We start from the raw sequence: 72,089 nt of genomic DNA on the forward strand, positions 1-72,089 counted from the left end.
ACACACACTCAGTCACTCATTCACTCCAACACACACTCAATCACTCGCTCACTCCACACACACACTCCCTCACTCACTCACTTGCACAAACACACTCAGTCACTTACTCACTCCGACGCAAACACACTCAGTCACTCACTCACTCCCACACACACTCACTCACTCCCATACACACACCCAGTCACTCACTCACTCCCACACACACACTCAGTCACTCATTCACTCCCACACACACTCAGTCACTCACTCCTACACACACATTTAGTCACTCACTCACTCCCACAAACACTCAGTCACTCCCACACTCCCACACACACTCAGTCACTCACTCACTCACTCCCACACACACTCTGTCACTCACTCACTCCAATGCACACACTCAGTCACTCACTCACTCCGACACACACACTCAGTCACTCACTCCAACACACACACACTCAGTCACTCACTCACTCCAACACACACCCTCAGTCAGTCAGTCACTCCACACATACTCACTCACTCATTCCCACACACACACACTCAGTCACTCACTCCGTCACACACACTTAGCCACTCACTCCCACACACACTCAGTCACTCACTCACTCCAACACACACTCAGACACTCATTCACTCCAACACACACACTCAGCCACTCACTCCCACACACACTCAGTCACTCACTCACTCCAACACACACTAAGACACTCATTCACTCCCACACACACTCAGTCACTCACTCACCCCAACACACACACACACTCACTCACTCACTCCCACACACACACACTCAGTCACTCACTCCCACACACACTCAGTCACTCACTCACTCCACACAGACTGTGTCACTCGCTCACTCACACACACACTCAGTCTCTCACTCACTCCCCCACACACACTCGGTCACTCACACTCTCCCACACACACTCAGTCACTCACTCACTCCAACACACACACTCACTCACTCGCTCCAACACACACACACTCAGTCACTCACTCACTCCAACACACACACGCAGTCACTCACAGCGCTGCCTATCAGCAGCCAATGCATAGAGAAACCAGCCTGTCATTGGATGAGCAGACCGTGAGTATTTTAAAAATTCTGCGTTTAATGTTTTGGAGCTGCCTACAAGACAATAACCTGGCAGGCTGCATGAAAATACCTCACGGGCCATCTGCGGTTCATGGGCCAGGTCTTGGACAAGCCTGGCCTAGCATATTCCACATCTTCCATTACCCTGGAGCCATGGGGTCACCCCTGGTTCAGTGAGGTGTTTTGGACAGCATGACAGGAGCAGCGGCAGGCATAGCTAAACATTAGGGGAACACCTGGTGAAGCCATGAGCCAAGATGTTTGCTAAAGAGCAGAAGCAACAGGCTACGGCCAGAGCCAAGTGATTCAACAATCGATGGAGCAGTTCACAAATCTGCTATCCTGCCATGTCCAGGCGAGAGTGGTGATGGACAACTAAATAACAATCTGGAGGAGGAGGATCCATGAACATCCTCTTCCTCAATGATAGTGAGGCCCAGAATATGAGTGAAAAAGACAAAGATGGAGGGCTGGATTCTCCGTCCAGCGACGGCAGAATTGCGAAACGCGATTGGACGGAGAAACGTGCGTGAGCAGAATATCGAAGCCGGTGCTGGGCGTCCAACCAGGCCTGACCCGGCATTCTCCGGCCCTCCCCTGATGCTCCGCCTCTGCCAGGCAGAAGTACCGACGGCGTGGATCACTTGTGGTATTTAAAATCGGGAAACAGGCGCTGGGGCTGATGAGGATGAGAGAGGGGGTAAGACATGGTCCCAAAGGTGCAGCCGTGGTTTGCCAGTCCTGCCGCTGACTTGGGGGGGGGGGGTGTCTGCCAGGGCTGGGGAGAGTAATGGGAGATGACCAGGAGATGGTCCGTGGGTTCGGGTGTCCCCCTGGGATTGAGGTGTCCAGGAACGGACCGCCATTGCCGCGGCCTACAAGGCAGCCTTCCGACTGCGCACCGCACTGACTGCCACTGTGACCCGTGGTTGTGAAGAGCGTCACTGACTGACCCCCACCCCCCCCTCCCTGCATCCCCACAACCTGGCGCCAGCCAGCTGGCAGGGGCATCACATGGCCCTACTAAGGAGGAAGCCCACAGTAGACCCCACAGGAGGCCGCAGGACGGGGCCCGACGAGCATTCCTCTGGCAGGGCTTGCACTAGCCACCAGTACCGCTGCCGGCAGGGACAGCTGCCGGAATCAGAGGCCCCCCCCGGGGATTCGATACGGAGGGAAAAGCGTCAGGGGGAACTGCCGAGGGGCGAGGGTGGGAATGGGGGGGGGGGGGGCATGCGGGGGAAGGGCTGTAATGCAGGCCCTCTGGACCTGGTTGGGGACGGGGTACCCGCCATACTAACATGAGTGCCCTTTACTGCCTGCGGGGGTTGGATTTCAGTATCCAACCAACGCTGGCAGACGTTATGAGGCCGTACGAGCAGGAGCTGCTCGTGGAGGTCCCTTGCACCTGCTTGTGCGTGGTGGTGGGTTACTCACTGGGTAGACCCTATATTGTGGCACCCCCACATATCTGGTCCCGCCCCCTGCTGGCCCCGGGGTTGACACCGGCAGTGGCCCCCCCGACTCCCCTGGGGGCCCTTACTCCTCTCCATCCCCCGACGACGCCCGTATCACCCCCCCCCCCCCCCCCCGCCCCCCCCCCCCCTGCAAGCACACTCTCTGCTCCCCTCCCAAGTCCACAGGTGTTTATTGTGATAGGTACAAGTATTGTGCCCCTATCACTAACCTATGTGCTTTACCCGTGCCGACTTAACTGGAGCCTAACTTCCTCGCCTTACCTGTCCCAATGCTCCGTCTAGGTGGGTCCCCAGATGGTACTTCAGAAGTAGAGACGGCCTGCTGCCTATCTCGCCTTGCGACCTGGGTCCCCTTTGACGGCCATCCTCAGATAGCCAAGCAATTCATGTCCAAATGCAGCAAGACCTGGACAACATTCGGACAGGGGCTGGTAAGTGTCAAATAATATTTATACCACACAAGTGACAGGAAATGACCATCTCAAACGACGGAGGGCCACGTTCAATGTAGAGATCTCAACAACTCACCTTGTGGAAACAAATGTGAGGCGGGGGAGAGGGGGCAATGAAGGAACTGCCTAAATGTACAAAATGGAAGTTAACCACCAACTTTTTACCTCAAAATAAAATAAATGCAGTTTGCACAGAATTGGTCTGAAAAATGTGCAGTCAATATAAATTCAATCGAAAGGTTCTTCTCAGAATTTGATGAGTTCAGTCAACCACAAAATTAAAACTGTCTTTGAACCATAAATGCTAATATGAACAGACCATCTCTGTAACTTGACGTAAGCTCGTGATTGCACTAGGTTGGCGTCATTCTGTGAGTAATAAACGTCTTTCAAGTGAGGGAGATCAGTGCTGATGTGTGATTAAGGCTGCTCTTTCTGGGAAATGGGGTCTATATCATGAACCATTTGGACACGACACAACCTCACTGTTATTATCAAACACACAGCCTAAAGCAATAGTAAGATAATAGCCCAGTAAGGTTTCAGATGACATCAGAGGTGGCCTGAGTGTGATCGGAATATTTTCTGAGACACTAAAATTCTACCCTACAGTGTGTTGTGAACGTTTGTAAAGGGCAACGAAGGAGTCCACACCAAGTTGTCAAGAAAACAAAACTTACTTTATTTAACACGTTAACTATTATGTACAGCTCCAGTAGTTCCCGACTGGGTCTTCTCCAGTCAGTGCCTGACTGGATGACTCTATTTACATCAAGGCACATGAACTCTGTTCAGGGTCCGCTGCCTCCTTATCGGGGAGCTCGTATTCTGCAAACTCCAAAGGGTAGTGGATCACCCCTACCCCGTGAGACCCATGAGGGTTATAACATGAACTGTGATCTCAAATGTTGTTGTGCAAATGGATGCTCGCAACTGGATCGATTAATGTATTATATGTCGAGTTTGAATGGCAAACTCCGAAGTTGGAAGACCATCCGCTTCTGGATGTGGGTTGTCCCTTGTGCTGCAGCATTTCAGCCCATGGTTAGAGATCCAAGACTAAAAGGGGAGATTGTTACTTAAATGGAGTAGCCTCCCTGTATGAGGCGATCTATAAGAATGGGTGCAAGCGTTCTACCTCGCGCGGCAAGTTCATATACGCCCTAAAGGAGAGGCCCAAGTTGTTGATGACACGTCCATCGTGGGTCGGATCTCGAACAATGACGAGTCGGAATACAGGAGGGAGATAGAGAACCTAGTGGAATGGTGCAATGACAACAATCTCTCCCTCAATGTCAGCAAAACTAAGGAGCTGGTCATTGACTTCAGGAAGCGAAGTATCGTTACACCCCTCTGTCTGCATCAATGGTGCTGAGCTGGAGATGGTTGACAGCTTCAGATTTCTAGGTGCGCACATCACCAACAATCTGTTCTGGTCCACCCACATCGACAAGAAAGTACAACAGCGCCTATACATCAGGAAACTAAGCAAATTCGGCATGTCCACATTGACTCTGACCAATTTTTACAGATGCACCATAGAAAACATCCTATCTCGCTGCATCACAGCCTGGTATGGCAACTGCTTGGCCCAAGACCATAAGAAATTACAAAGCCGTAAACACAGCCCAGTCCATCATGCAAACCCACCTCCCATCCATTGATTACATCTCCCACTGCCTTGGGGAAGCAGGCAGCATGATCAAAGACCCCTCCCACCCGGGGTATTCTCTCTTCCAACCTCTTCCATCGGGCAGGAGAAACAAAAGTCTCAGGACACGCACCAACAGATTCAAAACAGCTTCTTCCCTGCTGTTACCAGACTCCTGAATTACCCTCTTATGGACATCTCCTCTACTGAGTAGTACCACACTCTGTATGTTTCACCCGATGCCTGTTTCTGTGTATTTACGTTGTGTATTTATGTATGCCCTTTGTTTTTTCATGTATGGAACGATCTGTCTGGGCTGTACGCGGAACAATACTTTTCACTGTACCTCAGTACACGTGACAATAAATCAAATCCAAATCCAAATTGCTGGATCTAATTGAAGAAATAGATGAGTTACATGTTAAATGTGGGTGTGCACTTCAGGTGTATTAATCTTAATATGATGAATTTTATGGTCCAAATAGAAAGGGAAAGAGTTTGCATAGATGGCAATAGTGCAGATTTTTCAAACGATGGGACATGACCAAATGACCTGAGGTAAAAAATGGTTAATTGGCAGTGATGGTGCTGGTGAAAATAGCTTTCTGAATGTTACAGGAGGAATACTGTGCATAATACTTCCAAAGTTGTTTGCCATGCTATAATATAGGATGCACTATTAATGTTGGCTAAAAAATGAGAATCCTGTATAATTCGGTTCAATTGAAAATCATAGAATCATAGAATTTACGGTGCAGAAGGTGGCCATTCGGCCCATCAAGTCTGCACCAGCCCTTGGAAAGAGCACCCTCCTTATTCTCTATACCCACACCCTATCCCTATCCCCGTAACACCACCTAACCTTTTTTGGACACTAAGTGCAATTCAGCACAGCCAATCCATCTAACCTGCAGATCTTTGGTCTGTGGGAGGAAACCGGAGCACCCAGAGGAAACCCACGCAGACACAGGAAGAATGTGCAGACCCCGCACAGACAAGCCGGAAATTGAACCTGGGACCCTGGAGCCGTGAGGCAACTGTGCTAACCACTGTGCTACCGTGATAAATAATTTGTATTAAATGAATAGATTAGTTGCAATAAGTCAATAACAGAATGGCATCCTAATCAACATGCTTTCTTTGTGATAAATTATGGTTAGCTTTCCATATTGCAGTTTCATTTATAAAATCAAACTAGTGAGGAATAATATTTAAATATTCAGTCACATTGTGAAATACTTGCTGGATCATGGGTGAAAGAAATCAAAATGACGACTAATCTCAGTCAGAACATTATGAACCAAAAACACTTTGGTGAACAGCAGAATGCTCAGTATATTCTGCCCCATGAGGTCTGAGATCTTCTCCATGTTTGGGATGAAATTGTCATGCTCAGCTGCATACACCTGACAGGCATGAAATTTGCGCTAAATACATGTTGACAATAAATCTGGTGAGACCAAGTCTGTCACTAAACCAAACTCACTTCATCTTTCCCCACTCCTCTGCTCTTTGCCAATAACCCTGCAGAGTTTTTCTTTCGAACCATAATGGGGCGGGATTCTCCGACCCCCCCCCCCCCCCCCCGCCAAGTCGGAGAATCGCCAGGGGGCGGCATGAATCCCGCCCCTGCCGGAGAATTCGGCGGGGGCGGGAATCGCGCCGCGCCGGTCGCCCCCCCCCGGCAATTCTCTGGCACGCAGTGCGTCAAAGTCCCGCTGCTGTAATGCCGGTCCTGCCGCCGTGAATTAAACCATATCCCTTACCGGCGGGACCAGGCGTCGCGAGCGGGGTCCTGGGGGCGATCTGACCCCGGATGATGCCCCGGCCCGCGATCGGGGCCCACCGATCCGCGGGCGGGCCTGTGCCGTGGGGGCATTCTTTCCCCTTCGCGTCGGCCATAGCCTCCGTGATGGCTGACACGGCGGTGACCCCCCCCTGCGCATGCGCGGGGATGACGTCAGCAGCCCTAACGCTCCTGCACTTGCGCGGACTTCCGCCGGCCGGCGGAGTCCCTTCGGCCCCGGCTGGCGTGGCGCCAAAGGCCTTTCCCGCCGGCGGGCGGCGTGCCAACCACTCCGGCGCGGGCCTAGCCCCTAAAGGCGAGGGCTTGGCCCCTAAAGGTGCAGAGAAATCCGCAGCTTTGGGGCGGCCCGATGCCGGAGTGGTTCATGCCACTCCATTCCGCCGGGACCCCCCCCGTCCTGCCGGGTAGGGGAGTATCCCGCCCCATATATCCAATCCCTGTTTGGATGTTACTCTGAAAATGCCTCCATAACCATTTATTTTTTATTTTATAATAAATTTAGAGTACCCAATTATATTTTTTTCCAATTACGGGGCAATTTAACGTGGCCAATCCACCTAACTGCATATCTTTTGGGTTGTGGGGGTGAAACCTACGCAGACATGGGGAGCATGTGCAAACTCCACACGGACAGTGACCCAGGGCCGGGATTCGAACCCGGGTCCTCAGCGCTGCAGTCCCCGTGTTATCCACTGCGCCACATGCTGCCCTCCGCAACCATTTCTGCACAGCAATTGTCTAAATTAAAATAAATAAATAAAATTCTCCGTTTTAGTTCTTAGTTAATGACCTTAAATCTATTTGTTAGTGTTATCAATCCTCCTGCCAGTGGAAACCATTATTTCCTATATGAACATTAGGGTTTGGGGCAACAACAGTCACCAATAAAGGTCAATTAGATTTAATTAAGTGGCTAATTAATGTCCCTTTTTCATGCCAGCTTGGACCTCCAATCCCCACTCCTATCCCGATCCATAATAACAGCAAGGGCAGCTCGGCTGGTGGAGCTGCCAATCACCGTGTGCTGTAGGACCTTCCATTGGTCGTCCCGCAACAGGAGCTCCCCCTGCTGGACGGCAGACCTACTCTATGGCCTTCAAAATCATGGTAGGGGGTGTCTAAAGTACAGTGTGCACTGACAGGACCCAGCACAAGCCCCCATGTGAGGTAGTTTTGTGTTTCTGTTCTGTGATTATTTAGATTATTCAGGTCATGGAATCATAGAATTTACAGTACAGAAGAAGGCCATTCGGCCCATTGAGTCTACACCGGCCCCTGAAAGAGCAGTCTACCTAATCCCACACCTCCATCCTATCCCCATAACCTAGCAACCCACCTAATTTTTGGACACTACGGGGCAATTTAGCGTGACCAATCCACCTAACCCGCAATTCTTTAGACTGTGGGAGGAAACCGGAGCACCCGGAGAAAACCCACGCACACACGGGGAGAATCTGCCGACAGCGCACAGACAGTGACCCGAAACGGGAATCGAACCCGGATCCCTGGCGGTGTGAAGCAACAGTGCCAACCACTGTGCTACCCGTGCCGCCTGTCAGGCCAGTGAAGACAACAGTGTGAATGTAAGCATTGCTGAAAAGATGACAGTTTGTCGAAGCTTTTCGTTTTGCACTCAACAGGCCAATCGCAAGAGTACCGGTGTCAGGGGAAACAACCACTTGCTGCTGTATGAGAAAAGAGCGCTGATTGGTTGGCAAGTAGATTTTGATTGGTAGAGGTGTTGCCATGGAGAATGCAGCAGTTAATGGTGACTCATTCCAATGTGGCTTCTTGCTATTTTATTGGGGTGGGAGGATACAGTATATTGAGTGCAGTTGCAAATTTGGGGTATTGGGCAATGCAACCAAGATGGTTGGCAACGATGCATCATATGATAGGTCTACAATTAAATACTTTAGTTTCTGAGTAGATTACTAGGTTCGACACATTCCTCTTGACAGTAACACACTCTGGGATGATTTGAAGTCAGGTCTTTGGGTCTGAACAAGTACAGGGCATGAAGTAGAAGTTTTGAAAATGCAAATACTATTGACAAACAGAACCGGAGAAGAATCTAGTTTCAATTTCCCATGTTCTTCGTCGTTAGAAATGGTTGACTTAATTTTAACCCAGTCTCACAACCTGATAAACTGGCAAGAATGCTGCTGACTGCTGCTTTGTTTTTGCTTAGCAATATAATCCTCGAGGTAGTCACAATACACAGAGTTTGTAAGTTTAATCCTAAAGCAGAAACAAATATTGAATAGAGTACTTACACCGTGGCATGATTGACATTGTTATCACACTTTCTTTGTGTGTAACTTGGTCTGTTAGGTTCATGGTCTCATTTATTACCTCCTTTATTACAGATTGAAGTTCAGCAATGGCAGCAGGAGAAGCAAATGGGATTCAATAACGACTCTTACTGTTTAACCTTTTTTAGCAGGATCGAGTGAATCAGCTTTGCTTTATTTTCAATCGGATTTGTCCAAACCAATTAAATCTATATCCTGTTAAACTGCTGATAAAGTCAGTTATACAACCTTTATAGCTTTTAAAGGGGAATGTAACTACACTATGGTAAGGGAGTTATGGAGCAGACAGCCTCGCTGGTGTCCAATTTTTTTCCCATGCGATTGCATTTTACATGGAGCCATTTCTATTTCAAAAAGGGGTCCTTTACATCTCCGCCTCCAGGTACCATGTCGTAAGTCAATCTTGGCGACCATATACATTCATTAGATTGGCCAATTTTTGGAAGATAATCAACCTTCAACCTGTTTGGCTATTTTATGCATACACCCTTCCATGGCCAAAAGGTCCTGAGGTGAGACTTGAACCCAAAGAATCACGCCCAGAGATAGGGACAATCCCACTGCGCCACAAAACCTTCCCTTTCTTTACTTGCGCTGTAAAAAAAGTGTTCAGACCTGATGTGTATGGCCCAATTTGAGCCAAGCAACATTGCTCACTTTTGGAGACCACGAGCCAGGATTCTCCGATCTGAATTCGCCCCGCCAATGCTGCCAGCGAGAAGGGAGAATTTGGCGCTCAGCCAAAACTGACTGCAGCGGGACCAGAGAATCCCGCTGGCGTGAATGGACGGCGAATTACTGAATTGGTCAGAACTGCAGAAAACTGATTCATCTACATTTGATATATTTAGTCGAGCTTTGCTCACGATACCTCTGACGCATGGGGATATTGGATAAGATGCTTCCGGTCTGATAGGTTCAGTAGAAATGATTCAGAGCTTTGAAAATGGTAAGTTAATACAACTTAAAAAAAACAAAACTCTTCTTTAAGATATCAGGCAGCAGCAGATTAACTACTGCACAGCTGGAAAAAAACACTCACTGGGCAACGTCAGTCACGAGGAGTGTTCGCGAATGTATAGTTTTGTCTGTTTTTATCTTCCCATAAACAGACTAACAAAGTAGACAGGAAAATAACCCTAATCTGTGCAGGGGAAGGCAGAGTACAATAATGTTTGAAAATGGTGACTCACAGATACCATTGTCCTTTGGGATGAGCTCGATGGTGCACAAACCTCCTGGCCCACATTTTGCCTGCTTAAAACGGAATTCATCTATATGGCATCTGTTGCTGAGCAACCACAAGCAATGTATTGTGACGCAACTAAAGCAGTATGTTTCCAGGTATGGCAGGGTTACAGAGACTGTGTTTCAAACCTTCCATAAACATTGCTTCTCTGTGACTTAGAATGTATTCTAAATACAATTGCCTTGTGAGCAGTCTTTTGGGGTTTGTGAACAAGCAAAGTTTTTTTCAGTTTGAATTTTGTGTTTGCCAGTTAAGAATCTCTCTGCTGGGGAATTGATTATGTTGTCAATTGATGCAACATGTGTTGTTCAGCCGAGCACTGCATGGGCTAGATGTAGGGTGAAGACCCATCTTCTGCACCCCATCAAAGTTTCTATAGATCCAATTTCATGAATCCATTCTAAGCTTAGCCAGCTTTTTCAGTTCATTCTACCTATTAATTTTCACCTCATCCATTACCGCCACCGCCTGCACTTTTAACAGCATTCTGATGGCATCCTCTTCCTTTGCAAACATGGATACCAAGTACGCATTAAGTATTCCAGCCTTGCACTGTACTTGCACCTTCTTTGCCCTACAAGGCATCACCCGCCCTTACCACCCGCTTACTATTTGCATGCTGGTGAAAGATTTTGGGGTTACCTTTTATGTTAATTGACATCCTTTTCTCAGATAGTCTCTCCTTATTTTCTTCTCCGCTTCCCCTCCCAATTTACTGCATTTTGCCTGGTTTTCGTTTGAAGAGTTCATCTAACACGTGTCTTTTTTCCCCCTGTTTATTGTATTTTCCATCTTTCTGGTCATCCAAGGAACCCTGACGTTTCCCTCTTGTTGGAATGTGTCTAGCCTGTACCTGATACATCTCCTCCATAAAAGTGGCAGGCCGTTCCATTACTGCTTTTACTGTCAATCTCAGGCGTGCCATGTGTGGTGTTCTTTGTAATTCTGCTGTCAGGATGGATGTCGTAGTGTTCACAAAGACCACAGAAGCTAAGTTCATTAACGAAGCTAACATTTATTTACGCTACTTATTAAAGCTCGACCACTTACTGCTATAGTAAACAATAATCTAGTAATCTACAATCTCCACTCTACTAACACTAGTCTTTACACCCTATCTATAACTGTACTCTGGGGCAGGATTCTCCGCAATCGGCGCGATGTCCGCCGACCGGCGCCAAAAACGGCGCGAATCAATCCAGCATCGCGCCGCCCCAAAGGTGCGGAATTCTCCGCAGCTTGAGGGGCCGAGCCCTCACCTTGAAGGGCTAGGCCCGCGCCAGACTGATTTCCGCCCCGCCGGCTGGCGGGAAAGGCCTTTGGTGCCCCGCCAGCTGGCGCGGAAATGACTTTGCCGCGCGGCGCATGCACGGGAGCGTCAACGGCCGCTCACGGCATCCCCGCGCATGCGCAGTGGAGGGGGTCTCTTCCGCCTCCGCCATAGTGAAGACCATGGCAAAGGCGGAATGAAAAGATTGCCCCCACGGTGGGCCCCGATCCCGAGCCAGGCCACCGTGGGGGCACCCCCCGGGGCCAGATCGCCCTGCGCCCCCCCCCAGGACCCCGGAGCCCACCCGCGCCACCTTATCCCGCCGTTCGAAAGGTGGTTCAATCCACGCCAGCTGGCGTGGTTGACAGCGGCGGGACTTCGGCCCATCGCAGACCAGAGAATTACCGGGGGAGCGCCTGCCGACCAACGCAATTTCCGCTGGCCGGCGTGGTGCGATTCCTGCCCCCGCCGAATCTCTGGTGGCGGAGAATTCGGTACACGGCGGGGGCGGGATTCATGCCGGCCCCCGGCGATTCTCCGACCCGGTGGGGGGTCGGAGAATCGCGCCCCTGATCTCTCTCACTGTTCCTCTCCAGCCTTCTCTCCCAGAAGCCTGTGAGTCAGTGCTTTATATAGTTCTGCCTCTAGCTCCATCTCGTGGTTAATTATGATATGACATTAACCCTGTGTGTTCTGAACATTTCATACAATGTCCCACCATGGGGGGTTCTGGGGGGTGGGAGTGGAAGGGGTGTGTGAGAGGGTGGGGGGATATTGTCTTTAGTATGTAGACTGTGGCATGTGTTCCAGGAAGGACTACAGGGTGTTAGATGGCTACGTGGGTTTCCCTTTGATATCCTCTGTCAATGGGAGTGTCTCATTAGCTGTCAGCCAATCGTGATCTTTGAGGAAGATGTTTCCCCTGCAGATATCAGGAGGTTCAATCTGTGCAGGCCCAGAAAGCCACTCGAGCGGTGGTCTAAATGAACATTGTCGCGTCAAATGGGTCACATATTGTAGATTTACATTTGTCAATCTGTTTGGCAAGGAGGCGATAACCTTTGTTCCTAAAAGTTGAACAAGTGCCATGATGGAATTTACACAACTGAGTTACTGCCTTGGCTAACAGTGCTTTCGTGTGTGATGAATGTTTTATTGGAACATATGATAAATTCCAATAGTATGGAAAGAACCCAAAAATTAAGCCGGGCAGAGAATATATTGTAGATTTGATCAACCTGCTGCCTTTTCTGTAATGATTAACAATCCAATCTACACACCCAGAAGCCTCAATCACCCTGAAGGCATTACAAAGCCCATCAGTAAAATTGATGTATTTTTATTATTTATTATACATGAAATCCTTTGGAGGATTCATTCGCATTATTATGTGTAAATATGCATATTTAACTGTCCAACGGACATGATGATAAAGGATATCCCTTGAGGTATTGGTATTAGTCTGAGCTACTATATTATCCATGGCACTGGATGTCATATAACCGGTCTGTAGATTGTACAGAGAACTCCTGAAGATGTCTGAAACCCTACAGCAAAGAAGAAAAACAAATGTAGGTGAACTGGATTGTACACTCACATTCGTTTATCAAAAAAATACAGGGCAAAAATGCAAAGTTCTACAATGCTGTGTTAATACAGAACGATCAGCGGTTTAGCTATTTTGCTGGCATTGATCAGTTTTTAAAAAAAAATCTTTTTATTGGCATTTCTCATATTTATAAACAGTTGTATATATACATCACATTTTTCTTGCCCCCGCTAATTTCCTGTATTATACAGAGAGTTTTATTTTGTCCTTCGTTTAACTGACCCTATGTACATTTCGCTGCCCTCTGGATTGGCTTAGTTCCTCCCTCTTCTCCATTCCTTCCCCTGCCAACAAACTGCTTCCAAGTGTCCAGGAAGCCTTCCTCCGACCCTTGGATGGCGTACTTAATCTTCTCCAGGTGGAGAAATTCCGAAGGCATTGATCAGTTTTAATTATAATCCAGTTACCTGAGACAAAGGCAAAATATACAAAGTCAGCTGCTGGAAATCTGAAAAAAAACCGAAAAGGTGCTGGAGTTACTCCGCAGGTCTGACAGCGTCAATGGGGAGAGAAGGCCAGTTAATGTTTCAGGTTGTGGACCTTTTTCCATTCAGGAGACCAAATGCAGATTGGGTGACCACTTTGCAGAACACCTCCATTCAGTCCACAAGCTTGACCCTGAGCTAATTCTCCACTTGGACCTCCCTGTGTTCTGCCTCTTGTTCGAAGACGGACATTTCATTTTTCAATTAGATACTTTACAATTACATGACTGAACACTGAGTTCAATTATTTCAGATCATAACTCAACGTTTTATTTTTCTGTTTGTGTTTGTTGTTCTGGATGGCAGTAGTTAGTGATATTCCAGCCTTTCGCATTCTTATCTCTCTAGCCCAACCTTGTGTTTCTTTACTTGTCCCATTTGGTCTTGCATCTTCATCTCTTTTAATTTCTTTTGCCACCCACCCTATCCCAGGCCTTCCCTTTCATCCTTCACCTAATCCCTCCACCTTTTCGTTTCTTTTTGAAAATGGTCATTACAGGAAGTGCAAGGGCAGCATGGCGACGCAGTGGCTAGCACTGCGGCCTCATAGCGCCGAGATCCCAGGTTCAATCCCGGCTCTGGGTCACTGTCTGTGCGGAGTTCGCACATTCTCCCCGTGTTTGCGTGGGTTTCATCCCCACAACCAAAAAGATGTGCAGGGTAGGTGGATTGGCCACGCTACATTGCTCCTTAATTGGAAAAAAATGGATTGGGTATTCTAAATTTATAAAAAAAAGAAAGAAAAAAATATTACTGGAAGCGCAATAATATTCAGGTTTTCTGCATAGATCATGTTGCATCCTGAGGTGCTTCGACACAATCAAAGGAACATTGCAGACATTTAAAAATGGTCATTGCAGAAAATGCAATGATGTTTAAATTGCCGGCATAGATTACGCACGTGCAGAGCCAACTATGATCATGGTGATCACCCTGGCCAGGTCTGTACCTCTGTCTTTCCTTAGCTCTGCAATTGCTCAAACTTTGTTACCCCCTTTTGTTCTGCCGAAATATCGAACGTTAACCGTTTCTCTCTCTCTCCAGATGCTGCCTGTTTAGTGTCTCCAGCAATTAATTTTATCCAGTTACCTGATTGGATATTTTTAGTTCCAATATCATAATAAGGTTATAATGATTTGTTTAAAGGTCCAGAAATATTCAGATGTGGTATTTGTCATGGGGCATTGGTATCGGGAATGCTTTCGCTATCAGTTCTGCTTTGACAAGATGATCAGAGGATTGGATAGGGTGGACAGTGAGAGCCTTTTTCCTCGGATGGTGATGTCTAGCATGAGGGGACATAGCTTTAAATTGAGGGGAGATAGATATAAGACAGATGTCAGAGGTAGGTTATTTACTCAGAGAGTAGTATGGGCGTGGAATGCCCTGCCTGCAACAGTAGTGAACTCGCCAACACTAAGGGCATTTAAATGGTCATTGGATAGACATATGGACAATAAGGGAATAGTGTAGATGGGCTTTAGAGTGGTTTCACAGGTCGGTGCAACATCGAGGGCCGAAGGGCCTGTACTGCGCTGTAATGTTCTATGTTCTATGTTCTTCGATAGTTTTCACCCTAACTAAATACACTGAACAGACATTTTATATTTATATATTTTACATATATCTCCTGAACTTATTTTCTGAAATGAGACTGACAGTAGAAGGTTCTCCAATGACCGTACCAAACCTATTTATAGGGTTTGACAAAGCGTCATCCAGACTGAAAAGGTTAGCTCCGTTCTCTCTCCACAGATGCTAGCAGACCCGCTGAGATTGCCCGACATTTTCTGTTTTTCTTTCAGATTCCAACATCAGCAGTAATTTGCTTTGATATTTATAGGTCTGTTAACTTTCAACACAATAGAGTTGTCTTTGGCATTCAAACTAATGATGTGATAAAGTAGCTTTGAAAGGACATAAGGGCACAGTAAATAAGCATCTCCTCATGGCATGACCTGTTGGCAGGGGATCTATGTTAAAACAACTGTAACCAGGGGTGAAATTCTCCAGAAACGGCGTGATGTCCGCCGACTGGCGCCCAAAACGGCGCAAATCAGACGGGCATCGCGCCGCCCCAAAGGTGCGGAATGCTCCGCATCTTTCAGGGCCGAGCCCCAACCTTGAGGGGCTAGGTCGGCGCCGGCCGAATTTCCGCCCCGCCAGCTGGCGGAAAAGGCCTTTGGTGCCCCGCCAGCTGGCGCGGAAATGACATCTCCGGGCGGCGCATGCGCTGGAGCGTCAGCGGCCGCTGACAGCTTCCCACGCATGCGCAGTGGAGGGAGTCTCTTCTGCCTCCGCCATGGTGGAGACCGTGGCGGAGGCGGAAGGGAAAGAGTGCCCCCACGGCACAGGCCCGCCCGCGGATCGGTGGGCCCCGATCGCGGGCCAGGCCACCGTGGGGGCACCCCCCGGGGCCAGATCGACCCGCGCCCCCCCCCAGGACCCCGGAGCCCGCCCGCGCCGCCTTGTCCCGCCGGTAAGGTAGGTGGTTTAATTTACGCCGGTGGGACAGGCATTTTAGCGGCGGGACTTCGGCCCATCCGGGCCGGAGAATCGAGCGGGGGGGCCCGCCAACCGGCGAGGCGCGATTCCCGCCCCCGCCAAATCTCTGGTGCCAGAGACTTCGGCAACCGGCGGGGGCGGGATTCACGCCAGCTCCCGGCGATTCTCCGACCCGGCGGGGGGTCAGAGAATCTCGCCCCAAATGTTTGTAGGATTGGCGGCATTCCTTTCCATTTTGGCACATGACCATACCAGACAATCTTTCGGCTAAAGAGGTCACTTCTTTGTTGTAGTTGTCCCCAATTTTAAAGTAGATGCTGGAAGGCATAAAAGGGAGGTGGTTTAACGGCCGATGTTTTGTTGGGCCGGCTCAGCAGACAGTTGGCAAAATAAGCAGATTAAGTCAAAAATTGTAAATTTACAAAAATGAACATAGCGCGATGAAAGAAAATTAAGGACAGCAGGTTAGCTATTGGGAGAGTTACAATTTAACATGACTGTGTTTCAATACTTCTGGTTAATATTGTAGGAAAGAATGGTAAATGATAAACCTATACCCAGCAGGTGGCACTGCACTCAAGGAAAAATTCAGACAGATCACTTCAGACCAGGCTAATTGTTTGAATAAAACCCAAAAGATGACACATGTCTTAATGCAAAGCTCTTTAACTATAAATTCAAAGAAGCAGCAGAGTTGTCTTAAAGTGCAGTACATGATTGCTGATAATCAAGATAAAAATCTATCCTGTATAAAATGAACAATTTGCTGGTCCATCAATGCCATTACAAGTTAAGTGTATCTCCTAGCTACATGTTTACAGAACACCACTGTATCAGTCACTAAAAATGTGCTAAATGTTTTCCGCTACTATTATCTACGTCTCCAGTCGTAGAAATGCTTCCATATGTCTAGCATGACGCATTTTCAGAATTCTTTGGACAAAGTACATTTTTAATAGCTTTGAGATTGTTACCAGAGTGATCACGTCATCCGTCAAATAAAGAGCATTTTCTTTCTGAATGGTCCTAATAGGCCTCTAAACAAAGACAAAGGGGATTATAGACCTAAGCCAGTGACTGCCACTCTTGAATACACTGCTGATGATATTCGAGCACACAGAGGGTCGACTGCTTCTCTTCCCTCAAGGCATTTCCTCCATATGATCTTGATCGAATCACTGTACAGATAATCACTTGAGAAACAGCGCATTAAGATACCAAACATCACCAGGCTTCCTGATTCACAGAGTTTCCATCCAATTTGTGACACATTGAAGTATCATTCTAACCCGACTCTCTGGACAGGACTGAATCTGCCTGTTCTCTGCAGTGTAACTTACTAAACATTTGCAGGAGCAGGGGACCACTAGTTAAACCCAAAGTTGCTAACTCTAGCTGCCTAGAGAATGAAAGCAGAGTCAGCACAAAGGGATTGTGAAGATTTAGACAATTGAGAATGAACATTATAGTTCACCGTAGCTTTATATAGCACCCCCCAAAAGAATAAAATATCCTATTGTGCTCCACAGGAGCATTACCAAACCAAAATTGACAACATTCTAAAGAAGGAGACATTAGAACAGCTGACATGAAACTTGGTCAAACAGTGAGGTTTTAAGGAGTGCCTTCAAGGAGGAGAAATAATTCGAGAGGTGTAAGGGGGGAATGCCAAAGCTTATAGCCTTGTTGGCCCCTGGGACAAAGGAAGAGGGAGGTGCACAAGAGGTCAGAGTTGAGGAAGAGCTGTAGGACCTTCCAGAGAAAGTGAGAGTCAAGGCCATGGCAGGATTTAATCACAAGGATACGAATCTTAAATTCCTTAGTGGGATGGGAGCGAATGGTAATTTTCTGTTTTTTAACAAATTCATTTTACGGGTTAGGCTAAATCAACATTTATTGGCCATACCCAGGTGCCCTTCAGAAGTTGGTGGTGAGTTGCCTTCTTGAGCTGCTGCAGTCCCAGAGGGGTTGGTATACCCACAGTGCTGTTAGGGAGGGAGTTGCAAAATTTTGACGCAGTGACAGTGAAGGGACGGCGAAATATTTCCAAGACGGGATGATAAGTAGTTTGGAGAGGCATTTCCTGGTGGTGGTGTTCCCAGGTATCTGCAGCTCTTGCCCTTCTAGATGGTACTGGTCGTGGGTTTGGAAGGTGCTGCCTAAGGAGCCTTTTTGGGTTCCTGCAGTGCACCTTGTTGATGTTGCACAGGCTGCCACTGTTCGTCGGTGGTGGAGGGAGTGATTGTTTGTGGAAGGGGTAGCAATCAAGCTGACTATCTGTATTGGATAGTGTCGAGCTTCTTGAGTGTTGTTGTAGCTGCAATCATCCAGGCAAGTGGAGGGTATTCCATTACAGTCTTGCCTTGTAGATGGTGGTCAGGCTTTGGGGAGTCAGGAAGTGAATTACTCGCTGCAGAATCCCTAGTCTTTAACCTGCTCTTGTAGCCACAGTATTTTTTATGGCTGGTCCAGCTCAGTTTCTAGTCAATGGTAACCCACAAGATGTTGATTGTGGGGGATTCAGCAATGGTAATGCCATTGCATGTCAAAGGGTGATGGTTAGATCCTCTCTTGTCGGAGTTAGTTATTACGTGGCTCTTGTGTGGTGCGAATGTAACTTGCCAATTGTCAGCCCAAGCCTGGATATTGTCCAGCTCTTGCTGCATTTGGACATGGACTGCTTCAATATCTCAGGAGTCGCAAATGGTGTTGAACATTGTGCAGTCATCCGCAAACGTCCCCACTTCTGACCTTATGGGAGGAATGTCATTGAAGAAGCAGCTGAAGATGGTTGTGCCCAGGACCTGCGGAGCTCCTGCAGTGATGCCCTGGAGCTGAGATGATTGACCTCCAACAAGCAGAACCATCTTCCTTTGTTCCAGCTATGACTCCAACCAACGGAGAGTTTCCCCCCTGATTCCCATTGACTCCAGGTTTGCAAGGGCTCCTTGATGTATTACTCATCAAATGCTGCCTTGATGTTAAGGGCAGTCACTCTCACCTCACCTCTGGCATTCAGCTCTTTTGTCCATGTCTGAACCAAGGCTGTAATGAGATCAGGAGCTGAGTGACCCTGGCGGAACCCAAACTGAGCGTCCGTAAGCAGGTTATTGTTGAGTGAGTGTAGCTTGACAGCACTGTCGATGACCCCTTCCATTGAGAGTAGACTGATGGGGCAGTAAGTAGTCAGGTTAGATTTGTCCTGCTTTTTTGTGTGCAGAGCATACCTGGGCGATTTTTCACATTGCAGGTTAGATGCCAATGTTGTAGCTGTACTGGAACAGCATGGCTAGGGGCGCAGTACGTTCTGGAGTACAAACCTTAGCACTATTGCTGGAATATTGTCAGGGCCCATAGCCTTTGCAGTATCCTGTGACTTCAGCCATTTCTTGATACCACATGGAGTAAATCGAATGCTTTAGCCTTGTCTTTTACACATATGTTCTGGGCTCCTCCATCATTGACAATGGGGATATTTGTGGAGCCTCCTCCTCCAGTGAGTTGATTAATTGATCCATTGGTTGTGGGATTGCTTAGCTCTGTCTATCACATGCTGCTTATGCTATTTGGCACACAAGTATTCCTTCCTGTGTTGTAGCTTCACCAGGTTGTCACCCATTATTCAGTATGCCTGAAGTTACTTCTGACATGCCTTCCAGGACTTTCATTGACCCAGGGTCGGTCCCCTGGTTTGGTGGTAATGGTAGAGTGGGGAGTATGCCAGGCCATGAGGTTGCAAATTGTGGTTGAGTACAATTCTGCTGCTGCTGATGGCCCACAGCGCCTCATGGATGCCCAGTCTTGAGCTGCTAGATCTGATCAAAGTCTGTCGGCAGGTTGGTGACAATGAGGTCAAGTATACTTTTCTCTCATGTTGGTTCCTTCAGTATCTGCCACAGTCCCAGTCTGGCAGCTATGACGTTTAGGACCCGGCCAGCTCGGTCTGTGGTGGCACTACCAAGCCGCTCTTGGTGATGGACATAGAAGTCCCCCACCCAGAGGACATTCTGCACCATTGTCACCCTCAATGCTTCCTCCAAGTGGTGTTCAACATGGAGGAGTACGGATTCATCACAATTCCCTCACAATTCACTCTATTTATTTCTTATCTCCTGAAAACATGGGTAATACTACCCTCAATTCTGCTTGGGGACACAACTCCCAACTGGCCATCAATGCAAGCAAGTCCCCAACCTTCTCTTAGGCAATATTTTATCCATGCCATGGGGTAAGTCCCCAATTCCATGTACGGAAAGTTCAGTTGTTCATTTTTTTTAGGGGAATATTTGCCGTCTAAAAAACTAAGGCTGCGGACTGTCTTGTTGAGGCTGAATGGGAGCTCCACTATTTATTCCAACAAGATTCTCACCTGAATTCACAAAAATCAGCAAGATTCGACTTTTTGACAATTTATGTTGGAGCCATGATATTCGCCAATTTCTCTTAATAGCAAAAGAAATGAGGGACAATAAATAACAAACATCAGTGCCATACATAATCAATATAGTCACTAGCTGACGGATTGGACCTTATTTAGACTGTGTTCTCTGCACTTGCTTTTAATGTGCTATTGGGAGGAAACTGTGATAATATTTGCACCCTTATTGATCATTAAATGAAATATATTCCTGCCATGGCTTCAGCAAGAATACAGCACTGGGTACTTACATTGTCAGCTTCTGAGTACAATATCATGTACAGGGCCGGGGAAGATAGTGTAAAGCTGGACACCTTGACTCATCTCCCTTTACTGGATTTGCCATCCAAGGTATTCATAGAATGTCTACAGTGCGGAAGGAGACCATTCAGCCCATCAAGTCTGCACTGGCCCTATCTAGGCCTATTCCCCCTGCCTTATCCCCGTAACCCTACTTCGTCAAGACCCTAGAAATCCACAGCGCCCATGGGTCACTCCAAAACAGGGGACCAACCATGGGCTATCATTGGCAAGCTACTCAGGTTCCAAGATAGAGAGCAGATCCTGAACTGAGCAAGGCACACGCGGTCGTGCACATGGGGAGGGCACTCGACCCCGTGTATCAGGACATTGGGGCAGAGCTGGCTAAACACCGGGCCGAATTTAACGAAGCCAAGACAACCCTGTACAAAAACAATGTCGCTTCGGGATGCTGTATCCATCCAAGCTCCACGTGGGTAACCTTCCAGGGCAAGGAACATTACTTTACCGCACCTGCCGAAGCAGGTGGGTTTGTGTGTAGGCATGGACTGGGAAAGCGGCAGCAACAACAATATGAATGAACTTTAATGAACAATCACGCGGAATAAAGTATCCTCGCTTTCATACTAATGCAAGTCCCAGGAAGGTGGGGGGGAGGCAGAAAGATGCATACATGAGAGAGAAGGAGAGAAAGCAACGTGCATGGAAATGTAAAGATTGCTCCCTGGGTGGGGGTGTGAGGAGACAGGGGAGGGGGGGGGGCACTCTAATGAGCAGGCTAGCACAGGGAAGTATGGTGAGGCTGCGGCACAACTCCCGGCGGAGAGGGAGTGCCGGGCAGAGGGAGGGTAAAACTCTAGGCAGAGGGGCTGAAGTGGGGGCAGGGGGGAGAGGATAGGGGGGGAAGGCCCACAGGGGCATGGAGAGGGGGGGAGACAAAAGTGTTAGACAGGCCCAGTGGGAACTGAGGGCTCGAAAGGGGGGATGAGGGTGGAGGGGGGGAGGGTTGCGGAAGGTCGCACATGGCGGCAGCAGGAACAAGGGCTTTGAAAACAGCCATTTTGGATGGCCGCCAAACAAAGGGAAACACAGGAGGCAGGGCCACATCCACGAGGTAAGTATGGTTGGTCCCACAGGAGGGCCAGTGGTACAGAACCCCCCCCCCCCCCCCCCCATCAGGATAGTCTGGTGGAATGTCAGGGGATTTAACAGCCCCGTGAAACGATGCAGACTCATTGCCCATCTGAAAAGCCTGAAGGCTGAGGTAATAGTCCTCCAACAGACCCACCTGTGGGAGAAAGACCGACTGAGGGTAAGAAAAAGCTGGGTAGGACGCACATACCAATTGTGTTACGGGACAAGGGCTAGGGGGGGTGGCCATACTGCTCACCAAGAGGACGGCATTCATGGCGACAAAGACGGTTACAGATCCAGGGGGACCGGATGTCATGCTTCGAGGTGTAGTCGAAGGGGCACCAGTGGTACTTGTAAATGTGTGCTGTCCAAACTGGGATGACTCTGACTTTATAAAGGAAACCGTGGCATAAATTCCCGACATAGACTGCCACCGTATCATTTTGAGGAGGGACTTCAACAGCACACAGGACCTACAGACAGACTGAGCCAGCCCCAAATCAGCGAAACAGGCAAGCATGGAACTAATCACCTTTACGGAGCAGTTAGGGGCAGTGGACCCACGCAGGTTCACACACTCAGGGGAGAAGGTGTTCTCCTTCTTCTCCCAGGTCCACAGGGTCTACACTGGGATCGGCTTATTTGTTGTAAGGAAATCGGTTCTTCCAGGGTTAGTAGAAGCGGAGTACTCCGCAATAGTAATCTCCGACCACGTTCTACACTACGTGGATGTGAGTTTGGAGACGGGCCAGGATAAACACCCCCCCACCCCACGGCGGCTCTTCTCGCTGACAAAGGCATTCTGCGTATATCACAAGCCCTCGATGGTTATGTAATTGTTATGTTGGGCGCTCTGGATCCGTGGAACACATACAGGTCACCAACACTTGAAATAGTGCAACACTATTTTATTGAGTCATTAACTGTTTAACATACTCTCACTGTGGGTTAACGCAATATTAGCTTTAACTAAAGACCTTTGCCTTGTCCTACCCAGTCGATGCACTCAGCACATGGTGAATGTTTGTGCTGCAGGCTGTGAGCTCTGTCCTACTAGGAAGCTGCAGCTCGAATGAGTGGGAACTCTGATGCCCCCTGTCTTTATAGTGCGTGTGCTCTAACTGGTGATTGGCTGCAGTGTTGTGTGTGTTGATTGGTCCCACTGTGTGTTCATCTGTGTGTGTCTGCACCATGATATACTGGTGTATATTATGACAGTAATCTGCAACTAAAATGGGGAGGTCTCACCCTCCAGAGCTCACAGCCTGCAACACAGACATTCACCATGTGCTGAGTGCATCAACTGGTTAGGACAAGGCAAAGGTCTTTAGTTAAAGCTGGTATCGTATTTACCCACAGTTAAAGTATGTTTAAATAGTTAACCTTTGAATAAAATAGCGTTGCACTACTTCAAGTGTTGGTGGCCTGTATGTGATCCAGAACACCCAACACATCAAACACCAGAGGTGATCATCTCCCTGGACGCAGGAAAGACCTTCGACAAGGCCCAATGGAAGTACCTCAGAGAAGTACTGGAATGGTTTGTGTTTGGCCAGGGTTCACCTTGTGGGTGAAACTACTGTACAGTGATCCCATGGCGAGTGTACGGGCTAACAACACCAGCTCTGAATACTTCCGGCTGCACAGAGGCACGAGGCAGGGATGATCTTTATCCCCCCTACTGTTCGCCCTGACAATTGAGCCACTGGTGATTGAGAAGCGACTGCTCTCAGAGCGGTGAAGGGGTGAAGAAGTATCCAAAGGGGTGACAAAGAGCATAGAGTCTCACTCTATGGGGGTGACCTGCTCCATCTCAAACCCCTTGGCCAACATGGAAGGAATAATTAAACACACTGAAGAAGTTTGGAACTTCCTCAGATTACAACGTTCAAACTGGCCTCGTCCAAATTCCAACATCTGGGGATCCAAATAGCCCACGGCTGGATACGGATCCACAAATGGAACCTGACGAGTCTGGCGGAGAAAGTTAAAAGGGATCTGCAGAGGTGGGACTCGCCCCCCCCTCTCCGTGGCGGGGAAAATGCAGATGATCAAGATGAATGTGCTGCCCAGGTTCCTCTTCCTGGTCAGATCCCCTCCCAATCTTCGTCCCCCAGGCCCTTTTCACCACAATCAATAAACTAATCATGGCGTTTGTTTAGGGGGGAAAGAGCCCGAGGATCAGGAAGAAGTTCCTGCAAAGGATGGAGGAGAAACATGGGAGGCCTGGTCCTCCCATACCTTCGGTTCTACCCCTGGACGGCCACCACGGAAAGGGTACGGGAATGGGTCGAGGAACCAAGAGCAGAATGGATCAAAATGGAGGAGAGTTCCTGCACAGGGACGTCCCATTGAGCACAGGCCCTGACCGCACTCCCATCCCCCCAAAGAAATACTCAAAAGGCCCAGTGATAGTTGCCACACTTCGAACATGGAACCAAATGCGACATCACTTTGGTCTGACCGAGAAGTCCACCATGGCCCCCATCTGTAAAAACCACAACTTGTGACAATGGACGTCTTCTTCAAAAGGTGGAGACAAGAAGAGGGACACTGACTGTTAGAGGGCAGATTAGCGACCCTGGGGAGCTTACGGACAAGTTCCAGCTCCTGAAAGCGAATGAACTCCGATATAACCAAGTCCAAAACTTCGTCTGCAAGGAAAATGCAACATTGCCCCGGATACTGGGACGCACACTATGAGACGGGCTCGGGGAGGGGAACTGTGCGGACATGTACGGACGACTGCTGGAAGAGTTACGCTCACCCTTGGATAAGACAAGAAAGAAGTGGGAGGAAGAACTAGGCAGGGAGATAGGAGAAGACTGTGTGCAGGGCTGAGCCTTTCGCAGCTAAAGGTGGTGCACAGGGCGCACCTAACCAGGACGAGAATGAGCGCCGGAGGTGGCGGACAAGTGTGAAGGGTGCCAGGGGGCCCAGTCAACCACATGCACATGTTTTGGGCCTACCCCAGACGTGTCGGTACTCGACGTATTTCTTTGAGTCCTTGCCCAGGATTGTGGGGGTGAGGGAGGTCTTCGGGGTATCAGAATAGCAAGAGCTTGTCATGGGGAGAGGGGCGGATGCATTGGTCTTTGCCTGCTGATCGCCCGTCGGAGACTCCTGCTCGGCTGGCGATCGGCAGCACCACCCAAGGCTGCAGACTGGCTGTCCTACCTGGCAGACTTTCTCAGGCTAGGGGAAACAAAATATGCCAGAGGATCGAAGAAAGACTTCCACAAAATGGGACAGCTGTTCACCAAATTGTTCCAGGACCTGTTTGTAACCTGCACCCAGTAAAACAAAGAGCGGGGTGGGGGGGGTGGGGGGTGGGGGGGGGGGGGGGGGGAATGGCGCAGGACAGATCACGAAATAAGGACGAGAAAGGGAGAAGAGCGGGGGTGGGGGTGGGGGGGGTGCAGGGGGGACAGCGAGGGTGAGGGTAGGAGGTGGGGGAGGGGGAATAAAAGCACCAAGAAAAAAGGCAGGGCAAGTAGGAAAGGGGAGAACTGCAAGAGACAAAGGGCAACAGAAGAAAGAGGACACCCAGTGTCCCCAGCACGGCTAAGTGCCAGGAGGTAACCGGGGGGGGGGGGGGGGGGTAGGCCACACAGCGGGACGGCTGCCCATTAGATGCTCTCACACAGGGACCCACCCCCGTAGTTGCTCCCCCCCCCCCCACCCCCCCCGGAGGCACAGCCAACTACTGGCCCCAACATGACCGAGTGAAAGTGCTCTGGGCCCGTGGCCTGGCCCAGCCAGCGCTCAACAGCAGCTTTTCTTTTTGTGTCAGCCACTTCTTTCTGTATCTGTCTCGACCACCTTGTGACCTCAGCTTTAGAACTGTGTAGGACAGGCCCTGCGGGTTGAGATGATAAACCCTGGACTGGATTCTCCATTTCTGGGACTAAGGAAAACTGGTATCAAACGGCCACAGATTCACAACCTTGCAGGAGGCTAGCAGGCAGCTGTCGTGGAGCTCGCAGCTCTAGCTGCCGTTACGGCCCCCCCGCACATCCGGGTCAGAGGACACGAATGTGCACAGCGGCGATCTCCAGCGGCCACGCCGTGCTCCATGGCGGACTCAGCCCGCGGACCTGGACCGCCGAAATAGTGCCCCGCATTGGCCCCTCGCCCAACCTGGACTGCCCGCACACATAGCCCCCAGTTCCAAATGAGGTCCCCCCCCCTTGCCCTCCGATTGGCCCTCCCCCGACTGTGGCGGCCCCAGTCTGAGTCCGCAGCCGTCACACGAGGTTCCCGACGGCAGGACCAGATTAGAACCTCACCGTCGGGAATTCGGCCGGTCGGGGACGGAGAATAGCGGGGCGGGCCTCAGGCAATGGCCTGATGCGGTGGATACTTGGCACGGTGTACTCCCCACATCCCTAAGTGAAGCACAGGGATGAGTTCAATGTGCAGGATAGATGCATAATGTGGGGGGGTCAAGAATGGTTGTACCACCCCTTGGTTATTTGCAAGTCATGGATAAAATTCATGAGGTTCATCCAGGTGCTTCTAGAATGAAAGGTTTAGCCAGGTCGTATGTTTGGTGGCCTAATAATGACCTGGACCTCGAAAACCTGTTTGGTATGTCAGATAAACTAGACCATAGATCATAGAATTTACAGTGCAGAAGGAGGCCATTCGGCCCATCGAGTCAACTAGATGTTGCCACTAGCACCACTTCATCCTCGGGAATGGCCTGATAGGCCATGATCCAGGCTGCATGTGGACTATGCAGGACTTTTCATGAACCACATGTTTTTGATTGTCGTAGAAGCACATACGAAATGGCTGGAGGATATATATTATAGCTCCTGTGACAACTGAAAAGCTACGTCAAATTTTTGCAACTGATGCTCCACTAAAGTCACTTGTTTTGGATTATGGCACAATGTCTACAATTGAATTATTTAAAGAATTCATGCAAAAGAATGGTATATGCGCTGTGCACACTGTGCTGTTTCATCCAGCTTCGAATGGTTTGATGAAGCGAGCTGTTCAAACTCTGAAGGAGGGATTGAGGAGGCTGGCAGGCGATATTTTGAGTACAAAGCTCTCAAGAGTTTTATTCCAGTATTGTATCACACCACACTCCTCAATCTGGCTCTATCCAGTGGTAGAAGGCTGAAGTCCAGTATCTTTGGTCGTGAGACTGCAACATGGAAGAGTTGCACACCGACACCAAGCCCATGTTCGTTTATGTTACAGCTCAGAGTGTGGAAAAGTTTCAGCATCAGCAATTGTTACAGATGACGCGGCAGAAGGTTATGTTCACCGGGAAGTGGTTCCTGTGTTTCCAGGTAGTTGACTCGGCTGAGAGAGTGGAAGAGGACCGTTCATGTTCAGATTCTCCTATCTACATATTCACCTACGATTCCAGATCAACCGTTGCAAGATTCGCCAGTGATATTACATACGTCACAATGCAATCGCAATGCTCCTTACAGACTTTCATATAGTTAAGACATTACTTTTGTTGTATTTCTCTCCTGATGGGGGATTGGAAGTTAAGGGGAGAGAAGTGCTACAGAGTGTCATTTTGATTGCAGAGTGTTCTTATAAGCCTTTCTCCTATGTAATTGTTTCTCTGACGTCTATTGAGGGTTTTGTATGGATTTTGGTGGGTTTTCCAGTCTGCAAGAAGGTGACCTGTAAACAAGACCTGTTTTCACTCGTGCTCCTGTTTTCATAGCTAATACTGCTACTTCTTTCTGCTGAGTCAAGCATGTTATTTATTTAAAGAAAGAAGTTCCTTCTTTTAAACACTGCATTCGACAGTCTACTTTGTGCTCCCAAGTTACCATATTGGGTTACATTTGCTGCAGGGGGCTGGTTTAGCTCACTTGGCTAGACAGCTGGTTTGTGATGCAGAGCCAGGGCCAGCAGCACGGGTTCAAGTCCTGCACCGGCTGAGGTTATTCATGGAGGTCCGCCTTCTCAACCTTGCCTGAGGTGTGGTGATCCTCAGGTTAAACAACCACCAGTCAGCTCTCCCCTTCAAAGGGGAAAGCAGCCTATTTTCATCTGGGACTATGGTGACTGTGCCTTACATTTTGCTACTTTTCAATCTGCAGGAACTTTCCCTGAATCTATAGAATTTTGAAAGATAAGCACCAATGTATCCATCATCTCTCTAGCCACCTCCTTCAACACCCTGGGATGAAGTTCATCTGGTTCCAGGGCTTTTTCAACTTTGAATCCCATTAGTATTTCAGGCACTACCTCTTCATTAACACTAATTTGTTTTAGTTCCTCAGTTTCAAAGTCCCATGGTCACCTGGAATTTCTGGGAGATTTTCTGTACCTTGTCCCGTGAAGACAGGTGCAAAGTAACTGCTTAGTTTGTCCGACATTTCCCTGTTCTCCACTTATAAATTCACCTGCCCATCAGCCCACATTTGTCCGAGTTAACCTTTTCCTTTTTGCATACCTTAAAGGGAACTTAATCCTTATTCCTATTGTGATAGCACCAGGATAGTAGCTGGTGCTCCCATTGTTCCTGCAGTGCTGTTTTACATTGAATTAAAGGTTTAGATGTTAATATCCAGCAACTAGAACAGGTACAATTGGACTGGAGAGCTGGTGAGAATCCTTGTTGCTTCCTTTTGAGAAAGCCTGCCACATTAAGAGGTGATCAGGCCCTTAATTTGGCAGCAGTAAGCTTTCCCCAGGATCAGTGCTGAAATTAAGTGGGTCGACTTTGGATCTACCTGTTCCAGTATAGGCTGAGTTCCCTTTCTCTAGTTTCTGCCAGCATCCACTTGCTGGACTTCAGAAACCCATTTCAAGCATGTACATATTTCATTGGGATCAAAAATGAATCTTTGGAGGCAAACCGCAGCAGAGTCAAGTTACATAGTCCAGAAATGTCTATGGACAAATGAACAAATTAGTGGAAGTCATACAAAATAATTGAAGAAATCCCAGAGAAATATTTAGCCTGATGTTCCTTAAATGACTTGCCCATCACAATTTGTTGATATTCCTATTACTATAAAGCTATGTACCCTCTGACCCATATGACAACTGCAAATATCGATATGAAGTATATATATTGTTAAACTGGTGGCCGGATGAAAGAAAACTATAGTGATTTACCTTTATTAAGTTCTTGAGTTCCTTGCTGTCTACTTAAATTAACTTTCTTTTTTAAAATATAAATTCAGAGTATCCAATTATTTTTTTTCCAATTAAGGAGCAATTTAGCATGGTGAATCCACCTACCCCGCACATCTTTGGGTTGTGGGGGTGAGACCCACACAGACACAGGAACAATGTGCAAACTCCACACGGACAGTGACTCAGGGCCGGGATCGAATCTGGGACCTCGGCGGCGTGAGGCAGCAATGCTCATCACTTACTTAAAGTAACTTTCATGTGTTTTCAAACCAGTTTAATATTGGAAATTTACAACACGAGTTATCCATTCATTGCAATACATCTAATTAACGAATACTACGTCTGATTGGATCCTATAACCTCAGGTCAAAGTTTAGAATTTAATAACTTCCTACCAAGCCGGGAGCCATTTGTTAAGGGTATGATGAAGGAAATAAAGACTGCACTTTATTTATATCTGCGGGTTCCGAATGTTTCCTTTCAGTTTAACTTCAGTCTTTGTGAGAACCAGGAGTGTTCGTCACCAATGCATTGTGCATTAAGTGGGTTGTCTGTAGATAGCATGGAGATAGCCTGACCTTAAAATACATGAAGCAGCAACTGCTTAAATATATCGAAATATCAGGTCATAGAACTCTAAAGGACCAGCTGACGCGCAACAGATCGTGTTACGTCTGACATCTTTATTTCATATTGATGCTAAAAATACTGGCTGCCCATTTTTATTTTTGCACATTGAGTGACTCAGGAACAGGGTGCAGCTGGAGCCAACAGTGCCAAGGATAGATGCCTCTCAAAATTGATGGCGGTAGTTTTTGTGAATACCAATTATGTAGCCACTTTAATCTGGCTACTAACAGAAAGGTTCAAATGCTCCCACGTTCTTGACATTGCTGCAAGTGTCTTTGTTTGGTTAGCGATATTTAACTCAGTGTTGAGGGGACAGAGAAGGACCCTGGTGAAACCTCAGCTGGATAGTTTGACTACAAAAAGGAAGCAGTGTGTAAAGATTCACACAGGCATTTTCTATGAATTGATGCAGATATTATGATCAGTTGAGACTGATTACCTATTACCAAAGACATTTAAACTTCCATTTAATAGCTGAAAGGATAATATAATGAGATTTCATGTTTTAAGACTTGTACTGTAACACCAAGCTAAAAGCATTATTGGCTACACGCTATAGAAGCTTTAAACCACAGAACAGAATATTTTATTTTAATACAACCAAGAAAGCACATGTCAGAGGAAGACTTCACACAGTCTATCATGTATGCATTCAATTCTCAGAATTAGTCCAAAATTATTCTTGGCTCCCGAGGGTTTACTTCTGATCTTTCCTTTTCCCAGCCTGGAAACGTCTAACTCCAGAACTGTGTTTCATGATGTGAATTTTCTTGGAGATTGTTCTATTTAGCTAAAGCTAGGCGAATCTTTCAGTCTCTTTTTAACTCCTCACACATTTTGTCTTTCCAATCTGAGCATGAGCTTCTACCTCCATCCCGGCATGGCTAACCATAGTGTCTTTAAGTCTCTCGATGCTTTCTCTGACCTGGACATTGGCAAAACTAACCTGTCTGTGCCAGTTTGTGATATTTTAGGAAAGTCTATAATCTGATATCATAATGGCCTCCTCTGAACCCTTCCAATCTCAAAGCCTATTACAATGACTATGAATCACATGAGCCTTGTATCCATGTAGAAATGCTGAATAACTATTCTTTAGACTCCCAACTCTACTCTATCATGAAATTAAGTGACAGTTTAAGGCACTGTTTATAACCCAACATTCTCAACACTTTTCTGGGACCTTGGAGACTCACTTTTTATTCACTGTTAGCATCCAGGCTGTTGCCATTGTCATCACTTGTAAACATTTTGTAATTTCTTCCCAGTATAAAACAATCTGGGCTCCCTTTAAACTATAATTTTTGTCCAATGTGTGCAGGAGGGTTTCCTGACACAGTATGTAGATAGGCCAATGAGAGGTGAGGCCATATGGATTTGGTACTGGGTAATGAACCAGGACAGGTGTTAGATTTGGAGGTAGGTGAGCACTTTGGTGATAGTGACCACAATTCGATTACTTTACTTTAGTGATGGAAAGGGATAGGTATATACCGCAGGGCAAGAGTTATATCTGGGGGAAAGGCAATTATGATGCGATGGGGCAAGACTTAAGATGCATCGGATGGAGAGGAAAACTGCAGGGGATGGGCACAATGGAAATGTGGAGCTTGTTCAAGGAACAGCTACTGCGTGTCCTTGATAAGTATGTACCTGTCAGGCAGGGAGGAAGTGGTCGAGCAAGGGAACCGTGGTTTACTAAAGCAGTCAAAACACTTGTCAAGAGGAAGAAGGAGGCTTATGTAAAGATGAGACATGAAGGTTCAGTTAGGGCGCTCAAGAGTTACAAGTTAGCTAGGAAGGACCTAAAGAGAGAGCTAAGAATAGCCAGGAGGGGACATGAGAAGTCTTTGGCAGGTAGGATCAAGGATAACCCTCAAGCTTTCTATAGATATGTCAGGAATAAAAGAATGACTAGGGTAAGAGTAGGGCCAGTCAAGGACAGTAGTGGGAAGTTGTACGTGGAGTCCGTGGAGATAGGAGAGGTGCTAAATGAATATTTTTCGTCAGTATTCACACAGGAAAAAGATAATGTTGTCGAGGAGAATACTGAGATTCAGGCTACTAGACTAGAAGGGCTTGAGGTTCATAAGGAGGAGGTGTTAGTAATTCTGGAAAGTGTGAAAATAGATCAGTCCCCTGGGCTGGATGGGATTTATCCTAGGATTCTCTGGGAAGCTAGGGAGGAGATTGCTGAGCCTTTGGCTTTGATCTTTAAGTAACCTTTGCCTACAGGAATAGTGCCAGAAGACTGGAGGATAGCAAATGTTGGACCCTTGTTCAAGAAGGGGAGTAGAGACGACCCCGGTAACTATAGACTAGCCTTAACTCTGTTGTGGGCAAAGTCTTGGAAAGGTTTATAAGAGATAGGATGTATAATCATCTGGAAAGGGATAATTTGATTAGAGATAGTCAACATGGTTTTGTGAAGGGTAGGTTGTGCCTCACAAACCTTATTGAGTTCTTTGAGAAGGTGACCAAACAGGTGGATGAGGGTAAAACAGTTGATGTGGTGTATATGGATTTCAGTAAAGCGTTTGATAAGGTTCCGTACGGTAGGCTACTGCAGAAAATACGGAGGCATGGGATTCAGGGTGATCGAGCAGTTTAGATCAGAAATTGGCTAGCTGGAAGAAGGCAAAGGGTGGTGGTTGATCGGAAATGTTCAGACTGGAGTCCAGTTACTAGTGGTGCACCACAAGGATCTGTTTTGGGGCCACTGCTGTTTGTCATTTTTATAAATGACCTGGAGGAGAGCGTAGAAGGATGGGTGAGTAAATTTGCAGATGACACTAAAGTTGGTGGAGTTGTGGACAGTGCGGAAGGATGTTACAAGGTACAGGGAGACATAGATAAGCTGCAGCGCTGGGCTGAGAGGTGGCAAATGGAGTTTAATGCAGAAAAGTGTGAGGTGATTCATTTTGGAAGGAATAACAGGAAGACAGAGTACTGGGCTAATGGTAAGATTCTTGGTAGTGTGGATGAGCAGAGATCTCGGTGTCCATGTACATAGATCCCTGAAAGTTGCCACCTAGGTTGAGAGGGTTGTTAAGGAGGCGTACGGTGTGTTAGCTTTTATTGGTAGAGGGATTGAGTTTCGGAGCCATGAGGTCATGTTGCAGCTGTGCAAAACTCTGGTGCGGCCGCATTTGGAGTATTGCGCGCAATTCTGGTTGCCGCATTATCGGAGGGATGTGGAAGCATTGGAAAGGATGTAGAGGAGATTTACCAGAATGTTGCCTGGTATGGAGGGAAGATCTTATGTGGGAAGGCTGAGGGACTTGAGGCTGTTTTCGTTAGAGAGAAGAAGGTTAAAAGGTGACTTAATTGAGGCATACAAGATGATCAGAGGATTAGATAGGGTGGACAGTGAGAGCCTTTTTCCTTGGATGGTGATGTCTAGCACGAGGGGACATAGCTTTAAATTGAGGGGAGATATAGGACAGATGTCAGAGGTAGGTTCTTTACTCAGAGAGTAGTAAGGGCGTGGAATGCCCTGCCTGCAACAGTAGTGGACTCGCCAACACTAAGGGCATTCAGATGGTCATTGGATAGACATATGGACGATAAGGGAATAGTGTAGATGGGCTTTAGAGTGGTTTCACAGGTCGGCGCAACATCGAGGGCCGAAGGGCCTGTACTGCGCTGTAATGTTCTATAACAATCAAACCACCCAAACTTGCTGTCAGGCAGACATCAGAAAAGTTTGCAAGATCCCTCCACCCCTTCATTTTACCTTAAATTAGAGACACAATCCCAAAACATAACAATCTTATAATCCTGATATTGTAACGCAGAATTTTGATGTGGAATAGCAGTTCCTGGGGGCTTACTGTAAATGCCAGAACCGCTATGGATCTGGTTACAGATTAGTGGAGGCCACTGCATTTGAAATAATTGTCTTCGTAACTTTGGTCTGTAAGTTCATAGAATCATATAATTTACAGTGCAGAAGGAAGCCATTTGGCCCATTAAGTCTACACCGGCCCCTGGAAAAAGCACCCTCCTTAAGCCCACACCTCCACCCTATCCCCATAACCCCACCTATCCTTTTTGGACACTAAGGACAATTTAGCATGATCAATCTACCTGACCTGCACATCTTTGGAGTGGGAGGAAACCGGAGCACCCGGAGGAAACCCACGCAGACACGGGGAGAACGTGCAGACTCCGCACAGACAGTGACCCAACCCGGGAATTGAACCCAGGTCCCTGGCGCTGTGAAGCAACAGTGCTACCCACTGTGCTACCGTGCCGCCCAAAGTTATTTTTTATGCCCAGACATGCATATTAATTATTGGGTGGACATTCAATTCGTGGAAAACATCTATTACACAGTTAAGTCTGAGTTTTCTTCAGTATTCCTGTTCTTGCAGCCACTTTTCAATTAACTTCAGCTCTCCTTGTTTAACCAACCCTGCAAAGGCACTCAAGAAGCGCACGTTTGATGGGCATTAAAATTTAATGAATGCAAGTTAGCATGCCCATCAGTTTATATCTTTTGACCATGGAACTGACACAGTGATTCAATCCTTCCAGCAGTTTGTTAGGTTATTAACTGCCATGAACTGGTCAGTTCAATGGTCTTGGGTAACAGCTCAGTCCCAAATTCAAATCCTACTTCTTTTTTTTAAGAGTAAATTTAGAGTACCCAATGTTTTTTTCCAATTAAGGGGCAATTTAGACAGTGACCCGGGGCCGGGATTGAACCCGGGTCCTCGGCGCCGTGAGGCAGCAGTGCTGACCACTGTGCCCAAATCCCATTTCTGACTGGTATAGTTATAATACAACTCTCCTTCATTATCTATGGAAGGAACAAAAACTGACTGGAGTGTGGCTGGATCAGTTGTTGCACCACTCATGCAAAGGCTAAAACTAATAATCCATTTCTAACCACTTTTGCAGGGGCCAGGAGGTGCCAGAGTGCTCCTTCGACTGGGCCCAAAATAATCCGGCATTTAAATTGTGCCTGCGCCTCGAAATGGTTTTGGCCTCTTTGCTGGTGGCGTGGGTGGGCGATTGGCATGTTTTGCTGGTCAGCTGCCCAAAACCTACCAGCAGGTTACTGTAAGGTAAAAAGTCTAAAGATAGAATCAGTCTCCAAATGTCCTCCTCTGAACATATTTCTTACACAGCTTGATAAACAGTTTTTCGTACAATTTTGCGTCATGAAATTGAAAGTGATAATTGAATTTCTAATCAAAGGAGTTTGCATCTCCGAACCAAATAAAAGTTGAGTGTTAAGACCTGTGTATTTTATCCCATTTTAAGTTACAGACTGCTGAAGCAAGCTGAGAACATACGGCCAAGATTCTCCAATCCAAGTTCGCCCCTGCACTGTTGCCAGCGAGGACGGGGAATTTGTCAATGCACTGCAGCGGGAATGGCGAATCCCGCTGCCGTGAACGGATGGAGAATTCCGACCACATTTACATACAGCCTGAGGGGAAAGGTTGGATTTTTTTGGATTTTGTGTTTTCTTTTGGACATCTCCGAAAACCAAGGTTGGGATTTTCCGGCCACTCTCGTTGCGTGTTTTCTGGCGGCGGAGGCATCTCACTATTGGCCACTGGCGGGATCTTCCAGTCCCGCCAAGGTGTATGGCGTTTTGTATGGCTTGTCTGTCCCGCTTTCCGGGAACTTCCCATGGATGGGTCAGATTGGAAGATTCATCCTGTCCCAAGTGATTGAATTTGTAATGTCTGATCTACTAGCTCTATATAATAACTATCCATGGGGCATGGATAGAGTGGATGGGCAGGCACTCTTTCCCAGGGTGGGGGGGTCAGTCACCAGGGGGCATAGATTTAAGGTCCGTGGGGCAAAGTTTAGAGGATATGTGCGAGGCAGGTCTTTTACGCAGAGGGTGGCGAGTGCCTGGCATGCTTGCAAGGGGAGGTTGTGGAAGCAGATACATTAATGGAGTTCAAAAGGCATCTTAACAAACACATGGATAGGATGGGTATAGAGGGATATGGCACAAAGAAGTGCTGAAGGTGTTGTAAAGGTTGGTATCATGACTGGTACAGGCTTGGAGGGCCGAAGGGCCTGCTCCTGTGCTGCATTGTTCTTTGTTCTTTGTAACTAACTACCTCCTTTTGTTTCTTTCTTTTAACGCAGTGAACAGCCCCACCAATTATTAAACAGTTTTTGACTCGGTTTCCAAGCAGAGCAGTTGACGCAGACAAAAAGATTTGGACAAATGTCTCACTTCTGCACTGCCTGATTAGGCAGCCTCCCACACAATGTAATTGATCACTCACCATACAATCAATAAATTTCACTTTGAGATACCACGGTTCAAGTCAATTTAAGTCACAATTTCCCATCTACAGCTGAAGTCATATTGGATTATAAATCCCCCATTTTGTCACAGTTTAATGAATGGGATTGGCTATGATTTTGTGAAAAACCGGTTCATTCGGCCGAGGAAGGATGTGCGAATATGGTCAAGGAACAAAAATAGATAATGTGGGTTATGAAATATTCATTCATTCATCAAGGCTGCAAATAGCACTACAGCCTCAGACCCAGATTTCTCTGAGCAAATCACAATGCTGGGAGCTGGGATCACTACATTTGTCTGTAAATTATAACCAGGGGACGGCATTACACCAGTACACTATTAACTGCAAGGTACTGGAACAGAATTACATTTTTGTCAGTTTCATCAGTCTTAAAAACTCTCCTTTAGTATCTTGAGATCCATTTCACAACATGGTATGAGGGCAGGTTCAACAAACCATCTGCGTTTGCTAGCAAATGGTATTTAAGAACATGCAACAAGGACTGGAGTTTTGATGTTGAGGGGGAGGAATTTGACTAACGGCCATTCTTTTTGTGGTGAAAATTAGGGTGTTGGCCCTCCAAATATCACATTGTGATCCATCATGGCTGATGTGTGTGAATGCTACAATGACTTGAACAACTTTTAGTTGCACAGAGCACCTGCCTGAGACAAGTCTTAGGCTCCTTATTGGTTGTAGGATTCTAATTGCAAATTGTGTGTGGAACCACACTGTGCTCATGAAGCCTATGTTGCATTAAATGCCTGTTCATAGCTTCGTCCTCATCCCTTATTCTGATGGAAGGAAAGTGTCCCGTAAGCCTCGTCCTCACAGTATTTCCTCTTTCCCCTGTATACATAAGATCTGGCACTGTTTCCATCGGATTGCATGGACTACACTGCCTTCTTCACCTGTACTTCTTCAATTTATAGAGCTGGTTTCCCCTGGGTTCGTGTGTGGTATCGATTTATAAGGACTTAAGTGATAGTCACCATAATTTGGGGCAACCTGTGGCCTCACACTGCTCTTGCTTGCTGTTAAACCTAAATGTAGTAACCAGATTATGATGGCATCTGGTCCGTCAGGCTGGGAAAATGTATTAATGATATTTTGGACAGCCAGCATACCTCTACCTGTTTCTTTATTTGTATATAAACTTTCAATATCCTTTGTAAAAACTATGGCACTTTTTAAGGTATGGATAGTGAGTTAACCGCCTCTGTCAAGTGTTATGTATTTTCAATGTAACTACGTTGTTTCTGTACTAAGCGGTTCCAAACTAAGCAAGTAAGCATTCATTTGAGGAGGTGCACGAACATGGGAGAACAATCCCTGAGGTGTATGTAAATTAAACCATTCATTATCCGATGCTGCAGATTAATTTGTGTGTATTCCCCTTGTTGCTCAGTTGAACCTTTGGAAGTCAGTATTTTGATGTGTTTGTCAGATCTCAATTTAAACTGAAGTAACAAGGGGTAAGAAACCGGCAATTAGCAGAGCAAAACCAAAGAATGCTGGAGAGTGCTAATTGCTTGCAATTGATTTCTGAAAGGGACTGCGCTGTTGCTTCACAGCGCCAGGGTCCCGGGTTCGATTCCCGCTTGGGTCACTGTCTGTGTGGAGTCTGCACGTTCTCCCCGTGTCTGTGTGGGTTTCCTCCATGTGCTCCAGTTTCCTCCCACAAGTCCCAAAAGATGCGTTGTTAGATGAATTGGACATTCTGAATTCTCCCTCAGTGTGCCCGAATAGGCGCTGGAATGTGGCGACGAGGGGATTTTCACACTAACCTCATTGCAGTGTTAATGTAAGCCTACTTGTGACAATAAAGATTATTATTATATGTCAAACCTGGTCGCAATGAGTTACCTTGTACCAAATAGTTAGAATTTTTATTTTGGAAACGGAATGTGGGAAATTTATAATAACTTATCAAAAACATATTATTCATTGATTCCACGATAAAAGATTTAATTGTGTGGATATGTATATTATATACATATATTATACACAGTACTACCGTAACCATTTAATTAAAAAAAAAAAAAAATTTTTATGAAAGGTTTTCATAAAATAGCAATAACAAAATGAGAAAGAAAAAAGAACCCAACAGGGTTAAGTACAAAACACAATCTAAAAAAGCAACCCCCAAACCCCCCCCCCCACTGTACCTAAATAATAAATTAACATTAACACCCCGACTTAACACAACAGGTGTATGCACCCCCTCAGACCCTCCAGTGTAAATAACATAAACAAAAATAAAGTAACCCCTCCCCCCGAGCTGCTGCTGCCATTGGCCAATGTCTATCGTTCTGCCAGAAAGTCTAAGAACGGTTGCCACCGCCTAAAGGACCCTTGTTCCGACCCTCTCAAGGTGAATTTCACCCTCTCCAATTTAATGAACTCTGCCATATCACTGATCCAGGATTCCACGCTTGGGGGCCTTGCATCTTTCCACTGAAGGAGAATCCTTCGCCGGGCTACCAGGGACGCAAAGGCCAGAATTCCGGCCTCTTTCGCCTCCTGCACTCCCAGCTCCTCTGCCACCCCAAATATTGCGAGCCCCCAGCCCGGTTTGACCCTGGGTCCTACCACCCTCGACACCGTCCTCGCTACGCACTTCCAAAATTCCTCCAGCGCTGGGCATGCCCAGAACATATGGGTGTGATTTGCTGGGCTCCCTGAGCACCTAACACACCTGTCCTCACCCCCAAAGAACCGGCTCATCCTTGTCCCGGTCATGTGTGCCCTGTGCAGCACCTTAAACTGTATGAGGCTGAGCCTCGCGCACGAAGAGGAAGAGTTCACCCTCCCTAGGGCATCTGCCCACGTCCCCTCTTCGATCTCCTCTCCCAACTCCTCCTCCCACTTACCTTTCAACTCCACCACCGAGGCCTCCTCCTCCTCCTGCATCACCTGGTACGTTTCCGAGATCTTCCCCACTCCCCCCGAGAGCACCCTATCCTGTACTGTGTGTGGCAGTAGCCGCGGGAACTCTACCACCTGCCGTCTGGCAAACGCCCTTGCCTGTAAGTGCCTGAAGGTGTTCCCCGGGGGGGGGGAGCCCATACTTCTTCTCCAGCTCACCCAAGCTCGCGAACTTCCCGTCCATAAACAGGTCCCCCAACTTTCGTATCTCTGCCCTGTGCCACCCCGAAAACCCCCCACCTGTTCTTCCTGGGGCAAACCGGTGGTTCCCCCATAATGGGGTCCATGCCGAGGCCCCTAACGTCCCCCCTATGCCGCCTCCAGTGCCCCCAGGTTTTGAGGGCACTGGAGCCCCCTCCCCCTCCATCACCCACTTGCGCACCATCGTCGCATTGGTGGCCCAGTAGTATCCACAGAGGTTGGGCAGCGCCAGTCCCCCCCTATCTCTACTCCACTCCAGGAACACCCTTCTCACCCTCGGAGTCCCTCGCGCCCACACAAACCCCATTATACTCCTGTTAACCCGCCTGAAAAAAGCCTTCGGGATAAACACGGGGAGGCACTGGAACAGGAACAAAAACCTTGGGAGCACCGTCATTTTGATTGACTGCACCCTACCCGCCAGGGACAGCGGCAACGCGTCCCACCTCGTGAACTCCTCCTCCATTTGCTCCACCAGTCTTGTAAATTTAAGCCTATGCAGGGCCCCCCAGCTCCTGGCCACCTGGACCCCCAATTATCTGAAGCTCCTCTCCGCCCTTTTTAGTGGGAGCTTGCCAATCCCCCTCTCCTGGTCCCTTAGCTGAACTACGAACAGCTCGCTCTTCCCCATATTGAGCTTGTACCCCGAAAAAGTCCCGAATTCCCTAAGCATCCTCATTACCTCTGGCATTCCTCCCACCGGGTCCGCCACATACAGGCAGGTCGTCCGCATAAAGCGACACCCTATGCTCCTCCCCACCCTGCACCAACCCCCTCCAGTTCCTCGGCTCTCTCAGTGCCATAGCCAGGGGTTCAATCGCCAGTGCGAAGAGCAGGGGGGACAGGGGACACCACTGTCTCATCCCTCGGTGCAACCGAAGGTACTCGGACCTCCTCCTATTTGTGGCCACACTCGCCATCGGGACCTCATACAACAGCCTAACCCACCTGACAAACCCCTTCCTCAGGCTCTTCCGCATACCTGTCTACCCTCACCATCTCCCCCACCAGCCTCTCCCTCTCACCCCGCTCCCTCCGCTCCTTGTGGGCCCTAATGGAGATCAGCTCTCCCCTCACCACCGCCTTCAGTGCCTCCCATACCATCCCCACTCTGACCTCCCCGTTGTCGTTGGTCTCCAAGTACCTCTCCATACTTCCTCGGACCCGCTCGCTCACCTCCTCATCCGCCAACAGCCCCACCTCCAAGCGCCACAGCGGGCGCTGGTCCATCTCCTCCCCCATCTCCAAGTCCACCCAATGCGGGGCGTGGTCTGAAATGGCTTTTGCCGAATACTCGGTATCCTCTACTCTCGCTATCAGCGCCCTACTCAAAATGAAAAAGTTGATTCGAGAATAAGCCCTATGGACATGTGAGAATAATGAAAATTCCCTCGCCCCCGACTTTGCAAATCTCCAAGGGTCCACCCCTCCCATTTGGTCCATAAATCCCCTCAACACTCTAGCCACCGCCGGCTTCCTACCCGTCCTAGACCTGGAGCGATCCAGTGCTGGATTCAACACCGTGTTAAAGTCTCCCCCCATTATCAGGCCCCCACTTCCAAGTCTGGGATCCGACCCAACATACACCGCATAAAACCCGCATCGTCCCAGTTCGGAGCATACACATTGACCAGTACCACCCTCTCTCCCTGCAACTTACCACTTACCATTATGTACCTACCGCCATTATCTGCCACAATGCTCAACGTCTCGAATGACACCTTCTTTCCCACCAAGATCGCCACCCCTCGATTTTTGGCATCTAGCCCCGAGTGGAACACCTGACCTACCCACCCTTTCCTCAGTCTTACTTGGTCTGCCACCTTCAGGTGTGTCTCCTGAAGCATAACCACATCCGCCTTGAGCCCCTTCAGGTGCGCGAACACGAGGGCCCGCTTAACCGGCCCATTCAGTCCCCATACATTCCAGGTTATCAGCCGATCAGGGGGCTACCCGCCCCCCTCCCCCGCCGACTAGCCATGAGCCCCTCCTCGGCCAGCCACGCGCCCGCACCCCACACCCGGCCCGTTCCCCACACACGACACCCCCCCTCCCCCCCCACTCACTCCAGCTCCTCCTTGACCTTAGCAGCAGCAACTCCATCCCCTCCCCACCCCCCCCTCCCCCCGCCCCCACGGCTAAGACCCATCCTAGCTGGTTTACTCCCCCCATTGCACTTCCGCAAGTCAGCTGACTCCTGCTGACCCGGCCACTCTCGCCTCCCCTTCGACTCCTCCCATTGTGTGGCACACCCTCCTCTCCCGCTCCCCATCCACAGGCTCTCCCCCTCCCCCCTCCGTTCTAAGCACAGGAAACAATCCTCGCTTCCCCGCCCCGGCCCCGTCCCCCCCCAGTCTTCAGCCCGGGAAAAAAGCCCGCGCTCTCCACCTACCAGGCCCCGCCACCAACCAAAACAGTGCCCAACCCGCCCCATCCACCCTCCCCAACCCAAAAGAGAAAAACACAGAGAAAAAGAAACCCAAAACAATGCAAAGGCCCCCCCCGCCAGCCCCCCCCCCCCCGAACAAAATATAGGCATAACATATCCACCGCAGTCCCCAATCGCCTGTCCCGACCCTCAGTCAGTGTCCAGTTTCTCGGCCTGAACAAAGGCCCACGCCTCCTCCGGGGACTCAAAATAATGGTGCCGGTCCTTGTAGGTAACCCACAGTCGCACCGGCTGCAACATGCCAAACTTTACCCCCTTCCTGTGCAGCACCGCCTTCGCTCGATTGTACCCGGCCCTCCTCTTCGCTACCTCCGCACTCCAGTCCTGGTATATCCGAATGTCCGCGTTCTCCCACCTGCTGCTCCTCTCCTTCTTGGCCCACCTGAGCACACACTCCCGATCGACGAACTGATGGAACCGCACCAGCACTGCCCGCGGAGGCTCGTTAGCCTTGGGCCTCCTCGCCAACACTCTATGGGCCCCTTCCAGCTCCAGGGGTCCCTGGAAGGACCCCGCTCCCATCAACGAGTTCAACATGGTGACCACATAGGCCCGCACGTCCGGCCCCTCCAGCTCCTCCGGGAGGCCCAGAATCCGCAGATTCTTCCGCCTCGACCGATTCTCCATCTCCTCGAACCGCTCCTGCCATTTCTTGTGCAGCGCCTCATGCGCCTCCGCCTTTACCGCCAGGCCTAAGATCTCGTCCTCATTGTCAGAGATCTTTTGTCGAGCCTCTCGGATCGCCACCCCCTGGGCCGTCTGTGTCTCCAGCAGCTTATCAATAGAAGCCTTCATCGGCTCTAGCAGGTCCGTTTTAATCTCTCTGAGGCAGCGCTGGATACCCTTCTGTTGCTCCTCCGCCCACTGCCTCCACGCTGCCTGGTCTCCGCCCGCCGCCATTTTGTCCTTCCCTCCCTTCTTCGGGTCCACCACCACCTTTTTTGTCACCCCGCTCCTAGTTAAAGCCATATATTGACGGGGAGCTATTATTAACTCCTTCCCACACCGGGAAACGTCGAAAAGGTGCCCTTGGGGGCCCTGAAAAGAGCCCAAAAGTCCGATTTTGAGGGAGCCGCCGAATGTGCGACTTAGCTCCGCATAGCCGCAACCGGAAGTCTCGAGAGGGAATCCTTTTGGCAGTGTTCGCTTCACCAATCTGCCCCAAAAAGTCTGTGGAACTCCTGAAAAAGGTCTGAGAGTCCGTTCCAGACGGGAGCTGCCGAATGCCCGACCTACTCCTCCATGGCCACCACCGGAAGCCTCGTCCCCACTTCTTCAATGGCCTTGGTAGATCTTTTCACAGTTGTTCCGTCTGCTGCTAGAATTCACCTTTAATAAAGGCCCTCAAGTCAGCTTGCAGCCTTTAAGCTTGCCCTTCCCCCGCCTGCATGCTGGAAGAGGCTTTATCTATCCTGCAGTTACAGCCAAATCTTTTACTGTTTCTGCCGGGTCTGGTAACCAAGAGACATACCATTTTGGGGGACACTGTCGGGGAAATGTTGCAGTCTTCTTCCCACACCGGGAAATGTCGAAAAAAGTCCGTGGGGGCCCTGTAAAGAGCCCAAACATCCGTTCCAAGCGGGAGCTACCGAACATGTGCCTTAGCTCTGCATAGCCGCACCCGGAAGTCACCGTAACCATTTAATGAAGAAAATTTCGAAGATCAGCACAAATGTAGGAGGAAATGCTACTCTGTGACTGCATCACCTAATGAAGGAGTTAGTGAGAGCTAAAATGGAACCCCTGAAAACCCAAAAAATAGTCCCCGAAAATCAAAAGATAAGCTTAAAGAAAATCTCAAAAAGTACCCTAAAAATAAGTGTTTTGTCCCCGAAGATTCTCCAATCTTCAGATAGTAGTTGTGTGGAGCATTTAAATTAGTTGTTGCTTGCCAGTTCCAGGAATTTCATCTTTCTTATGTGGAAAACAGTCAGACAGCTCTCCTTTTCAGTTGGGTGTCAGGATTCCCAGAGATATTGGGAATAATAGTCACACATGAAATCAAAAAGTTGAGAGACATGAGGAGAGCCAAGGGGAGCTTGAGCTCGGCATGAGCCAGGTTGACGTCAATATCGTTATGTAGTACCTTTTATGACCGCGTTCCAAACCAATTTATAGCCAATGAAGTGTAGTTGCTATAGTACGGCAGCACGGTAGCACATGTGGCTAGCACTGTGGCTTCACAGCGCCAGGGTCCCAGGTTCGATTCCCTGCTGGGTCACTGTCTGTGCGGAGTCTGCATGTTCTCCCCGTGTCTGCGTGGGTTTCCTCCGGGCGCTCCGGTTTCTTCCCACAGGCCAAAGATGGGCAGGTTAGGTGGATTGGTCATGTTAAATTGCCCTTAGTGTCCAAAAAGGTCAGGAGGGGTTATTTGGTTTTGAGGTTAAGGTGGAAGTGAGGGCTTAAGTGGGTCAGTGCAGACTCGATGGGCCGAATGGCCTCCTTCTGAACCGTATGTTCTATGTTCTAGTAACATAGGAAATATAGCAGCCAATTTGTGCACAGAGAGCTCCAAAAAACAGGGAAGTGATAATGACCAAATAATCTGTTTTTGATGGTGACTGAGGGAAAACTGTTGGCCAGGACAATTCCCCTACTCTTCCTTACAATTGTGAAGAGACCAAGAGGTATTTTCTATCCACTCAATGAATTTAGCACAAACCACATCAAGAGTGACACTTCAGTGCAATACAGGTGGTATTGATAGAAGCATTTCAGGGGAATTTGGACAAATAGACGAGGGTTACAGCAGGATATGCTGGTGGGGTGAGTAAACGGTGAGGGCTCATGTGGAACACAGGCACTCACCAAGACTGGTCTGTTTCTGCACCCTAACTGTTAAGTCGCCATCGGCGGTCCCTCAAAACTGAGCATGACATCCGTCAGGTTTTAAACTCCACCCCCTTATCAGTTACTTTAAAAACCTTTTGTTACAGTTTTGTTTGCACATTTAGCCTCATGCTCCTGACCTAGGTGCAGCCGGTGCGGAGAGGGAAGGAGGAGGACTTGATCCTGGGCCTGGCCAAATTTGCCGTCAACAGGTCCAGGCAGCGGGTGATCAAAGGGATCGTCCGACTCGACTGTCTGCTCCTCTACCGCGGTGACACTCGTGGCCGGGCATCTCTGGAGAGGGAGTGGAACGGTGTCAACTGGCACCCTCAAGACATTCACTGCCCATTTGGCACCACAGGGGCTGGGGTGCTTTATCGATCCCATTAATCATATTTTGGTTTGATGTTTTAAGTCTCATTTGTGATTTGCTTTTTGTTTGATGGAGTTTCCCTTTAAGAGACTGTTCCTTCAATTTGTCGCTCAGTTTATTTGACTTAGTTTACTTGGTTGCTTGTGTTGATGAATATAGTTGGTGAGTCTTCAGATGACAGATGAGCCCAATTCTGGAGCCACTAGTTTTTCCACAATGGGGGCATGTTGTCGCGTGCGGGAATGGAATTCGCAGCCCTCTCCCTCCTCTGCCGCCACGCTCCTGCCTCACTACCAGGTTGCTGAGCCTGGAAGTGGCTTGCGCCTTGCTGGACCAGGTAGAGCAGTCATTTTCAAAACCATGGGCGTGACCCGCGGGTGGGTCACGGGTGGTGTCTTGAGGGTCGCGGGGGCCATGCATCATGACGTTCCCGATCGCAGGGTCAAGCGTCGCGGCAGTCCAATCACAGGAAGAAGTGCCCAAATGCCAGGGACGCACTGCCAAGGTGTCAGGCTGGCAGTGGCAAGGTGCCCAGGAACCAGTGGGAGTGCCAGGGTACCACCCTGCCCTGTCCCCGGCCAACTGGGGGCCTCAACTCACCAGAGAGACCCTTCAGGTGCTATCGCGACTGGTTTGCAACTTCATGAACCAATACCAAACGGCACCCGGTAGAGGCTTCGCTGGCAAGGCCGGTGAATCCCGGGCCCCGGGTGAATCCGCCGAACGCATATTTAAATGAGCCTAATGGTTCATTTAAATATTCCATGCAATCTCGTGAAGACGTTTCGAGCATCGCGATTCTCGATGGAGGCCTCTTGTGAGATTCAACGCCTCGACCGACACTGAGTCGGGCGCGACAAGGCTGCTGTATCGTGCCCTTAAGTGTGTATGCATGTCTGGGGCAGTTTGTTTTCAGGACTGAACGGATAATTTTTTGTACTTTGAAACCTCTTAGGGTGTTTCCATGTGAATTTGATTCATCATCCATCCTTGAGTGCAATTTTCCAGGGAATCTTTTCCCACAAATCTGGGACAAAATATATTGTAGCAGATTTTCAGTGTCTTAACACTGTCAAAAGTGTAAATGAAAAAATGAATGTCACAGATTTATAATACTCTCAGACTGCAATGTCCTCCATCTGTACTGAGAATCACCCCCACAATGTCTTTGTGCTATCATTCACACCAATGCTGTCGTTCTGAGCCAACCTTGCATTTTCATCGCTGTCTCATATACTGCCGTCTGTTGGTTTGTGATGGTGGCAAAGTTGGCACTATGTCATGTTAGAATCCTATCCCCAAGGATGATTGTGTGGCTCAGAGGCACTGTTAGCTGCGGCTTTGTAGCAATCTGATTAGAATACCCAGATGTGTCAGAAATGAAACATATACTTCAGGGGGCATTGTTAATGCACCATTACACAAAGCAATCTGAGACGTGAAATCCAGGGACGACAGCATTCCCTTTTCTAAAAGCTGCAACTTAGAAACAAATGCCTTTGATTATATTGGATTTTCAAACAAATTCAAAATCAAAATCCTGTCTCCATAATTGTTGCACAACTGGAGGATAAGATTGGAGCTCACAGTAGAGCACAATGTGTTTGTGTGTGTGTGTGTGTGGGTGGGTGGGTGGGGGAGGCGGGGACAAAGGATCGGAACACATGAACCAACGACATGGGGAGAAAGTCAAAGTTTATGGAGCTTTGGAGGAAGTTAAACTCCGGGACCTGAAAAGATGGCCACCTTGTGCTTTTGCTGAATCATTACGTCTTGATCTTCATTTCCTACAATTCGAACAATGACATTTTTTCAGTACTTCGACAACACCAGTCTACAAATTCCAGTGTCACTATTGTATGGCCAGAAGTGTAGTGAGGTGCAACACACAGCGAGCCTTCACGCCTCTAACAGTGCAGCAGGGGCTACTTCTCAGCAGGGGTGTCCAAACTCTGAGAGGGGGACTCACGGGGCGCTGCTGCTCAGGTACAGCCTGGAACAGAATCCTGTAAGAGAACCTCTCTCATTTAAAATTAGAAATGTTGGGCAACCTCTTTTACAGCTCCAGCCCTGCCTGATTTTCCAATATTCACTACACTCAGATTATCCAGTACACCTGGAGCACAGGCAAGAAAGTCTCCCTTATCTTACCTGACCTTCCATGATTACCTGAATCTCTGCATATGGCAAATTGAATTCTTACGTCTCCGTATGAAGCTGTTTCTACAGAATTCAGTTTCTTTATAATTCTCTGTGCTGTATTAAGTAATTTTATCTCCTATGAAGTCTGTATAGAGTTGATAACCTGTTAGTGTAGAGTAAAGGGTTAACTCTAATGAAAGCCACTGAACATGTGCATAAGGAGCTATGTCACCGTGATGTCACTTGCTAAGGGAATCTCAAAGAGCAGCTCCAGCAATGGTCTTATCCAACCTTTGTAATGAGTGAGCATGTAAATAAATGTTTATGAACAAAAGACCATTGCCTTCAGCCAGATCTCTTCGAGAGTAAGAAGCCAATGAATCTTGAAGCAAGCCAACGTAACTGGGCCTATTTTGAGAGCAACTTCCTCAGACGTCTCAATTGGAGAAGGTCAGGGGTGGAAGTAGCTGGAGACTTAAATGTGGGAATGCATTCTCAACAGGCCAAAGTGCCTTTTCATGATTGTAAAATCGAAGTATAATATTGGAATGCTAATGCTGCTGGACCAGTAATCTTGAGAACATGTATTCAAATCCCACAGTGGCTTTTGAGAATTTGAATTTGATTTTTAATTTTGAAAATGAAAAAGTTGGGATCAGTAAAAGTGCCAATGTTGCTGTTGCCATTAAATACCCAATCAGTCATTCAGGGGAGGAAACCGACCCTCTTTACCCAGTCTCACCAAAATGTCACTCTAGTCGCACGTTAACATGCTTAAGCCACACTGCATTCAAAGAACATGGCATGCCATGGGCTGCAGTAGTTCAAAGCATCACCCCTTTCTCAGGGCAACTAGGGATCTGCCCTGTCACATCCTGGCTTAACTTGGCACTATAACTTTGAAGACCAAACTGCAATAAGGATGATGCATCCTGTCAGACAAGCAAATCCTGATTGTCAAGGTGATTGCATTTAATTTTACAATGATGGATGCAAGGAGTTGGCAGAGTGTAAATTTCCTGGAAACTGTTATTCAAGGTGACGCACTGCGGCCTGACAACCAACCATCAATCTATTGTGGCTGTGGAATGATGTTTATCAATCCCACAGTTCCCGAGGAGTCATCTTTATGCTTTCCAACTAATTACAGTCTGATCATCTTCTGTGGTGGGGAGATCATAATACAATTCATTTGGAACTCAGATCTAAATTTCCTCCCAAAATGTTTCTACCTCTCTCTCCTTTAAGATGCTCCTTAAACCCTACCTCCCCTAAGTCTTCTGTTTCTATGTTCTTGGGCAGGGCTTTTTAAAAATAAATTCAGAGTACAAAATTCTTTTTTTCCAATTAAAGGGCAATTTAGCGTGGCCAATTCATCTACTTTGCACACCTTTTTGGCTTGGGGTGAGACCCACGCAGACACGGGGAGAATGTGCAAACTCCACACGCACAGTGACCCGGAGCCGGGATCGAACACGGGTCCACAATGCCGTGAGGCAGCAGTGCTAACCACTGTACCACCGTGCTGCCCTAAGAGCACCCTCCTTACCTAGGCCCACTCCCCTACCCTATCCCCATAACCCCATCTAACCTTTGGACACTAAGGGGCAACATAGCATGGCCAATCCACCTAACCTGTGCATCTTTGGAATGTGGGAGGGAACCAGAGCACCCGGAGGGAACCCACGCAGACACGGGGAGAATGTGCAAACTCCACACAGACAGTCACCCAAGGCCGGACTTCAACCTGGGTCCCCGGCGCTGCAAGGCAAGAGTGCTAACCACTGTGCCACCGTGTCACCTCATGTTTTGATCATTTTATTGATGTGTTGAAAGGGACCAGAAGACTGTAAAAGTGCCGCATCCTAGAGGTTCAGATGCACCCACTTTATGACATAATGTAAAGATTCCAGCAGACAGGAAGGGAGGCCAGAAACCTTTGAAGCAATCACATCAACAATACAAATGAGTCAACCTTAGCTTCACACTCAATTAACTGTAACTAACAAAGTTCATTATTGGATTTGTTGATTGACGGGAAGTGTCAATTGATTTTGTGCAGGTTGTCAATAAGTTGTTAGAATGTCGGCAATTTGCTGCCCGCTCTTCTTTTCATCCGTGTACAATAGTATGAAATTTCATCATTTGTTCAGTTTCATACACAATTTGTTTTTGAATTAGATTTCACAGAAATTACATTTATTCTTCGGGCCTGCACAAGCAAAGCTGCGACACCGAGACATCATAGCAGCAAGTATAAAATATAATGTTTCGCACTGTACAGTATTAAAAAATTTATATTGCCCAATCGCTTTAAAAATTTTGTTTCTCTTTGTTTTTAAATTTTGGACAGGATTGGATTGGATTTGTTTATTGTCACGTGTACCGAGGTACAGTGAAAAGTATTTTTCTGCGAGCAACTCAACATATCATTAAGTACATGGGAAGAAAAGGGAATAAAAGATAATACATAATAAGGCAACACAACATATATAATGTAACTACATAAGCACCGGCATCGGATGAAGCATACAGGGTGTAGTGTTAATGAGGTCAGTCCATAAGAGGGTCATTTAGGAGTCTGGTGACAGTGGGGAAGAAGCTGTTTTTGAGTCTGTTCGTGCGTGTTCTCTGACTTCTGTATCTCCTGCACGATGGAAGAAGTTGGGAGAGTGAGTAAGCCGGGTGGGAGGGGTCTTTGATTATGCAGCACGCTTTCCCCAGGCAGCGGGAGGTGTAAATGGAGTCAATGGATGGGAGGCAGGTTCGTGTGATGGACTGGGCGGTGTTCATGACTCTCTGAAGTTTCTTGCGGTCCTGGGCCGAGCAGTTGCATACCATGCAGCAAGATAGGATGCTTTCTACGGTCCATCTGTAAAAGTTGGTGAGGGTTTAGGGTTTATCAATTCGGTTAAGCTCCTTTACAGAGCCCCGATGGCGAGTGTAGTGACGAACCGGCGGAGGTCGGAGTACTTTCGACTGTACCGAGGGACGAGGCAGGGGTGCCCCCTGTCCCCCCTGTTGTTCGCATTGGCGATCGAACCATTGGCCATGTCATTGAGGGAGTCTAATAAATGGAGGGGGGTGGTCCGAGGGGGAGAAGAGCATCGGGTGTCGCTATATGCGGATGACCTGTTGCTGTACGTGGCGGATCCAATGGAGGGGATGGTGGAGGTCATGCAGACTCTAAGGGAGTTTGGGGAGCTTTTGGGCTATAAGCTGAATGTAGGGAAGAGTGAGCTCTTTGTATTACAGGCGGGGGACCAAGAAAGAGGGATAGGGGACCTACCGCTGAGGAGGGCGGAGGGGAGCTTTCGGTATCTGGGGATCCAGATAGCCAGGAGTTGGAGGACCCTACATAAACTGAATCTGACGAGGTTGGTGGAGCAAATGGAGGAGGATTTCAAAAGATGGGATATGTTACCGCTCTCGCTGGCGGGTAGAGTGCAGTCGGTCAAAATGGTGGTCCTTCCGAGGTTTCTGTTTGTGTTTCAGTGCCTTCCCATCGTGATCACTAAGGCCTTTTTTAAGAGAGTAGGCAGGAGTATTATGGGGTTTGTGTGGGCGAATAAGACCCCGAGAGTAAGGAGAGGGTTCCTGGAACGCAGTAGGGACCGAGGAGGGTTGGCGCTGCCAAACCTGGGGAGCTACTACTGGGCAGCAAATGTGGCGATGATCCGCAAGTGGGTTATGGAGGGAGAGGGGGTGGCATGGAAGAGGATGGAGATGGAGGGTAAATGGGAGGAGGAGCTGGGGGAGGAGATCGAGGAAGGTCTGTGGGATGATGCCCTAGGTAGGGTTAATTCCTCCTCCTCATGTGCCAGGCTCAGCCTGATACAATTTAAGGTGGTCCACAGAGCGCACTTGACGGGGGCGAGGTTCAGTAGGTTCTTTGGGGTAGAGGAGAGATGTGGAAGGTGCTCAGGGAGCCCGGCGAACCATGTCCATATGTTTTGGTCATGCCCGGCACTGGAGGGGTTCTGGAGAGGAGTGGCGGGAGCATGGTAGCATTGTGGATAGCACAAATGCTTCACAGCTCCAGGGTCCCAGGTTCGATTCTGGCTTGGGTCACTGTCTGTGCGGAGTCTGCACATCCTCCCCGTGTGTGCGTGGGTTTCCTCCAGGTGCTCCGGTTTCCTCCCACAGTCCAAAGATGTGCGGGTTAGGTGGATTGGCCATGCTAAATTGCCCATAGTGTCCAAAATTGCCCTTAGTGTTGGGTGGGGTTACTGGGTTATGGGGATAGGGTGGAGGTGTGGACCTTGGGTAGGGTGCTCTTTCCAAGAGCCGGTGCAGACTCGATGGGCCGAATGGCCTCCTTCTGCAATGTGAATTCTATGAATATCTCAGGTGGTGAAAGAAAATAAAAGGCATTCTGGCCTTTGCGTTCCTAGTAGCCCGGCGAAGGATCTTGCTAATGTGGAAGGAGGCGAAGCCCCCCAGCGTGGAGGCCTGGATAAATGATATGGCTGGGTTCATAAAGTTGGGAGGATTAAGTTCGCCTTGAGAGGGTCTGCGCAGGGGTACTACAGGCGGTGGCAACCGTTCCTAGACTATCTCGCGGAGCGTTAGAGGAAGGTTGGTCATCAGCAGCAGCAACCTTGTGGGGGGGAGGGGGGGGGTGGAGGGGACGTCCTGGGAGGGGGGGAAAGGGGGGACTGCCTGGGAGGGTGGATGAGCAAGAGATAGCATGAAGGGTTGGGGAAACTGGCACGTACGGGTGAGGGCCAGTGTACAAAGCTGTGTAAATATATAATTTTGCCATGTATATATCTTGCTCCGCGCAATTTCTCGTCTTTTTTTTGTTACGGGGGGGGGGGGGGTTATTGTTTGTAAGGGAGAAAAATTGTGTTAAAAAACTTTAATAAATATATATTTTTTTAAAAAGTTGGTGAGGGTTAATGTGGAGATGCCGAATTTCCTTAGTTTCCTGAGGAAGTATAGGCGCTGTTGTGGACAAGATTCAGGACAGATGTTTGGAGATGTGCACCCCTAGGAATTTGAAACTGCTAACCATCTCCACCTCGGCCCCATTGATGCTGACAGGGGTGTGTACAGTACTTTGCTTCCTGAAGTCAATGACCAGCTCTTTAGTTTTGCTGGCATTGAGGGAGAGATTGTTGTCGCTGCACCATTCCACTAGGTTCTCTATCTCCCTCCTGTATTCTGACTCGTCGTTATTCGAGATCCGGCCCACTATGGTCATATCATCAGCAAACTTGTAGATGGAGTCGGAACCAAATTTTGCCACACAGTCGTGTGTGTACAGGGAGTAGAGTAGGGGGCTAAGTACGCAGCCTTGCGGGGCCCCGGTATTGAGGACTATTGTGGAGGAGGTGTTGTTGTTCATTCTTACTGATTGTGGTCTGTTGGTCAGAAAATCGAGGATCCAGTTGCAGAGTGGGGAGCCAAGCCCTAGGTTTTGGAGCTTTGATATGAGCTAGGCTGGAATTATGGTGTTGAATGCGGAGCTGTAGTCAATAAATAGGAGTCTGATGTAGGATTCCTTGTTGTCGGGATGCTCTAGGGATGAGTGTAGGGCCATTGAAATGGCATCTGCTGTGGACCGGTTGCAATGGTATGCGAATTGCAGTGGTTCAAGGTGTTTTGGGAGTCTGGAGATGATGCGCTTCACGATGTGGGCAGCACGGTAGCATTGTGGATAGCACAATTGCTTTACAGCTCCAGGGTCCCAGGTTCGATTCCGGCTTGGGTCACTGTCTGTGCGGAGTCTGCACATCCTCCCCGTGTGTGCGTGGGTTTCCTCCGGGTGCTCCGGTTTCCTCCCACAGTCCAAAGATGTGCGGGTTAGGTGGATTGGCCATGATAAATTGCCCTTAGTGTCCAAAATTGCCCTTAGTGTTGGGTGGGGTTACTGGGTTATGGGGATGGGGTGGAGGTGTGGACCTTGGGTAGGGTGCTCTTTCCAAGAGCCGGTGCAGACTCGATGGGCCGAATGGCCTCCTTCTGCACTGTAAATTCTATGATCTATGATCAACCTCTCGAAGCACTTCATTATGACTGAAGTCAGGGCCACCGGACGGTAGTCATTGAGGCACGTTGCCTGGTTCTTCTTTGGAACCGGTATAATGGTGGTCTTCTTGTTAGCTTAAATTGGAATTAAACATCGTGCATCACTGGGTTAGCTGCTTGTTTTGTATATTTATTTGCCTCACGCAACGAAAAGCCAAAAAGTTTTTATTTCCATGATTCAGCTTTAGTTTCTTTGTTGCTTTATCAGCTTCAAAAATAATAACACAATGGAAAGTAGGAATAGACATCTGGAATAAGCAGTATTCTCTGCACCATTTTCCACCTGTTTAGGGCCTGAACCTTATGCTCCCCCTGTTGGGTTCTGAGGCAGGGAAATTGCATGGACGGGATTCCCTCTGGGTCACCGCCCACCCTGACCTCGCAGCAATTTTATGATGGGGCTGGCAGGGGCTTGGACAGGAGGCCCACCCTTGCCCCAGTTGAGGCCTTCAAGTGGCCAATTAATGGCCACTGAAGGACCAAATCCCGCTCAGCCTCAATTTTTAGGTTGATGGATGGAAGAAGGCTTGGGGGGGGAAACCTGGAAATAAAGAAAGTTCAATCTCGGATGGAAAAAGGGCGGAGTGAGGGGGCAGAAGTCCCACCTATGTCAATCAATGCTCGTTCGAGTGTAGAATGAGAGCAGGGACTTGTTCCCTGCTGGCCCTTCAGGCCTAGGTGTTACAAATCACTTTGCAGCCATTGACGTTTCTACAAAGAGCCATTTTCCTTTTTAAAAAGGCTATTACATTGCAATATTGTCTCCAGTCTGCCAGCACTCCATTTATCCTAAATTAGATGCACACGTTAGTACAGATGTTAGAAATATGAAATTTAAGCAGAAAATGGGGGAAATTCTCAGCAGGCCAGGTAACTCCGGATGGGGAAAGAAGCAGGGTTAATGTTCAAGTTGATGATCTTTCACCAGAACTGGAAAAACATAGAGACGTAACAGGTTTTAAGCAAGTTCAGAGCAAGAGGGGGGCATGGATTAGAACATGACGGAAGACAGGAGAGATTAAATGACACAAGGGATGATGGTACAAGGCAAAAGGGATGCTAAAGGTACAAATAAGGAAACAAAGAATTCAAATAGCCATTTGTTAGATGGTGCGGATAATATTTTAATATGGCTTAATATGAATATATATTAATACACAGGCCCCTGTTCTTTGCAGACAGAAAGAACATGTACACACATAGTGCCTGTTTCAACTAAATAGAATAAGTGATAGCCACTTTCTGATTCATTCCACAGGACAATGCCTTGAGCAATCAGAGTCTAGCGGCCTGGTTTAAATTTCTAACAATACTCTGCAGTTAACGGGCACTCACCACCAACTGGTGCAGTCCCATGGCAGGACCTCGACTAATCAGAGTCCACTTGCCAATCAGGACCCTCTTATACAGTATAAAGTTGTTGTTTCCTGACGTTAGTATTCTTCGGATTGTTCTGATGAGTCCAAGATGAAAAGCTTTGACAAAGTGCATTTTTCAGCAATAAACAAAGGATGGGTCTCAAGAAAGTATGAATGGGAAAAGCAGCACCCTCAACAGCCACAATCTGGAGAAATCATGGCAGCGATTAAGATTTGAAATTGTTGAACTAAAATGCTAAGTGGGACTTTCCCTGCATCCTGCTGTGAAACCCATGGTGGCGGAGATGGCTCGCCATTGGCTATCCGTCTATGGCGGGACCGGAAAATCTCACTGGCAGGATTGGCCGGAATTTTCCAGCCCTTAAGTCCGAAAGGATACAAAACAGCACTTGGCAAATGATTTTCCAATAGAACCCCGTTTTGACACTTAATAATTAACATGACCCCAGATGCCAACAGAAAACAGCCTGTAAAGCAACATGGTAAAATTTAGCACATATTTATTAAACTTTGTGTATTTGTCATGAGAATGTCGCTTTAAGAAATGGTTAGCTGCTCATGTTACTGCAGTGATGTCAGAGTGTGGGTGGAGCTGAGCTCTGGTTCTGCTTTTTAGTTTCACTTTGAGAAAAGCTTGGGTGTGTCTGTCTTTTTGGTTTCGTTTTTCAGTGTGTTGCTGTTGAAGTCAGCCAAAGCAGCTGTACTGTTGATCTCTCTGATATGAAGGACTAACTCTTGATCATTTGATGAATTCAGAGATTTAAATGTTTTCCGTATTGAATGTAAACCCTGATGTGCTTCTGTTTAAAGGTGTGTTAAGCCTTTTGGATGTTAAAAGGACAGCATACAGGTTACTTAGTGTTGTATTCTTTGAGGGTTCTCTTTGAATTAATGGTTGCTAAGATATTCACTGTTTGTTTTAAAAAGGTTAACTTGAGTTCATAGAATAAACATTGTTTTGCTTTTAAAAAATACTTCTCCATTTCTGTTGTACCATACCTGTAGAGTGGGCCGTGTGCTCCCCACACCACAATCTATTAAAAGTTGTGGGTCAGGTGAACTCCATGATACACTTTGGGATTCTCTAAATCCTTGCCCATAATAATTGGGGCTCGAGGGGGATAAAAGTCTACCTATTGGATTGGCTTAGTGAACTTAAAGACAGTGAGGGGTGAGCATATTGTGGTTGCTTTTCAGGTGTGGTATTTTAGTTTAAGTAGGGTGTTTGTTGTGGACAATGGCTCTTTCAGAGGCTCAGACGTTTTTGGTGGTGGAGACGGTCACATGCAGTACCTTATGGACAGAGACTAAAAACAGACAGTTAGATTTGGCAAAAACATTGCAGTTAACATTACCTGACAAAATGCGAAAAGATCAGGTAATTATGGCAGTGGCTGAGCATTTAAAGTCACCTGAGATTCAGTCTGACTCATTAGAAATGGCAAAGATCCAGTTGCAGATTAAGCAACTTGAACATGAAAAAGAATGAAAGCAGCTTGAATATGCAATGAGAGAAAAAGAAAAGGAGAGAGAAGAAAGAAACAAAGAAAGAATAGCCCTAGCAGAACAAAAAGAAAAAGAAAGGTAGATACAGCTCAGGGAAAAAGAAAAAGAGATAGAGAGTTTGGACTTCAGAAAATGGCCATGAAACATGACAGTCAGTTAAAATTGGCAGACGTAAAGGGAAACGTACAGTTGGATGATAGTGATGAGGATAGTGAGAAAGAGCGTCATAGTCGAAGGCGTGGTGGGGATCTAAGCATTGCCAAGGTTTGACGAGAAGGAGGTAGAAGCCTTTTTCATTTGAGAAGGTAGCTAAACAAATGAAATGGCCACAGGACATGTGGGTATTACTGATTCAAACAAAGCTGATAGGTAGGGCTAGTGAAGTGTTTGCATCACTACCGGAGGAGGTATCTGGGACGTATGAGGAGGTGAAAAAATCCATCTTAGGTGCATATGAACTAGTGCCTGAAGCCTACAGACAAAGGTTTAGAAATGTAAGGAAATAATTTGGTCAAGCATACATGGAGTTTGAAAGGCTCAGAGTAATTTTGATAGGTGGATAAGGGCTTTGAAAATAGACAAAACGTATGAAGCTCTCAGATAAATTATACTTTTGGAGGAGTTTAAAAATTCAATTCCTGATGTAGTGAGAACTCAGTGGAAGAGCAGAGGGTTAAAACTGTGAGGTTAGCAGCAGAAATGGCAGATGATTATGAATTAGTTCATAAATCAAAGCTTGGTTTCCGACATCGGTTTCAGCCTGTGAGGGATAGAAATTGGGGACATAAGAAATACTCAAGTGGTAAAAGTAAAGGTGATCTGATGGGAGATAATAAGGAGAGTGTACCTCAGATTAAAAAATAAATCCAGGAGGGTGGAAAAGAAATGAAAAGTTTCAAATGTTTTCACTGTAATAAACTAAGCCATGTAAAGTCAGTGTTGGTAGTTGAAGAAAAGCACTGGGAAGGCTGATGTGGTAAAACAGGATAAGACAGTGGGGTTTGTTAAAGTGGTAAAGGAAAGCCCAAGTGAAGCGAAGGAGTGCAAAAGATTGTTCAGCCTGATCGAGAGGTGATTGATAAGAAGGTGCCAGATCTCTTTAAAGAATTTACTTGTATGGGTAAAGTTTACTCATGTGTATCAGGAGAAGTAGGTAAAGAAGTCACAATTTTAAGAGATACAGGAGCTAGTCAATCTTTAATGGTAAGAGATGCGGAATTATGTAGTTTGGGAAGAATGTTGCCAGAAAAGGTGGTAAGATGTGGAATTCAGGGTGAGGGGAGTAGTGTTCTGTTACAAAAGGTAAGGTTGGAAAGTCCAGTGAAGAGTGGTGAAGTGGTAATAGGAGTAATAGAGAAACTATCTTGTCCAGGAATACAGTTTATCTTAGGTAATGATATAGCTGGATCGCAAGTGAAAGTGATGCCTACTGTGGTTGATAAGCCAGTGGAAAATCAGAAAACTGAAGTGTTGAAGGACGAATATCCTGGGATTTTTCCGGATTGTGTAGTAACAAGGTCGCAAAGTCACAGGTTAAGACAAGAGAAGAAATCAAAAAGTGAAGATGAAGTGAAATTATCAGAAACGAGTTTTGATCAGATGGTTGAAAATGAACAAGAACAGGTAGAGGATGATGCCGCTATTTTTAGTTCAGGAAAATTGGCGGAGTTACAACAAAAAGATATAGAAATAAAACGGATGTATCAGAAAGCATACACGGAAGAGGAACCTGCGTGTATACCAGAGTGTTATTACCGTAAAAGTGATGTATTAATGAGAAAAATGAGACCTCTACATATGCAAGTGGATGAAAAGTGGGCAGAAGTTCACCAAGTACTTTACCGGTAGGGTATAGAAAGGAGGTGTTGCGAGTTGCACATGAGGTACTAGTGGGAGGTCATTTAGGAATCAGGAAAACTCAAGCTAAAATCCAAAAACATTTTTATTGGCCTGGACTAGATGTAGTTAAATTTTGTCAATCATGTCACACATGGCAAATGATAGGGAAACCTCACGCAGTGATAAAACCAGTCCCCTCAATACCCATTCCAGCATTTGAGGTACCTTTTACAAGGGTCCTAATTGATTGCGTAGGACCGCTTCCTAAAACGAAAAGTGGGAATCAATATCTTTTGACTATAATGGATGTGTCTACTAGGTTTCCAGAGGCCATTCCAGTACGTAATATGAAAGCTAAAAAGATTGTGGAGGAGTTTCTTAAATTCTTTACTAGATATGGACTACCCACAGAAATACAATCGGATCAAGGATCAAATTTTACCTCAAAGTTATTCAAAGAAGTTATGGATAGCTTAGGAATAAAACAATTTAAATCAACTGCGTACCATCCAGAATCGCAGTGAGCGTTAGAAAGGTGGCACAGACATTAAAGACAATGTTGAGGGCTTATTGTCAAGATTATCCAGAGGATTGGGATAAAGGAATTCCATTCGTACTGTTTGCAATTAGGGATGCACCGAATGAGTCAACCAAATTTAGTCCTTTTGAACTAATTTTTGGTCATGAGGTAAGAGGACCACTTAAATTAATGAAGGAGAAATTGGTGGGTGAGAAATCGGAAATTACATTATTGGATTACGTGTCAAATTTTAGGGAACGATTAAATAGAGCTAGTGAATTGTCTAGACAACATTTGAAAGTTGCACAAAATGTGATGAAACGGGTTGCGGACAAGAAATCCAAAGTTCGTAGTTTTGCTAGTGGAGATAAAGTTTTAGTATTGTTACCAGTGGTAGGTGAATCTTTAAAAGCTAGGTTTTGTGGACCATATCAGATTGAAAGGAAATTAAGTGAGGTGAATTATGTGGTAAAACCACCAGCTAGAAGGAAGACTCACCGAGTGTGTCATGTGAATATGCTTAAAAGGTACTTTGAAAGGGAAGGAGAGAAAAAGGAAGAGGTTTTAATGATTCTAACTCAAAGTGACGAACCAAACCCAGATGACTGTGAATTTGACATACCTCAAATTAAATTGGAAAATGAGGATATTCTTAAATATTGGGATAAATTGTTCAGTTATCTTCCAGAGGAAAAACTAATTGACCTGAAAGAGTTATTGATATCACATGGGCAAGTTTATGGAGATAAATTGGGAAGTATTAAAATGGCTATACATGATGTAGATGTGGGAAATGCTGTTCCAATCAAACAACATCCATATAGACTTAATCGTTTAAAATTGGCACAGGTTAACAAAGAGATTGAGAGTATGCTTAAAAATGGCATAATTGAAGTGGGTTACAGCCAATGGAGCTCACCCATAGTGATGGTGCCTAAACCAGACGGTACCCAACGGTTGTGTGTGGACTATGGAAAGGTCAATGCAATTACAAGAACGGACTGTTATCCTATCCCATGTTTGGAGGATTGCATTGAGAAAGTGGGACAGTCCACTTTTATTTCGAAATTGGATTTGCTTAAAGGTTACTGGCAGGTACCTTTATCCGAAAGGGCGAAGGAGATTTCAGCTTTTGTGACTCTAGATGGTATATACCAATTCAAAGTTATGCCATTTGGCATGAAAAGCGTCCCAGCCACATTTCAACGGTTAACTGACAAAGTTGTTTCAGGATTACCCAATTGTGCGGTATACATCGACGATCTGGTAATTTTCAGCCAGACATGGTCAGAACATTTAAAACACCTGATGGAGCTATTCGATCGACTTCAGGAGGCGGGTTTGGTCATAAACCTATCCAAAAGTGAATTTGGAAAAGCCCAAGTCACTTTCCTTGAGGAGTTTTCGATACCCTCGAGACAAAGGGAAATAATGTGATTTCTTGGCATGAGTGGATTTGATCGAACATTTGTGAAAATGTTTTGTAGCGTGATTGCTCCACCGATGGACTTGCTGAAGATACGTCAAAAATTTCAATGGACAGCGGACTTTCGACAGGCATTTGACTGCCTGAAAACTGTGATAACCAATGCTCCTGTGTTGAAGAATTGCAAGGGACTCTGTGATCAGATTGAACTAAAGTATCTGACTTCAAAGAAAAATGGTGAAGCATAGAGGAATGGATGGATCGTGCAGAGACCTTCATGTTCAAAGAGACAATAAATTATGAAGGATTTCAGTTGGAGGAAGAAGAACAAAAAAAAATGGACTATATTATTATACCTGTTTGCGGTGTTGTTTTTTGAAACGATAAAGTATATTTACTGTGTGCATTTCTTAAAGGATGGTGAAAAGGTGAAAAATGAAGCCATCTTGAAGTTGATGTTTTTTTTTCTTGGGGGGAGGTGTCATGAGAATGTCGCTTTAAGAAATGGTTAGCTGCTCATGTTACTGCAGTGATGTCAGAGTGTGGGTGGTGCTGAGCTCTGGTTCTGCTTTTTAGTTTCACTTTGAGAAAAGCTTGGGTGTGTCTGTCTTTTTGGTTTCGTCTTCAGTGTGTTGCAGCTGAAGTCAGCCAAAGCAGATGTACTGCTGATCTCCCTGCCATGAAGGACTATCTCTTGATCATTGGGTGAATTCAGAATTTAAATGTTTTCAGTATTGAATGCAAACCCTGATGTGCTTCTGTTTAAAGTTTGTTAAGTCTTTTGGATGTTAAAAGGACAGCTTAAAGGATTACTTAGTGTTGTATTCTTTGGGGGTTACCTTTGAATTCATGCTTGCTAATATATTCACTGTTTGTTTTAAAAAGGTTAACTTGAGTTCATAGAATAAACATTGTTTTGCTTTAAAAAATACCTTTCCATTTCTGCTGTACCAAACCTGTAGAGTGAGCCGTGTGCTCCCCATACCACAATCTATTAAAAGTTGTGGGTCAGGTGAACTCCATGATACACTTTGGGATTCTCTAAATCCTGGCCCATAACATATTATACATCAACTGTAATGAATCACATGAATAGAAAACCTGTGCTATTTTGTGAACTCATAACTCCATTAATTAATCTGTGCATGCCAGCTCATGAACCATGGCCAGTCATTGATTTTAATATACACACACAAAACTTATTTCACTTCAATAATGCAGCAATAAATTGCAAATCAGAGTGATACAGTTCAAAGAGAGAGTCTGAGAGACAGGTCGGGAAACGTCGGGGCCGGACTGGCCCTCGATGCCTGTGTGGAGCACAGTCTCTGAGGAGTGGGAGCTCATGACCCCGTACGCTATTTCTGCGACCCAAACAGGGGGAAACTAATAGCTTGGGAACCAAAGCTGTAAAATAACCTGACCAAGCACCTCATAAACATGTCATTTAACGCATAATACAATATGCTTTGTGGAGGTCTTGTGGCGCAGTGGGTAGTGCCCTGTCTCTGAGACCGAAGCTCCAGGTTCTAGTCCCACCCCAGGACTTGATGGCCGAGGAAGTTGCGTTCACGGCGCGGCCAAACAGCTTGAGTATCAACCTGCAAAACCCCTCCAAACACACCAATGGCTGGCAGTAAGAGCGGGAGAGACTCCTGGTCAGCTGCACTTGATGGGGAGTGGTGCCCCTCAACAAGCCTCTGGCAACAGGCTAGCGATCTGTTCCAGGAAAGGATCTGCTATTGGAACAGATGGATATCTGCCTTGTGCACCACTAGTGGTGGGATGAGAAACAACAATCAAGATGCTTCACAACTTCGTAAAGAATGTTTTACTGAATTCCAAAGATTCTTAAAACTGTTGTCCATAACAGCCTGTAAGAACAAGAAAACTTTAATGATACAGCAGAGGATGAGCCTGTTTGAGCCAGCAGGACACCTCTTCCCGCACATCAACTTGCATTATTGCTACCCCTTTAATCAAGACTTTGCACAGAAGCATTGTCAGAAATAAAATTCACGTTGTGCCACATAAGGTGGTCTTAGGACAGGCGGTCAAATACTTGGTGTGCGATTTTACAAAAAGGTTTCTAAGTGTGGTAAGGAGCAGGAATTGCTGCGAGCAATTTGGGCCCGGTGAGGCCATCACCGGTATAAACCGTTAATTGGTTCACTTAACAAGGCCCCATGTGCTTCAAGCCCGAGTGATGCTCCCGCTGGCTGAGTGGCCAGGCCACTGCTAACAAGGGAGAGCTGCCCTTAAATCAATCCCGCACAGTCAACACCACTCATCTTGCAGCCTTGCATCCGAGACGACCACCCCCACGATTCGGGGATGCACACCTGGGCAGACTACTCGAAGCAGTCGAGGACAGAGGGGATGTGCCCCGTTCCCCGGAGGGTCTCAGAGGGTCAGCCACAGGGCAGCCAGTGCCGCTGGGAGGAAGTGGCGACGGCAGTCAGCCGGAGGAATGTGACCCGGGGGTTCGGCACCCCGTGCTGCAAGAAGGTTAATGACCTCCACCGGGCCGCTCATGTGGGTTGGCTTTACACTATTTTTGAACTTATCCTGGCCTTTCCTGCCTCCTTCTTATTGCCTTTTCAAGGACCCCATCCCTACCTTCAAAGCTTCAATGCCTCTCTCCAATCACCTCCTTTTTCTTGATGCTTCTCTTTGTTTCTGAAGTCTTGCATTGCAACTGTACTTACATCTCACCATCACTCCTTGGCCAATTCTGCCTTCCACGCAGTCATAGCACTGACACTGTGCTTGTGATGATATGTGCCTGCATGTATTATGATGTAAGGTGCTCAGCACAGCAAGGGTTAATGTGGGACTTCAAAGTGGCACCACCCGCAGTGTGATGTATGTAGTCACATGGTCAGAGAACAGCCTAGGTCAGAACTATGTAAGTAGCGTGCCTGCGTAGTGAGGAACACCATGCAAGGCCATACTTGGAGCTGTAAATAATTAAAACCGACCAATAAAAGTTATGTTTAAACATACAATCCTCAAGATCTCATCAATGAGCCACCACCATTGCAATATAAAGAACCCATATTATGTACATTTAGGCGCCACGGTAGCACAGTAGTTAGCACTGTTGCTGCACAGCTCCAGGGTTCCAGGTTCGATTCCCGGCTTGGGTCACTGTCTGTGCCGAGTCTGCACGTTCTTCCCGTGTCTGCGGCGATTTCCTCCGGGTGCTCTGGTTTCCTCCCACAGCCCAAAGATGTGCAGGGTAGGTGGATTGGCCGTGATAAATTGTCCCTTAGTGTCCAAAAAGGTAAGGTGGGGTTGCTGAGTTACATGGATAGAGTGGAGGTGTGGATGTAAAGGGTGCTTTTTTAAAAAGCCGGTGCAGACTCGATGGGCCAAATGGCCTCCTTCTGCTCTGTATATTCTATGATTCTATGATTTTGATGGTGCTGATCAAAGTCATAAAGAAACTCCTTTGCAATTGGAATCCTGCCTCCATGCATCTCCTCAGTTTTCACATTCCCTCTATTGTAGTCCACTCCATTTTCTCTATTGTAGTCCACCTTTATGACATTCTCCTACTTACCCTCCATGTTTTTGCAACATCAGCTTTACATTAGGTTTGCTGGTTTTTCTTCTCCTGTTCAGTCAACTCTGTTGTACGGCAAGGATCCATCTTTTGTTTTTTTGATTCTTCATGACAGGCTACCCATAGAAGCATTTTGAACGAAGGAATTTTGCTTTGCATGCCTGCTCTGTACTCCCTGATCTCAGTCTCTGTCATTATTACATGAATTTCAGTGGAGCTTAGGGGACTCTCAGCTTTCAATTATACTTTATAACCATCCAGACGTAACCCCGAGTTGAACAAATTTAGATCATTTAAAAAAAAAAGTATTTTTATTACGGTTTTTGCAGAATTTTTCATAATAAAACAGTAGCAACAATAATAACAAAGCAAACTAGAGTGAACATTAACATAGTGCAAAAAGAGAATATACAATAACAATTAAATAGACGTTACCCCACGCGACTCAGTCTTCCCACACCATCCCAATGAAGCACTCACCCCCCCCCATACGGATTGCTGCTGCTGACATTTTAATTTTCCCCGAGAAAGTCGACGAACGGCTGCCACCTCCGAGAGAACCCTAGTGTAGACCCTCTTAAGGCAAGCTTTATTTTCTCGAGGCTGAGAAACCCAGCCATGTCGTTAACCCAAGTCTCTACACTCGAGTCCCTCCACATGAATAAAATCCGTCTCCGGGCTGGTTTAGCACAGTGGGCTAAATTGCTGGCCTGTAATGCAGAACACAGCCAGCAGCGCGGGTTCAATTCCCGTACCAGCCTCCCCGAACAGGCGCCGGAATGTGGCGACTAGGGGCTTTTCACAGTAACCTCACTGAAGCCTACTTGTGACAATAAGTGATTATTATTATTATTTAGTATCTCTGCCTTCCTTTCCATCACACGCTTTCCCATTGCCCCACCCCCCACGCCCAAAACTTTATCTGCCTCTTTTTAGCCTTTTCAATCGTTGACGGAGCGTAGGCCACCGACAAATTCTCTTCCCTCTAATCCTGTTGTGGATCAAACACTCTGCTGCTATTCATAGCGCCCAGCTCACATCTCCTTCCCTGTATCCTGCCTCCAAGTGGTTCTTGGTCTGCCTTCCTTTCTCTTTCCTGGCGGGTTCACGGTGAGAACGTGCCGTGTAATATTGTTCGTGGCTTCCGCAAGTATTGGCCTTTCCAATTCCACTTTGTTTGATTGGACTTTGAGGCAAACAATGTCAGACAGAAGTAATGTCATAAAGTGGAGCCTCACAGAACAGCTGGAAGATTTAGACCTTGAGGAAGACTTGGCTTTATTATCCCACAACCACATATAGATGCAAGATAACATCTGTCACTTGACGCAAATATCGGCCAAAGTTGGCCTGAGCATCAATATAGAGAAAACAAAGATAATTTCTCTGCCTCTACTTCTGTAAACATTTCCCAATACTGATCTGGAAAATTGGTCACAATGGCAGAAATCCCACTGAGGGGCCGAAATAGGGTAGCGACCTCGGTTTAGTGTGTGGCAGGACCCGGCGCTGTGTTTTGTTGGTGGCAGCCAATTAAGTGTCAGCCTCCTGGCCTGCCATTCTTCTTAATGATGGTGGCCCAGCCTCTAGAGCTGCCAGCTAATTGGAGGGGTGGCATTTCACCAGTGCCACTGGTAGTGGTGGCCATTGCTGGGGCTGAACCTGGAGGATGGGGGTGCATCGATAGCTGTGTATCTTTGAAAACAGCTAACTAGGGACTGGGGACACAAGGGCCAGGAAGGCAGGCCCCATGATTGTTGGGGGAACAGGGGAGGGTAGCTGAGGGCAAGCCCTGCCCTTACCCAAGAGACAGCCATTAATGTCAGAGGGCTCATCCATAGACCATTGAGTGCTCACAAAGGAGGCCTCTGGAATTCATGGAGTCCACTGGAAGGCTGCCAGGTTTCAAATTTCAGGTTTTACTGGATGGTCTCCCCATGAAACAGTGTTCTTCCTCCCACTGGAAAAATGCCCACGTAGGCAGGAGAGGGCAATTGGCCATTGAAGTGGTTCAATTGGGCTCCCAACAGAGCTTATTAGCTTCCTATCTGCTGGCAAAATGACGGCAGGAAGATGTTGGGTGCACCCCCAATCCATCCCATGTTTTCCCGCTTTCTAGCCTTTCCATCTCCCACCGCGGGACTGGTAAAATTCCATCTATTACCTCTACTTCTCCCCCAACAGATGTTGCCTGACTTGCTTAATATATCCAACCTTTTCTGTTCATATTTCATATTTCCAACAGTTGCAATATTTTGCCACTGTTTTTTTGAGAAGTAACAAGTCAGCTTGCAAATGTCTGCCGCCACAATCCAATTTGATCACCTCCACCTGATGAAAAACTGTTGATGTCTTCTTCCATAATTTTGCACTGCCCAACCAACCTCAAATCCTGGGTAAGCCAAACTTTCCTTCACTTTAATGTTGGTAGATCCAGAGTTATCTTTCCAGTCTGCGCACAGCTGCCTCTAGCTTTACTGAATCTACCTCCCCAGTCACTAACTCAGGCTGTGTCAGGGGCTACAGTACCGATGACATGTTGCTTGACTCCAAACCCGGCTTCCCTGTCCGTACCTGTTCTGTTTTGAAGACTGATTTCTTCTACTTCTTCAATGCTGCCCCCATCCCATCTCCCATTAATTCTCTTATATAACCACCAACATCCTGATAACTGTTTTCATCGCCTGACTAGGTCAAGTTCCATGCCTTGGCCCTGCATGAGAAACGCCTCGTTCAAAACATTGTGGCTTACATTATCAAGCATTTATCAAACTTTAGTGGCTCACACTACCCCAGTGAGCTTGCTTCAAAATGTGTAACTGTGCTTTCAAATCCCTCTGTGGTTTCAAACTCGCTCTCAGTAATACCAGGCTATTCAGTGTCCCCTGCAGATCAATGGTCAGTTGCTCAGCCATTATGCTCCTGTCCTCTGGCACACGATCATCCTTGCTTTAAGACCATGAGACATAGGAGCAGAAGTAGGCCATTGGGGCCATCGGGTCATTCAATGAGATCACGACTGATCTGATATGATAACCCTCAACTTCATTTCCCGCCTTATCTCCACAACCCTTGATTCCCTTGAACCTACATAACGATCCAACCTCTACAAACCTCTGCAGGAAAGAATTTCATAGATTCAACACCCTCTGAGCGAAGAAATCCCCCCTTATCTCTGTCTAAGGCATCTAGAGCAAACCTTATGCCCTCTGGTCCTAGACTTTCCCACAAGAGGAAAAAACCTCTCCGTATCAACACTGTCAAGCCCCCTGATAATCCAATATATATCAATAAAGTTGCCTCAAATTCTTCTCAACTTCAGTGAGTACAACCCAACCTACTCAACCCCTCCTCAAAAGAAAATCCTTCCATACCCGTGAATAACATCGCAGCTCCTTCTTTCTCCCTCTGCCTAGTCTTCACCATTTCTTTCCCTGCTCGATATCCACAGCTTTTTACCTCCTGAATGCAAAATGCCACATCATCTTCCAGCTCAGAAGGGGCGTTATAGAAATGCAAGTTGTTTTCTTCTATTTGATTGACTTGAAATGCATCCCGCACTAGGCTTGCTTCCCTTCATTGGAGAGTCTAACATTAGGGAGCCTTTCAATAAGAACATAAAGAAGAACATAAGAACCAGGAGCAGGAGTAGGCCATCTGGCCCCTCGAGTCTGCTCCACCATTCAATGAGATCATGGCTGATCTTTTGTGGACTCAGCTCCACTTTCCGGCCCGAACACCATAACCCTTAATCCCTTTATTCTTCAAAAAACTATCTATCTTTATCTTAAAAACATTTAATGAAGGAGCCTCTACTGCTTCACTGGGCAAGGAATTCCATAGATTCACAACCCTTTGGGTGAAGAGGTTCCTCCTAAACTCAGTCCTAAATCTACTTCCCCTTATTTTGAGGCTACACTCCTTAGTTCTGCTTTCACCCGCCAGTGGAAACAACCTGCCCGCATCTATCCTATCTATTCCCTTCATAATTTTATATGTTTCTATAAGATTCCCCCCTCATCCTTCTAAATTCCAACGAGTACAGTCCCAGTCTACTCAACCTCTCCTCGTAATCCAACCCCTTCAGCTCTGGGATTAACCTTGTGAATCTCCTCTGCACACCCTCCAGTGCCAGTACGTCCTTTCTCAAGTAAGGAGACCAAAACTGAACACAATACTCCAGGTGTGGCCTCACTAACACCTTATACAATTCCAGCATAACCTCCGTAGTCTTAAACTCCATCCCTCTAGCAATGAAGGACAAAATTCCATTTGCCTTCTTAATCACCTGTTGCACCTGTAAACCACCATTTTGCGACTCATGCACTAGCACACCCAGGTCTCTCTGCACAGTAGCATGTTTTAATATTTTATCATTTAAATAATAATCCCTTTTGCTGTTATTCCTACCAAAATGGACAACCTCACAATTGTCAACATTGTATTCCATCTGCCAGACCCTAGCCCATTCACTTAACCTATCCAAATCCCTCTGCAGACTTCCGGTATCCTCTGCACTTTTTGCTTTACCACTCATCTTAGTGTCGTCTGCAAACTTGGACACATTGTCCTTGGTCCCCAACTCCAAATCATCTATGTAAATTGTGAACAATTGTGGGCCCAACACTGATCCCTGAGGGACACCACTAGCTACTGATTGCCAATCAGAGAAACACCCATTAATCCCCAGTCTTTGTTTTCATTTAATTAACCAATCCTCTGTCCATGCTACTACTTTCCCCTTAATGTCATGCATCTTTATCTTATGCAGCAACTTTTTGTGTGGCATCTTGTCAAAGGCTTTCTGGAAATCCAAATATACCACATCCATTGGCTCCCCGTTATCAACCGCACTGGTAATGTCCTCAAAAAATTCCACTAAATTAGTTAGGCACGACCTGCCCTTTATGAACTCATGCTGCGTCTGCCCAATGGGACAATTTCCATCCAGATGCCTCGCTATTTCTTCCTTGATGATAGATTCTAGCATCTTCCCTACTACCGAAGTTAAGCTCACTGGCCTATAATTACCCGCTTTCTGCCTACCTCCTTTTTTAAACAGTGGTGTCACGTTTGCTAATTTCCAATCCGCCGGGACCACCCCAGAGTCTAGTGAATTTTGGTAAATTATCACTAGTGCATTTGCAATTTCCCTAGTCATCTCTTTTAGCACTCTGGGATGCATTCCATCAGGGCCAGGAGACTTGTCTACCTTTAGCCCCATTAGCTTGCCCATCACTACCTCCTTAGTGATAACAATCCTCTCAAGGTCCTCACCTGTCATCACTGGCATGTTATTTGTGTCTTCCACTGTGAAGACCCACCCAAAAAACCTGTTCAGTTCCTCAGCCATTTCCTCATCTCCCATTATTAAATCTCCCTTCTCATCCTCTAAAGGACCAATATTTACCTTAGCCACTCTTTTTTGTTTTATATATTTGTAGAAACTTTTACTATCTGTTTTTATATTCTGAGCAAGTTTACTCCCATAATCTATCTTACTCTTCTTTATAGCTTTTTTAGTAGCTTTCTGTTGCTCCCTAAAGATTTGCCAGTCCTCTAGTCTCCCGCTAATCTTTGCTACTTTGTATGCTTTTTCCTTCAATTTGATACTCTCCCTTATTTCCTTAGATATCCAAGGTCGATTTTCCCTCTTTCTACCATCCTTCCTTTTTGTTGGTATAAACCTTTGCTGAGCACTGTAAAAAATCGCTTGGAAGGTTCTCCACTGTTCCTCAACTGTTTCACCATAAAGTCTTTGCTCCCAGTCTACCTTAGCTAGTTCTTCTCTCATCCCATTGTAATCTCCTTTGTTTAAGCACAAAACACTAGTGTTTGATTTTACCTTCTCACCCTCCATCTGTATTTAAAATTCCACCATATTGTGATCGCTCCTTCCGAGAGGATCCCTAACTATGAGTGCCTGAATCAATCCTGTCTCATTACACAGGACCAGATCTAGGACTGCTTGTTCCCTCATAGGTTCCATTACATACTGTTCTCGGAAACTATCGTGGATACATTCTATAAACTCCTCCTCAAGGCTGCCTTGACCGACCTGGTTAAACCAATCGACATAAACCAATCGTAGATTAAAATCCCCCATGATAACTGCTGTACCATTTCTACATGCTTCAGTTATTTCTTTGTTTATTGCCTGCCCCACCATAATGTTACTATTTGGTGGCCTATAGACTACTCCTATCAGTGACTTTTTCACCTTACTATTCCTGATTTCCACCCAAATGGATTCAACCTTATCATCCATAGCACCAATGTCATCCCTTACTATTGCCTGGATGTCATCCTTAAATAACAGAGCTACACCACCTCTCCTACCATCCACCCTGTCCTTCCGAATAGTTTGATACCCTTGGATATTTAACTCCTAGTCGTGACCATCCTTTAACCATGTTTCAGTAATGGCCACTAAATCATAGTCATTCACGATCATTTGCGCCATATTTCAGTAACTAGCCCTGCTTCAGGACCATCATGAAAATCAGCACGGTTGTCACAAGAGTGTCGTCATATCATAGGATGATCTTAGATGAAAATCAACTGCATTGAATTTAGTTCAATCAAGTTCCATTTACCTTATTCCGAATACAACGAGCATTCAGGTAAAGTACATTTATGTTGGCTTTTTTACCTCTGTTCTGAATCTTAACACCTCGATCAGTAACCTCTCCTAAGTTATATTTCCTCTTATCATTTCTCCTAATTTTCCTTGTCGTTGAACCCATATCTTCATGTAACAACCTGCCGTGTCGCTTACCATTAATGTTTTTACTTCCCGCTTTATTCCTTTTAGTATTCCTGGTCCTATTCACTGAGCGCCCCTCAGTCACTGTACCTTGTACTGTCACCCTTTTTGATTTTTGACTGTGGCTTCTCTGCCTTACACTTTCCCCCTTACTGCCTTTTGTTTCTGTCCCTGTTTTACTACCTTCCAACTTCCTGCATCGGTTCCCATCCCCCTGCCACTTTAGTTTAAACTCTCCCCAACAGCTCTAGCAAACATCCCCCCTAGGACATCGGTTCCAGTCCTGCCCAGGTGCAGACCGTCCGGTTTGTACTTGTCCCACCTCCCCCAGAACCGCTTCCAATGCCCCAGGAATTTGAATCCCTCCCTCTTGCACCATCGCTCGAGCCACGCATTCATCCTATCTATCCTGACATTCCTACTCTGACTAGCTCGTGGCACTGGTAGCAATCCTGACCTTTGAGGTCCTACTTTTTAGTTTAACTCCTAACTCCCTGAATTCAGCTTGTAGGAGCTCATCCCGTTTTTTACCTATATGGCCTATGTGCACCACGACAGCTGGCTGTTCACCCTCCCCCTCCCCCCCCCCCCCCAGAATGTCCTGCAGCCGCTCCGAGACATCCTTGACCCTTGCACCAGGGAGGCAACATACCATCCTGGAGTCTCGATTGCGTCCGCAGAGCTGCCTGTCTATTCCCCTTACGATTGAGTCCCCTATCACTATAGCCCTGCCATTCTTCTTCCTGCCCAGCTGCGCAGCAGAGCCAGCCCTTGTTAACCTACACTACACAATTCTAGATTAATTTAAATTAATTTAAACTCCTGAAATTTAAAAGGAGCTGCCTTACTGATTTGATTTGATTCAATTCCCACCGAGATTCAAATTCCCAAACTCACTCTTTGCTGTCTCACTCTGGCTGTGTCTTCTCTGGCTCATTGGGAGAACTCACTCCCAGTGAGTTCTCCCAATGAGCCAGAGAAGACACAGCCAGAGTGAGACAGCAAGGGGTTGGCCATCAAGGATTGAGATGAAGAGAAATTTCTTCATTCAGTGATTTGTGAATCTCAGGAATTCTCTACCGCAGTGGGTCACAAATGACCAGCTATTGAGTATATTTAAGACAGAGATCTGTAGATTGTTGGACTCTTAAGAAAATCAAAGGATATTGGGATAGAGTGGGAAAGTGGAGTTGGAAGACCGGCCATGATCTTATAGTGTGGTGAGGTTAGCTCAACTGTGTCTAATGGCCTAATCCTCACCCAATTTCTTCTCTTTTAATGAGCTTCGTTCCTTCAACTCGATTTCTCAATTTAAAAACTCTGGTGAATTACTTGTTTATGTACCAGCAAGATGCTGTTTATAATGTACAGTCTACTAGCTAATCTCCTGATTTTGACTTTGTTAAGTGCTGTTGAGGTGTCGGGAAATTGCCTAAATGAACTTGTCTTTAATTCGAATGAATCTGCGTGAGGAGCCCAAAGGTTTTATGTGACTGAATTACCTTTTGATTCAATGATGCACCTTAATCATTTTTGTCAGATTCCTCGGTTAAAATCTGACAAACTAAATAAATAATGACACTGAAGAAACAGATATGAAGACTGTCAGTGCATCTGTCATGTAGATAAAGTGATAGCATTGACAATGTTTTCTAATAGAATTTTAGAACGATGGTCTCAAGAATTGTTTGTTTACATATTTTAATGTATAGTGCGAGGAGTAGAGAGGACTAAATAAATATTTATTGTACATTATCATCCATTAGGAACAGATACAGCTCACTGGATAATTATTGGATGCATTTTACAATGCAACATTTTGCTTTGGCTTTTGTGATACTTTTGTAATCCTACAAACGTTTCTTGGTTCACATACGAACATGCAAATTCGGAGCAATAGGCCACTAGGCCCCTGAAGGCTTCTCCACCATTCAATAGCACCATGGCTGATCTGATTGTAACTTCAACCCCCCACCCCCCATATTCCTGCCTGACCCCCGATAACCTTTCACCTCTTTGATAATCAAGAATCTACCTAGCCCTGCCTTAAAAAAATTCAAAGATAAAAAATACTCCACTTCCTCTGTCTTCACCTGAGGAAGGAGCAGCGCTCCGAAAGCTAGTGACATCGAAACAGACCTGTTGGACTTTAACCTGGCGTTGTAAGACTTCTTACTGTCTTCGGAAGAGAGTTCCAGAAAGACCTGATCCTCAGAGAAATATTTTCTCCTCATCTCTGTCTTAAATGAGTGACCCCTTGTTTTTAAACAGTGACCCCTTGTTCTAGATTCTCTGACAAGAGGGACATCCTCTTCACAACCACCCTGTACAATCTTAACAAGGGAAGGTAATAGTCGACTGTGAAAAGGGGTATCTC

General features: G+C 46.9%; 1 long non-coding RNA gene across 1 annotated transcript; it reads left to right on the plus strand.

Annotated features, from left to right (window-relative positions):
• Positions 1 to 10,079: 10,079 nt before the first annotated feature.
• On the plus strand, positions 10,080 to 35,775 carry LOC140398027 (uncharacterized). Its single transcript, XR_011937390.1, has 3 exons — positions 10,080 to 10,125; positions 34,738 to 34,918; positions 35,587 to 35,775. It is a non-coding gene; the product is annotated as an uncharacterized lncRNA (long non-coding RNA).
• Positions 35,776 to 72,089: the final 36,314 nt, after the last annotated feature.

This window comes from Scyliorhinus torazame, chromosome 21 (assembly GCF_047496885.1).
Source record: "Scyliorhinus torazame isolate Kashiwa2021f chromosome 21, sScyTor2.1, whole genome shotgun sequence".
Classification (NCBI taxonomy): Eukaryota; Metazoa; Chordata; class Chondrichthyes; order Carcharhiniformes; family Scyliorhinidae; genus Scyliorhinus; species Scyliorhinus torazame.